Below are 54,899 nucleotides of genomic sequence, written 5' to 3'. Positions count from 1 at the left end.
GAACACAACAGATTTTAGAAAATAGGCTACAGCAACACAAGAACGCCATAGATTGCTCTCTAAAACATTATAAAACACCGGAAACGCTTGAGTCAGCTATTGCAGAACATGTTTATAATTTTCCTCATCACAGTATTTTATTTGATCAAACAAAAATAGTAGATACGTCTGTAGGACTTTTACAAAGCTTCAGGGAAATAATAGAAATAAAAAAGATAATATATGGGGCTATTAGTATCAATAGAGATGAAGGGGAATTTAGGATCAATTCAATTTATAATAGTTGAATTGAAAAGAAGGTAAGATTTTCAACCACCACTGATTTTAATAATAGTTCTGAAACGAAAGATGACCTTGCGAACAAAGGTCAGAATGGGTTAACTGCTGGGAAAAGTAAACGAACTGCAGCTACGCTTGCAAGCAAACGAATCCGTTCAATATATCATTCAAACATTGGGTTATGAACTTGTGAGATTTAATTAGGGGTTATGGGCCGGGGGTTAGCTGAACTTTATTATTTTGGTTTAAGTAAAAATATATTCTTCATTTTTTGATAGATTTCCATTTATATACTGTGAGGAGGCGTGTTTGAATCAATATAGGCATTCGATTTTGTTTATACGCCAGTGAATGGAAGTGTTTATTTAATATTTGGGTTTTGTTTCCTATTTATTTATATTTTTCTTTTGTGTGTTTCTTTATTTTCTCTTTATGTGTTTAGTATATTTTATTTTGATGTAAGTTAAGGTTTTTAAAAAGGGCATTTTTTGTTTAATTTTTTTTTTCCGTTGAGAAAGGCTCCCAGACGTGGGGCCGAAATATTCGGAGTATTTTTGTTCAATTAAGTGTTTATTTTATTGTATTCACTGCTTTCTAAAAATCAAAACCCGTTTTTCTTGCTTAATTTTTCGTAAATGGAAAAGCTGAGTGGTCTAAGAAATTATTTTTGACTCTTATTTGTGGTAGTTTTTGTCTATTGCATCTATTCTGTTAAAAAGCAATGTCGAAAAGCTCATTTTTGTAATTTATTTTCCAGAATGCAACCTATTTTCTAGTCCCTTTGAAGCTCCGGGCACCCCTCCAGTCCTCTTCTTTCTGGTTAAAAAGCTGCACAGCCTGATCTAACAACTCAAATTTGTTAACAAGAGAACAAAACGTCAAAAAGCTGTTAAGCATTCAAAAATCTAGAACTGTCAAACTCCGGGCCAAAGAAAACATAATTAATTAAGCAATTAAATCAACATCAAATTACAAGAGAGGGAAAGCCTGACAGAATTCTTTGCCAAAAAAAAACAGATTTTTTAAACAAAGTTAAAAGAATTATAAAGCTTTTCTTATTCATGGGTCTTTCTGAAGAAGGTACCTCAGTCAGAATATACCAAAGATTCCAAAGTATAATGATCCAGAAATAATACATTTGAGGGATGCTGAAAAAAATGAGGGGGGGAGGAATTCAAAAGTTTAAAAATAATAATATCCAAGGTCAAATAAGCAAATTATAGCTTTTTCCGAGAAGCAGTTCAACCCTTTAAAAAACAGCCTATTTTACCACCAAATAAAAAAAACTTCGTATATTCCCACGCTTTTCCCTTTAGTCCCCCTGGTTTGATGAACAACTCCTGGGGACTTGGAAATCAGCATGTTTGTACAACTGAAAAGTTTCACAAGGTTACATCAGTAGCTGCAACCTTGTAAAAAACGAACATTAAATACGGTTAGAATACTTGCGACAACGGCAATCACAACAAGTTAAAATTGAAATTGAACAGCAAAGAAATATCTGGCTGGAAGATAAGTGACATCAAGAATCAAAAGGAGTCAAAAACCAAAGTGGAGAACAAAGAAATGTGCGGTTACAAGACATACGAAAATGAGGAGCAGAAAGAATAAAAAATAAAAGTGAGGAAAAAAATATGCGGTTAAAATTAGTTGCAGATGATGATGATTTCCCGTTGAGCCAGTTAAAGCCAGAAAGATATAGTATTTATCAGCATACGCCTTATGATTAGTCGTCACTTCATGAAAACCAATGTCTAGGTTTATCCTCGTGGAATGTCCATGTTACATCAAGCACGTTAGATATTCTTCAGTTATTAGAAGATTTTTCTTCCCAGTTTGATTTTGTAGGGCTATGTGAAACTTTTTTGTGCGAAAACCAGTCTCTTTCGCTTTATGCATTTCCAGGGTACTTACTTGTACTTGCTGCGGGACCAGACGCGGACGCCTCGCCCGGCATCTAGAAGACTACGCATGATTGGCTCCCATTTGTCGCGATCTTGTGCCAGCTCTTCAGCAAACCGGAGCCAGCAGCTCTCCCACTTTCTGCCAAACTTTCGAAATCCACCAATGGGGTCAAGGTCGTTTTTGGCAGTTGTCCACCAGCTCTTAAATTGACCGCCAGGTCGCCAGCGCCAATCTGGCAATTGGACAGCTAGAAGCACTTGCTTTATGATGCGGTCATTGGGTCTTCTAAGGAAATGACCAAGCCAATGCAGTCTTCTCTGTTTGACAATCATGGCGGCGGGTTCGATGTCACAGCAGTGGTGGAGCACATCAATATTTGAGATTCTATCGGAGTATCAAATCCTCAGGATTTTTCGCAGACAGCAGTGATCAAAGACTTCCAAATCATGGAGATGAGGCGCCTTCAGTGGCCAAGTTTCGACTAAATAGAAGAGAACAGATCTAACAGCTGCTTTATAAACAGAAAGTTTTGTCTTTATGCTGATCTCCCGCCAGATCCACAGATGGCGGCGGATTGTGAGAAGATGGCTTGGGCTTTGTTGATTCTGTTCTGTATGTCAAGGTCACAGCCTCCCCGAGAGTCTATTATTGAGCCAAGATAGGTGAAGTTGTCGACTTTTTCCTATTCTTGTCCGTAAAGCACAAGCTGATAATCCGACTGCATGTTTAGGTCCATGACTTTAGTTTTGGCCGCGTTGATTTTCATACCCAGTAGTAGAAAGAAATGTGCTATTTCATTTAACATTGCTTGGGCATTTGCTGGATCAGCAGCAAGAGCGTCGATATCGTCCGCGTAGTCCAGGTCAGACACGTTAATGCCCAATCCCATAACAACACCATCAAAACTCGAGAGTGCACTCTCTAGAATCCAGTCTATACAGTAGTTAAACAAAACAGGGGACAATATGCACCCCTGTTTTGCACCACTTTCGACATTGAAGGGCTCAGCTTCATCGCCCAGCATTCTTACTGTCGATTTGCAATGCCTGTATTAGGCCTTCAACAGTTCTATGAATTCTACTGGCATACCATCTTCCAACATAATTCGCCAAAGGTTTTTGAGAGTTACAGAGTCGAAAGCAGCCACAAAATCAAGGAACATGTTAATTATGGGGAGTTTGTAGCGTTCGCACTGTTGGAGAATGAGGCGAAGAGTGAAGACCTGGTCATTTCCAGGGTACAACCTACATGTGAAGAATCGTGCGCTCTTGGTGAAGGATGGGATGTGGAGTGGTATAAAGGATTATCTTAGTATATGGAGAGAACGTACGGGGGAATTTTTTCAGTAGAAGTAGAATTTAATAATATAAATAATATAATTAGTATGGTGTATAAGCCGCCAAGCACTCCTTTGTGTGGGTTTACAGATGGATTTAATGAGCTCCTAGAAAAAGTTCCAAATGGTGTTAGTCATATAGTGATGGGTGATTTTAACTTTAACTTATTGGATCTTTCTACTCAAAATAGCGATTTCTTAGATTTTATGATATCAAATGATTTATATCCGCTTTTGAATATTCAAACTAGAATTACAAGTCAATGTGCAACGATTATCGACAATGTCTTTGTTCGTTCAGTTGATTTGAACCGAAGTTTTTCTGATGTTATTATGTTTCCTGGGTCTGATCATCTTCCACTGTCAGTCGCTATTAGTTGTGATGTAAAAGAATCCGGAAAAAGAAACTAAATATTCACCTGATGAAAAAAGGGAATCTCCAAAAGTTTTCAGAAGAAGTAAGTGCAATAGACTGGAGCCCAGTGTTCGAAGAGAAGGAATGCCCTACGAAAGCCCTGGATTGCCTTATGGAATTTATCACCCCTATCTATGACAGAGCATGCCCAGTAAAAGTTATTAAAGGGAAGAAGCTTGTCCCCCGTAAACCATAGATTACAGAGGAGATAATTGAGCAAAAAGAATTAAGAAATCGGCTCTATGAATCATATTTGGATTCCGAAAGCGATGAATCATTTATTTTATTTACAAAGCAAAGGAATCTGGTGAATAATTAGCTGGTAATAAGCTGGAGAAAAGTAAAGGAAATATGAAAGAGACATGGAATGTTTTGAATGAGAGTATGGGTTGAGACCACGGCAGATATTCATTTGGATGGTTGCAACCATGATGATACAACTGGGATTGTAAACAAGTTTGCAAATTTTTTCTCGAATATTGGTTCTGAAATGCAATCTAGTGTTATTGACAAATAAATGAAATGCAGTGCAATACTATAAGTGATGTCCGTGGTGAAACATTAAATATGGAATTCCAGCCGTGTACGTGTGAAGAAGTACAGAAAGCGGTGCAGTCACTAAAGTCTAATTCTGCTGGTGTTGATGGTTTGTCCCTGCGAGCTCTTAAAGTTATTTTAGGAAATATTCTTCCCTGTCTAGTGTTTATCATCAAGATTTCTCTAGAAAAGGGAAGTTTCCCGGAGAAGCTTAAGGTGGCGAAGGTTATTCCTCTACACAAAGGCGGTCGCAAAGCAGACATTAAAAACTGGAGACCCATATCAATTCGACCTATCTTTTCATAGACACTGGAATAAGTGGTGCATAAACGAATCTGTGATTTCCTTCAGATTAATAGTTTGTTGAGCCAGACACAGTTTGGGTTTCATAAGGGTCACTCCACGACGCACGGCTTGCAGCACCTGTTCAAGCTGTAAACTGTTCATTAGACTCAGGTGTCATACCTATGTCTATTTTCATTGACATCAGAAAAGCCTTTAACACGGTTGATTTCAAAGTGTTGCTTCACCGAATGAGAAGTCTTGGAATCAAAGGAACTTGTCTAAGATGGTGTGAGAGTTATCTTTATGGTAGGTCGTTCAAAGTTGTATTAAATGATGTAGTCCCTTCTTCTTTTCCTGCGAAGTGTAGTGTGCCACAGGGCTCTGTGGTGGGCCCCTTACTTTATCTAGTTTACGTGGATATGATGCGCTTTTATCTGCAAGATGTATATGTTACTTCCTTTGATGATGACACTGCACTAACAGTGTTTGCAAAACCAGTTGATGATTTAATAGAAAAAGCTAATAATGCCCTGAAAAGACTGGAGGTGTTTACGAGTTTAAGTTTGCTATGTGTTAATGTAAATAAGACGTTTTTACTGACGTTCTATAGAGTGGGTGAGTCTGTTGATGTAAGCGGTAAAGTCTTCAGTGATTCTAATGACGTGGAAACTTCACAGTCATACCATTTCAGCAAAAATTGCACGTAGAGTAGGAATATTTAGAAGAGTGAAGCATGTTCTGCCCCAGAGTACTCTTCGTACGATATATTATGCAGTCATTTACCCGTATATATCATATGGATGTGTCATGTGGAGCAGCAACTTTTAATTGAACTACAAGCGTGTGCAAGTGTTACAGAATAAAGGAGCGAAAATAATTGGGAAGAATATACAAAATGTGAACAACAGTGCATGTATTAAATCTCTAGGGCTGCTTAACGTTGGGTAGATAAGAGACTATCAAGCCGCGATATTTGTTTATAATTGTGTGAATAATCTAGTCCCGCCAATTTTTAAGGAGTTGTACCGTTCCAACAGTGATTTTCATGATTACGATATGAGAAGCTGTGATAATTTGGTTATGGAGCTTAAAAATAGTGTGAGGTGGTTTTACTTTAAAGTATCTTGGTACTTCTGTTTGGAATTCACTTTTTATGAGCGTTATGGTGGCTGAGTATCTTCCTCAATTTAAAAATAGATTAAATGAGTATTTTTGGGCGAATTATTTGTTTATTGTTTTCATTAGTTGTTTAAGTTTAAAAAAAACGTAAAGGGTGAGTGGAAAGGCTGGGAGAGTACTGGGTTGATGAGCTGGGGGAGAAGTGGGTGGAAAGGCTGGGGGAGTAGTGGGTGGATGGGCTGGGAGTTGTATTTGATGATAGTTATTGCTCTGGAAGTGTGTGAGTGATGGGGATTGGCTTTGGTGTTTTTTTTGTTTTTGTTTTTTTGAATTGATTTTGATAACAACAGATACATCAAAAGAATTGAATAAAATCGAATAAAATTGAAAAAGTGAATAAAATTGATTCAAAATAATTGAGCTGAAATAAAATCAAATAATCAACCAAGCGTAAAACTACCAAAAATCACCATCAATAATAAAAGAAACCAAAAACGAACTGAAATTGTAACATGACCGAGTCAAACTCAAAACAAGCAAAAATTAACATGAGTAGGGCTGACAACCCCCCTGCCTTCTCAAGACTAGAACATAATTTGCACTTTACTGATTTTTTTAAATTTGTACTTTGCTGATATTTAAACTTTTAATAATTTGTGATTTATTAAAGTTAAAAAAGTTAAAACATTTAAAAACCCTTTTTTTCAGTAAAGTGCAAATTATGTTCTGGTCTTGACAAGACATTGGGGCTGTCTCAAAATTTCACAATTTCGATCAGATGCGTTTGCAGAAAAGAGGGCGTCGGGAGCTAGTTGCCCTTCATCACTTTTGACTCTTAAAAGCGAACAAGAACTTTCCATTATAATTAATTCGACCTACTCTACAGTTTATACGACCAACCCTTCCATAAAAACCCTATATGCTTCTGGGGCATAACTCAAAACCCTCGCCCCCAAATTCTGAGGGGTTGGTTTCAACCCCTTCAAATTCCTTGGTGATTTTTAGATCATTTTGAACACAAATTGACACTCTCATAATTTCTGTAAGATGCATTTGAAGAAAATAGGGCGCGGGGAGGGAGGGGTGTAGTTTCAGTTCGATCCCTTTTTACTCTTAAAAAGGGACTAGAGCTTCTGATTTCCAAATCAATGAGCCCCCTCCAAAGTTTATACGACCACACCTTCCATAAAAACCTGGCTGCCCTCCAATTAATTCGACTATATTAAAAAAGGCACTGGAACTTTCAGTTTCCAACCGAATGAGCCTCGTTTGAAGTTTTTACGGACTTCTATACGAAGTGCCCAAGTCCGAAACCAAAAAAAAAATATATATATATATTTTGCTGACATTATTCTTTACTTAGACAGCGCTATTGCGCAGCCTAAGATTCCAAATATACAAAATTCATTAAGTTTAATGTTACCCATCAAAAGCTACGGGTCCGAGAAATTTTGCTTCATTTCCTAAAAACAGGGAAACACTCTGAAAACATCAAGCAATCTTAATGAAAATTACACCATCATATTCAGGATATCCGAGAACCCTACTATAGAGCTTTCAAGCAAAGTACAGGCTTCGAATTTGTATTTTTCGACAGAAGAAAGATCACGGCGAAAGATCACTCAAACGAACGAAAAGTAAAAGCTTTAGTTTCCTTTTGTGCAACAAGCTCCCCTTTTCCCCAAACACATCCAATCAAAAATTGTTTCAGAATAGTTAAAAGGTCCAGTAACTATGTCTTTGCTGACAGCATGACTCCCATAGGTCCAGGGAAAAGGGCTGTAAGTAACAAAATGTGCCCATTCTTCACATATAGGACTTGTTATTGGGATCTATAGGCATACGGATTCTTTTTTGGGGGGATTTCAGCAGGGAGGGGATTTAACAATAGGATAAGTACCTGGGGGAGTCTTCTACTTGAGTTTTAAGTGGGGGAGGGGGTTCCTGGTATGATTTGACGAATGATGAGAAACTAAATTTAAAAAAAAAACAAGTTTTTTTCAACTGTAAAGAAAGAAGTTTATTAAAATTTATAAAGAACAGAATTATTTCGTATATAAGGGAGACCCTTCCCCAACCTTCGCTCTTCACGCTATAGTCTGACTTTTTGCCACGCTTCTTTAGGAAAGACTGCTCAAACACAATCATTTGGAAATATCACTTGAGCAATTTGGCAACTTCGGAGGTTCCCCGTTTTACTTAACACTTTAATTGATAACCTTGTCGACACCGGGGACGTAAAATTTCATTACCTTCCCAACCAAATTTCATAGTGTGCGTAAAACTGAATCCACATTAAACTGAACCCCGTCCAACTCAACCCTTTTAACTGGGCCCTCGTTAAACCCAACCCCCGCTTAATTCCCCATTAAACTCAAACCTGTATAATTCCACCCCAATTGAGCTCCACACTCTTGAACTCAACCTCCGTGCAATTCAGCCATCATTTAATTCAATCTTAATTGACAAAACCTCCATGCAACTCAACCCCTGTTTAATTCAATCCGTTTAACTCAACACCCATTCAACTCCACCCCTCTGCAATTCAACTCTAATTTAACTCAACTGTTCTGAAACTCAACCCCCGTATAACCAAATCCTAAAAGACTCGACCCCTGTTCAGCCCTATTGCTGCAACCATAATATTCAAGTGTGATTGGGCCCTGGGCATGAAAATTTTTGCTAATTTCTAATATATAAAGCACCAGGACAAATTTTTAATTTATAGAGGGAGAGGAGGAATAGTTTTGCATTAAAACAGCCTAAAAAAAACACCTACATAAGAATCAACCAATGAATAAAGACCATTTCATTCGATTTAACTTTTATCATTTCCGACAAAACGGGCAGAATTACATTTTCTAGGCAGCCTATATGGTTGATTTAAGGAGGGTCTAGCTGAATGAGATTGATTTGAATGGGGGTTGAGTAAATCAGGGTTGGGTGAAACGGGAGTTGGGTTGCATAGGGGTTGAATCTAACGAAGGTTGTTCACATTTTGTATATTCTTCCCAATTATTTTCGCTCTGTAACACTTTATTCTGTATTTATTCTGTAACACTTGCACACGCTTGTAGTTCACATAAAAGTTGCTGCTCCACATGACACATCCATATGATATATACGGGTAAATGACTGCATAATATATCGTACGAAGAGTACTCTGGGGCAGAACATGCTTCACTGTTCTAAGTATTCCTACTCCACGTGCAATTTTTGCTGAAATGGTATGACTGTGAAGTTTCCACGTCATTAGAATCACTGAAGACTTTACCGCTTACATCAACAGACTCACCCACTCTATAGAACGTCAGTGACGTTATGTTTTGATACTGTGTTTCGTTTTCCAGGATAATGTTTGTGGTGCATGGTCGTACATTTGATTTGCGGTAGGTTTAAACCCTGTTTTTTTTTTAGGCACGTTTTACATATAAACTAATCCGATAAAAACAAATTTCCAATTTTGCTCCGGAATTTCATTTGCATATGACCCTTGCTGGGAACTGAATTGAAACAAGTCCAAATGCAATCCAGCAAATACGTCGGAGAGTCAGAGTTATCAGGAAATTTGCAATTTTTACATCAAAAAGAAGAGGTTGATAGACCTCAAAAAACAATAATGATACTAAAAAAATGCATACCCTACACCAGAGCTACTGAAAACATGGACCGCGACTTTTTGGGTAGAAGGAATTGCGAACACATTTTTGGTCATAAGCGTTTTTTTTTTAAACCAAAACAAATTTTTTTTCATAAAATCTTCAATGAAATTAAAGATTTGACAGAACTTAAAGAACTTTCAACAAGATCAGTTACATTTTGTTGAGAGAAGTGGATTCGAATTTTTTTCATCCGGGTTTCTAATAGGAGGGGCTATCAGCTGTGTCAACACAACATAATGGACCGTAAGAAATAGTTTGCTAATGCTAACGAGCGCCTTCTGGCTAATCTAGTCCAGAGGCGGTTTTAGAGAGGGTCACAGGGGGCACTTGCCCTGGGCGCAGAAATTTAGAGGCACATAATTTCAAATAAATAATCGAACGGTTATAATCATTTTGTACTTTTTGAAATTATATTTTTATTACAATAAAGTAGAGGACGCAGTTGGCAGTTGGTATAACCAAATTGAATCCAAAATTTTCATTTTTCCCATATCTTCATCACCATTCATTGAAATTAAAAGTAATTAGATCGAATTTGATTAATATTATAAGGATTTAAAAAAAGAAAATTTTGTTAATATATGAAAATTTTGCCCTGAAAATTTTTGGGAGACGAGAGGAGGGGGGGCGCTAATTAAGATTTTGCCTAGACAGTAAGAGAGGCCAGAAGTGCCACTGATCTGGTATGTTTTCACTTTATTCACCTAGACTCATTAGTCATGCTAATCCATAGTGATCTCATTAATAATATACTCATTGCATACTTCGTAGCAGAAGCTATTATTCATTTCTTACTTGTTAAAAAAACATAGTATACACATTTGCTTTTTGAGGAAACCAATTTTTACCCTGCATCTCAAAATATTGTACATTAAAAGAGATACCGTGTGCGAATCATTGTTTTCAAATTTGGTCTGTCCGTTTTTAAAAGAAAATTCAATAGATTCTTACATCACCTTTAAATAGTACCGAACGCCCACTTGTAAGTCAAATGAGCCTACAAAGTCAAGGCTGGCAAAATGGCTGACCCCCCTGCAATTCTGTCGATTTATCTAGTTTGACATGTAAATATTGCTTTCCATGAATTTGAAATTTTATGAAATTAAGTTGACTATCCTTTTGTGCAAGTTAAACCTATTTGCATCCGACTGAATATATTGGGAGAGAATACCCTTTCAGCAGTACCATTTGGGGCAGGGGTAGGGTCAAAAACTACTCTCCCCCATAGATTTTGAGACAACATCAAACTCGGTGATTCATGGCAATCAATTCTTAGAAGTTCTTTGTCCAAAGCTAACTTAGTGGCCTTTGTTTGTGAGTTTTGGTGCAATCTTGGAAGTAAAAGTAGGAACTTTGACATAATACTTGCTGGAGGTTTCTCTGATCGTCGACGTGTTGGGATATTGCCTAGAAAAGGATACCTGGAACCTTTAACTCATCTTAGTCGTGAGTTTGAAAGGACACATGAAGAAGCAGACATGCGTACAGCAGTCCATGTTGCTTCTAACTTGAGGAATGGAAGTTCTTCTGTCTTTTTCGGGCCAATGACACTGATATTCTGGTGATACTTTTGCAACACTCCTCTACGCTATTAGCTACGGAAGAGTACAACAAGAGGGAACTATTCCTCCAATTTCCTGACAGTGTTTTTTCTGTGCATGAGCTGGCTAGATCTCTTCAAAGGGACTTCGCTGACAGCATTGGACTTCTTGTCTGCCTTAGTGGCACTGAGACAACGAGATTTGCATATTCTGTGGGTAAGAGGACATTCGTGAAAGCAGCTCTGAAATAAGGTCTTATTAGTGAAATGGTGAAATCGACCAAAAAAGTCAAGATTGACCTCTTCAATATATCGAATTATGTAAAGGAAATGATGGAGGTGGCAAAAATAGCAGCCTATGGAAAGAATCCTACTGACTTTAACTCACTGAATGACTTACGTGTGCACTTATCCCATAGAAAAAAAATCTTGAAAAACCTTCCGCCCACTGAAAACAGCTTTAAATATCACATCCTTATGGCTGTATTAAAGTGGGGAATAATTTTACAGGCTAGAGAGTGTGTACCAATAGTTCTAGATCCCCTAAATTTCGGATGGGCATACAGTGACTCTTTTGGGGTTATTCTTCGGACATATTCAAAGTGACAGTGGCGGATTTCTTTAAGCCGTGTTGCAGTCCATTGCAAATGTAGAAATATGTATATTGGAAAGTACTCCTGTGCGGGAATCCGAAGGTGTGACTTGCTTTGTGCATGCGCTGGATCATATGATCTTTCTGGAAGTGACCACGAGTTTCGAAATAATAGCTTAGAAAATATTGCTAAACCTATTTCATTATTAGGATTGCCTTTTAGCTCATCAATGTTTCTTACTTGTTCCTCGATAGTAGCTCATTTATAAAAAATAATTGCAAGAAGTTTTGGAAGTATTATTTTTTTGGAACAGTTTGTTTGGAACAGTTTTTCAAAAATATGTTGCATAAGCCGCAGTAATTTTTGTTCGTTTTAATTTTCAACTTCGTTCTTTACTTGCATGGGAAAAACTTTTTTTTTATCAAAACATAGTTCATAAAAGTGAACCAGATCTAGTTTCGCTAAAAGACTCTCAGAAACATGCTAAAATTGATGTCAAAGCATTAATAATAACCGTAGTGTTTAAATTAAGCCTGTGTGACTTAATTAAGTTAAAATTAAGCTGTTAAATTTGAAATTAAGAGTTTAAATTAAGCTGTGTGAAATTATTTTTGAACCCATGAATAATAAGGGCTATATTTTGGGTTGTGAGCCTTTGATAATTAAGGTTATACAAACTTTTATAGAAAATTAGATTTTGAAAAAGAGAATTACACATATTTCCACAGATTTCAACATTGAAATAGCGTGTTTCGTATTGTTATTTGTTTCCTTTTTGTGTCTTATATTTCACCATATTTTTGTTTAATGGTGGGCTAAAATAAACTATCTATCCATCTAACTATTAATAGCCTTGCTAAAAAATTTCCTGACAGATAAAATTCCTTATATGGAAATTTCTAGAAATTTAATATAAATACCCTGCTATAAAAATTTCATAAGCAACCATCTAAGCATCCTCAATGTCATTGCAGACGATGCCTCGAACTTAGATATGAGATTAAACCCCATCCAAATTAATGAGAATGCCGATATATTTCCTTAAAATCACACCCCGTTTTGTCAACCCTATCCCCCGGAAATTTCTTTGTTATCCTTTAAATTACTTGGTGCAACAATTTCTTCTAATTTAAAGAGGGGTATCCATGTTCAAGATATAATCAGCGATTCAGAGTTGATTTTTCCGAGGAAGTGTATTTTTAGTGGAAGTGTCCTTTTCTTTAATCGTCCCAGACACAATTATATGCGTCGGGACCTATTTTGATATTAAGAGTTAACGTTCAGTTTTATAAGTATTATATGGATATTTCAATGTTTTTTTTATGACCCATTTGTTGATAAAAAAAAATCCATAGAGCTAATGCGTTTATTTTAGATCAATGGTCGTGCCCAGAGTTACAGACACTGACTGAAAACTCACTCATATCTTACAAATAGTAACAGAAGATGGGAATAAATGGACAAAAATTCAAAGAACCTTGATGAATTAACTTCTCAGCTTGGAACCCTTGAAATTAAATTTGTACAGCTTTAAACAAGCGTGAAGGAATCACAAACTGAAGTTAAAACTCTTAGCGTAAACCTAACTACATCAAAAACAAATATTAAAAATATAAAACAACGCGTCTCTCTCCTAAATGGTCCCGTAACCTAGTCTGACTCGTATATAATAAAAAGAGGATATGTATTTACTGACAAAAATATTATTTTGTGGAGCATAGCTTGTGAGGATGCAGAGTCAAGCGATTTTCTTGAGAAAATAATAAAAATAAGAAGTTTTTTGAAAATTTAACAGAGATTAAATTGGTGAAAAATGCCAAAAAACGGAAGTTAAAGGTGATTACCGAAGGAAAAAAATATTTTTAAACATATAATGCATTACACATTATTGGTGAAAACGCCAAGAACAGAGCTATGTTACCGCAAGATGAATTGAAAGATCTGTCCCCCCCCCCCCTTATGTATCTTCTGAAAAATTTTGAACGGCAAAGTTGAAAAAAGTGGTTGTTGTGTAATTTCAGTAAACATTAGAATATCACCAACGAAAATACAGAGAATGTGTTTGGTAACGTTACGAGTTTATGAAAACGGGGTCGTGACAGAGTAAGTGTCCGAAGCAAGAACTATGGTGAGACTAACAAATTTACGAATAATGAACCAGATTTGGTTTTGAATTTCGTTACATTTATGACTTTGAGCCTCTATCAATTTAGTAAAGTAGAGAATTTTAGAGGAATTTTGTTAACAAAAGTGATGCTAATATTATTCTAGTGACTATTTGTTATTGTTATAATGGATTTGGTACTGAGTTTTTCTTAGAATTGTGGCCATCTGGATCAAGATAAATAGTATTAACCTATGGATCATGACTATTTGGACATACCGGAGAATAACCTAGTAAGCTTTAATGAAGAGTAAAATGATTACCTGATCCATAGCTTTGATTGCAATTTAAGTAATAGTCTTTTCAGGACTGATAATATCAAATAATTGTTCACTTGGGATTTGAAGTACCCAAGTGTATCTAGTAATATAATGAATGTTACATTGAAAATGTCAGGGACAACTCATCTTTTAGTTATCTTGTTGAATTGATTCAGAGTTCCAACTTTCATGTTTTAGCTCTGACTACACATGGCTGAAATTTCACACGGCTTCGTTATTAAATCTTGACAAATTTGAATTGGTTCTGCAGCACAGAAAGATACGCCAACATGCAGTAATTGCGGCTTGAATTAGGAAGGGATTCCTTTTTAAGTAGGAACTGATAATCAGGGTAAATATTGAAATGATATTTGAGTCTTTGATTCCAGAAACGCAAGTGCATAGAGCACGTTTTATTATTTGTATTGTGTATAGACCCTCCTCTGATAGTTTTGAAACTTTTATGGGTTGCCTGGAAGAACAGTTAGAAAAATTACCAATGAATACGCATGCATGCAACGTCTTTAAATTAGATGGCTACATTTGCACAGGCAATGAATTTTAAAAATCGTTAATAATCAATAAATATTGGTAATAAATTGAACACTGTAAATCAGGTACATCAATTGGTTACTTTTTTGAAAATTTTGAAATATTAGCTGTTTTGCATTTTCATAAAAAAATACCTTTATTGGGATATTTTAATAGAAAAAAAAATTAAAAATTGCCTCTCCCTATATTTTTGTGAACTGGAGCCCCTGCCCTAATTATGTACAAATTTGTGTAAAAAAAAGTGCAGAATATTATAGAAGATATTGGCCAACAACTTTCAATATTTTGTAAGATTAAATATCAATCATATATTTATTTGATTATGAAAAATTCAGACATACCCATGGTTGTCACAGCTAATGTAATAAGGGGGCCTGCCAACTCCATAATAAAGAACAGAAGGAGAAATAAACAAATTTGAAGAGAGAATCATGAGTGTATCACCTTATTTAATTAACATTAAAGAAAAAATCTTGTGCTAGCTTCAGCCAACATTGGTGTCTTGATGAATATGATCAGAAAAACACTTCAAAATCCCAAATGAAGGATTTTCATAGGTATAAAAATAAATCCCAGGCTTTATTTTAGCTGGATATGTAGCAAAGCTAGCCACTGTATTTTTGTAAAAAAAAAAAATTGAATGTATTTTCTTAATTTCTGACTATAGAAAACAATTTGGCCTTCTGAAAATTTACAACAAAAAAATCAATTGGGATAGGATAGAACAATCAATTTGAGTAACATTTTGGACATGCTATTAAGAAAGCACATTTGATAATAAAAAAAGTTTCATATGCGTAGGGCTACTAGTCTATCGTTTTTATCAACAAGTCAAAAAGAAGTGGAAATTTCGCTTTGCTAAACAAACATCTTTTAAAGAATATCAATAAAAAAATGTCTCGTGTTTAATATAAGCATCTAATCTTGACTAATCTGACATTACATGAAACAATTCCCAGAGAATTCCTCTGGGAAATATTTAATAAACCCTCATCCTCACTTTAGAGTGCCCACATTTCAGAACCATACTTGACCACTGTCATTACGCAAGCATCTTCTTCTTCTATTTCACAGCAGGCGGGCTTTTCAGTTGATACTATTTAGCCCTTTTCCTTTTGCTTCACTCTGTGGGCTACAGAGCTACTGGCTTGGTTGTCTCTTATTTATTAGATATTCTCAGATACCTTTCAGTAAATCTTTCGACTCAAGAAGTTCTAATATAAGATGAGAGATATCAATTCTTGTGATCTATTGACAGGTATATCGGCTAGGCTCTCGGCTGATAGTGACATTTTGTGGAGTTTGAAGCACTGTAACAGTTTACAATGCAAAGTATGCAGTGCAGACGTCAGCATATTACATTCAAATAGGCAGTGGTCAAATGTTTAAATATTCATAACACCATACCTGCCAAGAGGGGACAGGGGAACTGAACCACTTTAATTAGGAAACTGATATGAGAATGCAAGAAAGTTTAGTCCATTTGTTCCAGAACGAATTCTATGATGAATTTTAGAAAAATACTTATTGGGAAATGGGGAAAGAGTAAGATTTTTCTTATTAAACCTAATATCTGATAGTCTCCATCAGTAAAAATCTCTAATGGGGATTGGTCTCCCACTTGGCTGGTCAAAATTTATAGCATTTTTTGATATTTCATCAACCTGATGATTACCACTTATACCAGAGTGGCTAGGAATATACTTAAGATAAGTTCTTATGCCACTTGAAGCAAGATTATCTATAATACTAAGACAATGATAAGGGTCGATATCCAGCTTATACTGAGGAGCTGAATACAGCAACTCAAGGGTTGATAAAGAGTCATAATAAATTATAATATTATTTGAATTAGCAATCAAGGGTTTATTTTCCATAAGGTTTTCTAATGCCATGATTATGGCATTTAACTCTGCAGACATTATAGATACATTATTATACAATCTCTCACCCATTGCAATTTTCAGGTGAAGAAGGAAGGCACCCCTTAATACCTTCTCATTCATTTGGGACTCATCAACAAAGATTTGGAAATGGTTTTTATAAGTAATTGTATTAAGTTCAGCAAGTTTTTTTCTGGACAAAACTGATAGGGGTTAAATCTTCAGTCCACTTTGAGAAATCAGTATTTATTATGGGGATTGACCAATTCTATGGCAAGGATTGGGGGAAAGTAGGTGCAATAGACCTTGCGGGTACAGGGAACTTCTTCTGAATATTGGCATACTCATCTGCAATGCCTCTATACATGGCGGGATTTCTTAACCAATTATGTAGGGTGTGTGAACTATTTCATTCAATTTTTGTAAGATGTTTTATCAAGAAAAAGCTACGTCTCTCCTTTATTGTTGTTAGTCAACCCTCCATAAGCAGAAACTTGGTGCTTGTGGGTTTCCTAAGACCAAATATGAGACGTATTATATCGTTTTGTATTGTTTCAATTTTTGCATCTGGGTCTTTGCACATGCACCATAGACGATGAGTCCATAGTCAATATGGAGTCTTATATATGATTTATAGAACTGGAGTAAGATTTTCTCCTTACATCCCCAGGGTGTGAAAAGAAGTCTTTTAAGTATAATTGTTTTTCTATAGCATTTTTTATTGTGTTTGAAATGTGGAGGTGGAAATTAAGTTTTTGGTCAAGCATGAGACCAAGGTAATTAATGATTATCTTCTGGAATAGTTGTTCCATTTATAGTTAATCTTACATTAACATGGTTTCGCTTTCGGCGAAATTGGACTATTTTTAACTTTGTAGGTGCAATGGGTAGATCTGAATGTTGAGAGAATTTTTCAAATTGGAAGAGTGACTTTTGCAGCTTTGACTGTGCAACCTCAAAGGTATTGCCGGATAACCATAGTACCAGATTATTAGCAGATTGTAGATTCGTGTGGGGGAGGTCTATGTCCCAGAGATATAAGGCAAAGAGGAGGCAGCTGAGGACTGCTCCCTGAGGAAGGCCTTTGGTTATTGTCTTTTGGGGTGAAGAGGCTGAACCTACACAAACAATGAAACTTCGCAATTCTATGAAAGATTTTATAAGATACTAGCTTGGGGGATAGTCCAAGGTTTGCAAGTTTAATTAAAAAGATTTGGTGGTTCACATTGTCATATGCCCCTTCAAAATCTAGGAAAGCTACAAATAGGACATTATTTTTTGAGAATGATTCATTTATTGCATTTGTTAACAATATGAAAGCATCTGTTGAGGAATGGTGTTTCCTGAAGCCAGTTTGAGTGTGAGGGACCATATTATTTTTTTCAACAAATCAGAGGAGTCGGTAATAGATCATTTTCTCCATTATTTTCCCCATCACAGGAGTAATCATTATGGGCCTATAAGACTCAGGGTTATTTTTGGGTTTATTTTTCTTTAGGATTGGTAGGAGGGATGAACATTTCCAGATATTGGGGACATAGATGAAGCCCAAGCATGATTATAACAATTTAGAAGTTCCTGTTTGTATGAAGGGGTGAGATTCTTTATCCATGTAGGCTGTATGTTGTCATAGCTGCCGCTAGTCTTGGTCCTAATATGATGTATTACATTATTCATTTCCTGGATTGAAAATGGGCTGGTTATATACTCGGATCCTGGGTGAGGTTGATACCTTGGGTTCATAGGAATTGGGGGCATTTTGCTACAACTATTTGATGTTAACTTATTAACAAAAAGAGTGGCAAATAGCTTAACTTTTTCATTATCATTGTCATAATGGGTATTATTATGTATAAGCTCATACAGGAGTGGGTTAGGGGAAGTGTTTCTCCCACAGATGAGGTTTATGACTTTATGTATAAATGGATAATGTATTTCTCTCGAGAGATTATTTGCAAAATTGTTCCAATAGTTATATTAAGTATTTATTATAATCATCTTTGGATACGCTTCTGGTTGTAATTTTTTTTAATTAACTTGTAGTTGATGGTTTTTTTAAGAATGCTCTCTTATCTGCCTTTTTTGTTCTCCATTCCTTTGGCACTCATTTGTCCACCATGCTTTGGGAATATGTTTAGGGAAGGTTTTCCTGAGTGTTGTCCTGGGGATAGCATGATTAGCTGTATTTATTAGTAAAGATGCCAAAACTTCAGCATGTGTATCAGCTGTTGCGTTTGAAATGCATGAATTTCGGCTGAAACTTGTAATTTCATCATTTAGCTTATTTTGGAACATAGGCCAATTGGCTTTAGTGTTGATATATTTGGAGGTATGTGATAGGGTTTCAGCAGGTTCGTTTAGGGAGCAAACTATGGCAAAATGGTCAGTACATAGACTATCAATTTTATTCATATAAATTTTATTCAAAATATTTAAAGACACAATTTGTAGGTCAATTGTAGAGAAACTGCCACTTTTGGGCTTGGAATATGTATTCAGGTTTGGAGGGGTAGCAACAGCTAATTCATTATTATTTGAAGTCATACGCTCAATGAACTTACCAGCTTGATTTGCTGGTTTATTCCCCCACAAAAGGCTCTGGGCATTAAAGTCTCCACAAATAATGATATTTTTCAACATTTTAGAATTATTTATATAGCTGAAGAAATCCATGGCATCTGTAGTTTGGCCATTAGAATTATAAAAGCTTAATATGTAAGTTTTTGTATTATTCAGCCTAACACTGATACCAATGATCAACATCATTTATAAAGTCTGGAAAGTTGATGCCACAGAATATTATATTATTATTGACTGTTAAAGCTACACCAACTCCTTTTCTCTCTTATGATCTATCATTTCTCAGGGTAGTGTAACCCAGAGACTTAATTTGTTGATTTTGGATTAAATGAGTTTTCTGGAGGCGCGAAATATTCATGGAATTATTATTTATAAAAGATATTAGTTCATTTAACTTATGTTCAGTGAATGATCTTACGTTCCACTGGAGTATTGATATGTGTTGTGTTGTTGATTTATTTTTCATATCACTGTGTATCAATGTTCAGCTTTTTTTGCTTTTTTTGCAGATGTTTTTTTGCTTGAATGAGTATATGATCAGGGATGTAGATTTTTGCCAATTCTGGAGTTATTTTTGTTTTCTGTAGTTGTTGTATATTCATTGCCTGAACTGCATTGCAGTTTAGAATGAATTATCATATATTTGGGGGTTTACATGTTTTGTTGTACATTCAGTTTGTTAGCTAAGGGACTAATTCCTGATAGTTTTTCTGGTTTGTTTCTTGTTGGGAGGGGGTGCCAGGCCGACCCCATCTCACTAGGCAAGGAGGCTTGTTGGCTTTGTGATTCTTTCTGATAGAGATGTGAGCTAGGGGGCTTAAATGATGGTGTTTTGTAAGGAGTACTTGATGCATAGGGAGTGTTTGACTTGGGAGTTTTATTTGGTTTCAATATAGGTTTTATTTGGTGTGATTGGGCAGCATTTACTTCCATAGCTGCAAAAGGGTATGGAATGGCCTTCTCTGTTGCTATTTGGAGTGTTAGTGCTCTTTTCTCAAATGCAGGGCATTGTGATTTATTGGTGGATTCATGTGGGCCTTTACAATTGATACATGTAGGTTGAGTGTTGTTGCAAGTTGTAAACTCTTTAGGATGGGAGCCTTTACAATTACTACAGGCTAGTAGAATTCCATTGCATTTATTTGTTGTGTGTCTCAGTTTCAGACACTTCTGACACTGGATAGGCTTTGGCTTGTTTTCCTTGTGCGGTTTGATTTGCCCATATAGGAATAACTTTTCTGGAATATTAATTTTTTCCTTCAGTGTAAATAAGAAAGATCTACTTGTTTTTAATCCATTAGAGTTGGGTTTACCCAGTTGAGTGACATCTTCTACAGGATTGTGTTGCCAGCCCTATCTGAGAGCCCTTCTTTTAACTCCTGAATGGGTATTTCTGGGGGAACATTATAAACTACTATTTTTGTTGGGGATTGTTTTGGGTTCCATTTAGATGAATTAATTGGGGTACTCAGAAGAGATTTTAGATTAAGTATTATATCTGCAGATTTCTGATCTTGGACAGCTATTAGCAAAGATCCATCATGGTGAATGTTAAGAGAAAACATTGATTTTAACATTTTGAAAATTGCAACCCTTATTGTAGTAATCTTCGTTATTTCAAAGGGGGTATTAGGAGTAATTTTGAGGCAAATGCCTAAGTTTTGGGAAGGAGAAACTTGGACAGGAGGAGGGGAAATACTTTTGATTGGGGACGTTTTTTTCTTTTTTTGGAGCTCCTAGAAAGGACCTCTTGAAATCCATTATCATCTATGGTGACATTAACTCCAACACTGATCATTGTCCTATTCTCAGAATTTGAGCTTTCATGTGAGCTTTGTGATTTAGAGCTTCACCAGCCAAGATGGGGCAAAAATGGATCAATTTCATTAGTATTTAGGGTGGGATCCGGAGGGACTTTTCTAGGGGGAGTTCTTTGCATTGCCTATTGGAATAAGCTTTAAGCTAAACAGGAAAGATAGTTATATGATACAAGACCGTCTGCACTCTACTTTGGGGAAAACTTCACCATCCACAAAAGAAAACACCTCAGTTTGGCCCTGAGGAGGATTTTGACCACGATTGGTTCGGTACAACTACTGATAAATCGAGACAATAATTCACAAGAGACTTATTTTTAAATTTCTTAAAATGTTGCTGTTGTGATTGAGGATCAACTTGGTGCGCAGACTTATCTTCCTGTTCTTCCAAACATTTTTCAACTGTGAAAAAACACCCTGAGCCTTGGCTATTCTACTATTAATATCTTCAGTGCATCTTAGTGCTTGCTCTTTTGTTAATTGGGATAGGATAGCCCAAAAAGAGCTGGTATGTTAAAATTTATAGATACAGTCAAACCAAAAAGAAGAATTATGTTCAAATAATGGAAACATTCTAAAAAGAACTTACAGGTGATCTAAATCCTCTTCCGCCACTCATATCATAATTTACTGTTTGGGGGACAAGACTAAAATCACTCCTTGTACCAGCTTGATTTGAATATACCATTTGATGCCCAGTAAGACCAGGTGGGTGCATTCCATGCCCTGAACCAGGTGGTGTCAGTGCACGAGCAGTTGGAACACTAATACGGCCTTTGAAGGGAGAAGCCTCAATTCTTGGCCTATAAATTAGGAATAAATTATAATCAAGAATCATTTAAATGGTTGTTTTGTCTTCAAGATTCTAAGATAACAAAAATGAAAGGGTCAATTCATAACACAAATATGGCAAATAAATCAAAGACTTTTCGGAATGGTTGAGTCATTAAGAGTTCAAATTGAACACACCCTTCAATGGGAATATATAAACATTACACAACTTCTAGGAAATCAATTTTCATCCAATAGCACAACACCCCAGACGTCAGGTCCAACAGACTATTTCCAATATTTAGCTCCATATGAAAATTGATTCTATTGGATGAAAATTGATCTTTCGGGTCCTACCGAGAACAAAGAAACAAAAGAAAAAAAACGTCTCTGTGCATGTCGTGGAAACACAGCTTGTCTTTAGAACAGGGCAAGTCGTTAAAATACTGGGACACACTTCATTTTTCTGTTGGAGGGGACTTCAAAATCGACTTGATATAAATTCAGCGTAGTCAAATTTCTACTACTTCTTGTAAGTTGATGATAGGCTATAAGTTGTATGAAGCTATTAAAATACCGACATGGATTACAAGCAATGTGGCAACTTTATTTGATAACTGCTTCACTATCCACAAGGTGAGAGACCCTAAAATGCTAGTAAATGAAGTTTCAGATAATTACTGAGTCATAGTGACCCTTGAATTAGCCGGAAACCTTCAATATGGGAAGCAAAAATCATGGAAAAAGAAAACTGTGGCATTGAATGACCTTACACTTAAAATTTTAAAATCTGTTGGAAGAAAAGAGGCTAAAAATAAATAATCAAGAGCCGTGACATTAATAAAGAGTTTGGGAAATGGTATTATTTTATTATAAATTATTTCAATACAGCATGTATTGAGGAGAAAAGAAAATACATTGACCCCGTCAAACCATGGATTAGTAGCTCACTCCTTAAATGTATCGAAATACATCACAAGCTTTATAAGAAGGCTCTAACGGGAACTTATATACATGAAAGGAGCTATTCTATGTATAATAATTTTTTAAATAAAATACTAAAAAGAGCAAAAAAATGTTATACAAAGAGAAATTTAAAAAGAGCTGAGGGAAGTCCTGCAAAAGCATGGAGGGTTGTTAAAGAGGAGATAAAAAAGAACAATGGGAGGTTCCCAAATTCAATTAGCCCAGCTAAGATATGTGGCCATTTTACCCATATTGCCGAAAAAGTGACTGAGAATAATTGTAGCGTTAGAATGGAAAATAAATTTGAGCGATGTCTACCTGCAGAGGCTGACGTCTCACTATACCTAGAACGAGTGACCCTGACGGAGTTAAAGGATGTGCTTGTATCGTTTTGCAATTCTGCAGCTGGAATTCACCTTGTTCCGTTAAAAGCTGTTAAGTTTGTTTTTAATTATATTCAGTTAGGTTCTATATTTTTGATTAATCAATGCTTTCAGAAAGGTGTGTGTTAAATATTCGTCCTAAACAAGGAGTTTAAAAAAGAAACTGGGCTTTATATATACAAATTTGTTAATAAATTAAACAATAGTTGAAAAATTGAGTAACAGTAAGTTAAGAAAAAAAGAAAACAAAAGAAAACATAATTAAATACAACAACAACAAAATCTCCCGGAAAATAAACTAAAACAGGACAGAAAGAAGAATACTCTAAGAAAATTATATAAAAATGGTGGGAGGTTAAGAAGCTTCTTCCAATACTTATAATAATAAGTAATATAAGTATAATAATAAGAGAGCTCTTTCATCCCCTTCTGATAAGATGGGTTATAAGGGTGATAATGACGGAATACGTGGATAATGAATACACTGTTGAGGTGTGCCCGTAAACATGGTTAAAAAACAAACTACTGTCAACAGAGTCCGTAGGTATGGTGGGCCTTTTCCATAAAATGCTGAACAAGAGCCAATTGAGCAAATTTAAGGATATTTGACTCAATCGGCAGGGCCAGATACACAATATTACTAGACACGATACAAGCTTGATTACAGAGCAGGACAGAAGCGAGAGATTTGTTAAGAACAGGGGATAAACACAGGCATTTCACTTTTACTCTAATTAAACGAAAAGCAGATCTTATGGTACGCATTTGCCGGTTGTGATGCCTTACTACTTTTAAACCGACCTATACGGACTGCTCCTTTCTTCTATTAATGGTTAAACGGTGCAAGAAGAAGGTTTAACGGCGCATCCCTGTTTCCGTCACCTGATGACGCAATTTTGTTTCAGTATTTCCATATGATTAATCTAACTTCTCGAGTATGGTCGGGATATTTAACAAGTTCTAATAATAAAGAAATTAACAAGGGGAATGGAGCTCCTAGTCCCACCTACCTATGCAATGCGGTCACCTGTTTCTATTGGTCGGTTGGCAAGGTACGTGGAATTCCAGTCATGGTGGTGTGAGTGTTTTGCAAAAACTTACTTGGCTTGCAAAAACTTGAATCAATGGATTGGATTATAACTTTTTAACAAGAAATGCCTGCAAAAATGTCTTGGGGTGATGGGGACAATGTCAGAGGGTTGCCATATGCCATCCATAGTTTGTCAGGGTGGCATGCATTGCCTTGGGCTAGCAAACTCTAGAGCTTAAAAATAAGGTGGAAGGTGTTAAAAGAATTTTTTCGGGAGAGAGGGACTGACATGTCATCTCAGTCAAAGAAACTATGCAGTTTCGTTAAAAGCTCCTAACATGACTTTAAATTAGCTCTGATATGAACTTTGCACTCTGGAAATGATTGCTGGGGAAGGGTGGGGTGTATTGTCATGATGGTGTGAAATATCCATTGTCTTGACTAAACAAAACCAAGCCATTTTCGTTAAAAAGTTCTTAATATGGCTCAAATTTAGCTCTAATATCAACCCTGTCCTCTGAAAATGATTGATTGGACCCCTGCCCTCCCAGACTTCTTTAATTTAGGTATGTTATTGTTTGTATTTTATCCCATGTCAGGTTTTTTCATGTTTTATCGTGTTTTGAACTGCTTTTTTCGTGATTTCATTATTCTATAGCGTTTTTATCAATTTTGTATGCCCAAAAGCAGGTGTCTTTTTAGCTTTATTGATCTAGGACAATTCTTCAATAGATATTAATTTACATGATGAAAAATCTAACAGCAAAACTACGTAACAACTGCTTGTCTAGATCACATAAGTGCCAAAAACTGTCAGGTGCACTGTCATTATGCAAGAACAAATAAGACTGGGGATGCTTGTGCTCTCATGTGGAAAGGGATTGGAAATCATTTAATCGATTCGAATATGGGGATTGTTATTGCATGGTAATGGCTATCAATGCAGAAACTATTTCTTCAAACGTAATATTGGAAAGGGTTTCATGGACGAGTCGATTAGGGCGCAGTTCTATTGGGTGGAAATTGGCCTTTCGAATCCTAATGATGAGAAAAATCATTAGAATATAGTGAACCTCTGAGAAAAAATGCAACGAAAGAAAAATTAAGTTTCAAAAAGTAATATATAACAACCTACATGTGTCCTTCTCAACTAACAGTGAGGGTCCCCTCGGGTTTTGAAGGGACGGTTCACGTTAGATTGCGTCATTTGAGCATTCCTCATTAAGTAAGAACTGAAGAAAAAAGCATCTTAAAAGTAAAAAAAATGCTTTGAACGTTTCAGGTGAAAAATTAAATGTTAAGAAAGGTATTATGCGACAGTGATGCACCCCGTCATTACATAAAAGTGTGTTCTCATATTAGGAAAAGTGTGCAAGGTCATTAAGTTAAAAGAAATAAAAAAACACTTTGAACGTTTCGGGTGAAAAACAAAATGCCAAAAAGTATTACGTGGCAGTGATGGTTCCGCAATTATTACGTGACATCACATAAGGTGTGTCCGTTCGATAAGTTACAAGCGGGGATTCCCCATGAGTTCCTACGCAAGGTTACATAAAATTGTGTCAAGCATATTAGACCTGACCATTTAAGAGAAGGTGTCATGACGTCATTGGAGTTCAGAGGGGTGTGTCGTGGGAATCTTGCAAATCCCACGTTAATTTCCTATAGATCTATGTAAAGGCGAGGGTGTGTCGTGACGTCAGAGGGCATGTCACGGGAATCCCATGTTAATTTCCTATGGATCTATTTAAAGGTGGAGGTGTGGCGTGACGTCAGAAGGCGTGTCACATGAATTCTACGTTTATTTCTTATAGATCTATTTAAAGGTGAAGGTGTGTCATGACGTCAGACGGCTGCCGTAGAAATCTTACCAGGGATAGCTTGACGTCAGAGGGCTACCTTAGAAATCTGGAGAGGGCCGTCGTAGAATTAATTGAGGGGATATTACTTATTCTAATTGTATGAAAATACATTCACGAAAAAAAATGAAATAAAACTTCTAGTAGGTCTGATTGTCTTATCCGCTTACGCAAATTGAAAGAAAATTAAATAGTGAGGTTTCTTAGCAAAGCAAGAACTTTTTGCAAAGTCGAACTTGAGCAGGAAACTAATGATGTCCTCAAAAATATCTAGACAAAAGAGTGAAATACATAAACATTCTCTCAATATCAATCCTGAAAACTTCATTAGTCGCGGTGGAAAATATCTAATTCTTAACCAGAAGTTTAAAACCTAACATTTGTGGCACAAGTGGGAAAGAGGATCATATACCCCCTCTCCTCTCCCTTCCTCTCTCTCTCTGAAAATTAGTCGATTTTATTACTTTCACCGTAATATTGTTTGATTATATAACGCAATTTATAGTGATCTTTTTTTTACGAAGGTCAAATTTAAGGTTACCTGCGCATTTTTTTTCAAGTAGAAGTAACGAGTGCTACAGAATATATTCTGTGTACAAGTTCCCAGCCCCTCGGTCTTTACGCTGTAGTTTTATTGAGCTATTGTAGTTTTATTGAGGAAGTATCAGTACAAGAACTATGCAATCGATTGCCTTTTAAAAGGTTTGAACTGAAATTTGTATTGCTACAAGCAAATGCACGTCGATAAGCTCTTCCATGCTTAAAACAATGCGGAAAATAAAATTCCGTTTCACTTACCCCTTTGCTTGGGCAGTCATTTTTAAAGCGTTGGGGATAAAATTCAAACTTCAGCATAAGGACTGGGGAGCTGAAGCTCTCCTAGTAACACTGTCTAAGCAGTCTTCTGAAGCAAAAATTATTGTAACCGACGAATAATACCATTCGATTCCTTAATCGACCATCGTTTTACTGCCTCTGAAAGAAGGATTGCTCACTAAAAACGTTTCGACAATTTTAAGTTCATTGACTATCTAGGAATTTTCAATGAATAGCTTTCTCTCCACCTTTGGGGCAAATTTTTTGTTGTTTGCCATAAAATACTACTTCGATGTCGCAAATTTTTTTTTGCTTATTTTGTTACAGAAGTTTTAATTCCTGTGCGAATGAATTTTCTCCCTGCTTTCTAGGACCATTAGTTCAGTGCGGTAACCGTTGAGAAAAAAAAAAAAAAAAAAAACAAACACATAAACATGAGTCTGTGATCATCCTTCCTGGAATTTAAATAAAAAAAAACACAAGTTTTTTTAACTGAAAGCAAGGAGCGACATTAAACTTAAAACGAACAAATTTATTCCGTATAAGAATGATTCCGCTGTCCCCTTCTCAACGCCTCGCTCTTTACGCTAAAGTTTGACTCTGTCACAACTCTGCTATTAAAACAATAAAACTTTTGGTCTAAATAGCGAAGCATTTAGGAGGGGACAGCCCCTTTCACATACGAAATAATTCTGTTCGTTTTAGGTTTTAATGTCGCTCCTTACTTTCAGTTATATATTTTTTTTTTATTTAAATTCTGAACCTTTCTCAACTAATTCAGGTTCAAATTTGACTCACCGTACATGAAAAATTAGAACAAAATATGTATACTAGTTTCGGCAGATTTATTCCGGATATGAAGGATTGCCCCCTCCTCATTTCCTTGTCTACATACATCCCGAAAAATGTTAAGCTTATTTAAGCTTTAAACTTAAAACACATAAAGAGATATTATATTTAGTGTTATAAAATATGGATAAATACAAAACAAATATACATTATACAAATTACAGAGAAGAATGCAGAATTAAAAAATAGTACTTATTAAAATATTTACTGTTGATGCCTCCCCCTCTCCCTACAGCCTCCAAGAGACGATAATACCATTTGTGCTTTTACTGAAGACTAAGTAGATTGATTAAAGGGAGAATTCTGCTCAGGCCATGAATTTTTCTTCATGTTTCAAAGAAAATAAGTTAAAAAGAGGAAAACATGGACAAAACACGCGCCTTGTTTCTTAGAAACCAAATTAGTACAATCTTTTTTTATTTTGTTGTGACTAAAGCAGAAATGACATTTTTGCCTCGAGGAATGTTTGAGGGGCGACAAGTTTTCTTTTATTTGCTGCACCTTCTGTCCGTTTCTAGTATGAATTTATTATAATTATTTTACTCCATAAACTGCTTTACATATTACCAACCCCTTTTTAAACAAGTTTTATCAATCTATCTAGATTACTATTTAGTCGGAAGGAATCGATTTAACATAAAGAAATCGCTGAAGAAAGTTAAGGCCACGTTAAAGTAGTAAACCTAAAGTGGCGGCTACTAGATTATTTGTTTTGAGCGAATTTGTTTTTCGTGAAATTTAACAAGTTTGAGATATGATTTTTATTATTATAAATGTACATGCCAAGATTATGTTCAGTTTTCAACAAAGCATACATCTCTTTGAATTAGAGGTTTTAAGTGGGACAATGCTACATTTTTGTATTTTTTTTAGTTTGACATCTTATATAAATTAACTTGCACTCTTTTACAACTGTGAATCTGCTCATAAGTTTAGTGGATCCAATTATATTTAAATTTCAGTTCTTTTCATTTATTGATGTAGCTTTTAAATATGTTAATAATAGTAATTTCGGCAGGTAAGCCATACTAATAATAAAAAAAAAAGTTAATCAATTGAAGACGCATGGTAGTAGTCAGTAGATATCTATGTTCCATTTTGCTTACGCCCCTAGGAACCACTCAAGCGTATCAAGTTGAACGAAATTTATCTAGATCATCCCCTAGGGCACTCAACGAACTTTATATAGGTCATCCCCTTGGGCACTCTTGAGGTTCAACGACCTTCATCTAGGTCATCCTCTATTATACTTTGGTTGTATAATAGCCGAGCCGAATTCGAGTCTATGCTGAAGAGACTGAAGAATTCCTGGTTGACTTCGGAGTAAAACAAGGGTGCGTCCTCTCTCCGACTCTGTTCAATTATTGCGTCGATTGGGTGCTTGAAAATGCACTGTCGTCCTATCCAGGAGTTCAGATCGGACAGAATCTTTCACTGACTGACCTCGATTATGCGGATGATGTTGGCCTCCTGTCAGACCCCGTAGAAGCTCAAAACATGCTTGACAACGTGGTGGCCTGGGCAGACCTGATCGGCTTGAAAGTCAGCACAGAGAAAACGAAATTCATGGCTATTAACCACGACACAGGACCATTCACACTAACTGTCAACTAAGTTCAGCTTGAAAAAGTCAACCGTTTTACATACTTAGGCTCCCAAATATGTATTGACGGATCTTCCGACGCTGATATCCAACAGAGAATACAGAAAGCGCAGAGAGTCTTTGCCTCCCTTCGGAAACCCTTATGGAATCGCCGCTAAGTCAGTGTCCGAACGAAAGTTCGAATCTACATGGCACTAGTCCGCACCGTTCTCCTTTACGGATGCGAAACATGGTCGGTAAAAATACAGCATGAGAATACACTGAAGGTGTTTGAGCATACCTGTCTGCGAAGAATTCTCAGAATGCAGCTGCGTGACCGTATCTCCAGCGCGGATCTACGTCGAATGTGCAATATTCAGAGAGATGTGGCGCTCACTATTAAAGAACGCCGTTTGAAATCATCAGGCAAAATCTTTTTTCAAAAATTCGGTTGCTATTGCACCGGACGTATGGTATCGCGGTATACCGGATGTATGCCGGACGTACGATTCCAATAGATAAATCAACAGAATCAGATTTTAATGCCGATTTCAAATATATTAGTTTCCTTAAGTTTAGTCTCACCCATCAAAAGTTAAGCACCTGAGAAAATTTGCTTGATTTTCAAAAAAAGAGGTCAGTACCCCTTAAATTAATAGAAAGCTAATGAAAATCACACCATCAGATTCATCCTATCAGAGAACTCAACTAAGCTCTACAAAAATGTGGACGTTTATATTTTTTGCCATAATGAAGATCAGGGAGTTATTTGCTTTTGTGTTTATTTGTTTTTGTTTTTTTCCCAGGGTTAATCGTATCGACCCAGGGATTGGAACGGAAATTAAAAGTTCTAGTGCCCTTTTTAAGTTACAAAAAAAATGGAAGGCAACTAGGCCCCTTCCCACGCTCATTTTTTTCTCAAAGTCACCCAATTAAAATTTTGAGATAGCCATTTTGTTCAGCATAATCGACAATCTTATAACTATGTTGTTTAGGATGACTTAATCCCCCATAGTTCCCAAGGGAAGGCCTGTAAGTTATGAACTGCCCATTGCTTACATATTGTATTGGTTATTGGGAAGTATATTACTCGGGAGAATCTTTCCGTGGAGGATGTTTCTTTGGGGTAAGGGACATTTCTATGAAGGGGGCACCGAATATCCAATCATTATTTACAATATGATCAGAAATTAAAAAAAAACAAAACAAGTTTTTTCAACTGAATGTAAGAAGCAACGTTAGAACTTAAAACGAACAAAAATTATTACGTATATGAGGGGGTTCTCCCCGGAGTCAATACCTCGCTCTTTACGCTACAGTTCTTTTTTAGTGCTTTCAAAAGAACTATCTATTCTATTTAAACGGCCTTTGTGATTCAGGGGTTTGTGAATTATTTTTTTTTTTAAATTTTAACGTAAAGAGCGTGGTATTGACTAAGGGGAGAACCCCCTCATATACGTAATAACATATAAGTAATTAAAAAAAACAAGAAAAAAACAAGCAATACGGCTTAATACTAATCGAAACTTTTAAAACCGGAATTTTTATGTCAATAAATGTATCAAAAGAATGGCCTTATAATGCTGATTCTAAATATAAAATTTTTATTAAGTTTAGTATTACTCATCAAAGGCTACGAGCCTGAGAAAATTTACCTGATTTTTCAGAGGGGGAAACAGTCCCTACAAGTGAAAAAAATTTAATGAAAATCACGCCGTCAGATTCAGCGTATCAAAAAACCTTATTACATAGGTTTCAAGCTCATATATGCAAAAATCTTCAACTTTGTATTTTTGCCAGAAGAAAAATATACGAATATAGACGTTTGTTACGTAAGTTAATTTGTAAATGACGTCAGAACCAAATTTAGAGACAACCATTTAGCAAAAGAAAAGTAAATTTTTATGAAAATTTTGTTCACTTATTCAATGACGTTGAGCCAAAATCAAAGATGCATTAACTAAAAAATGATCAGAAATTAAATAAAAAACAAGTTTTTTAAAATGAATGTAATGAGCGACAGTAAAAATTAAAACTAACAGACATAATTACGTATATTATAGGGCTTGTCCCAACCTCAACGCCTTGCTCTTTACGCTAAAGTGTTACTGTCTCACAACTTTGTTTTTTATAACGATAAAAAAATTTAGTGTTTATAATTTTTAATTTCGCTCCTTAATTTATTTTTAAAAAACTTTTTTTTATTTAATATAATAAAAAGAGTACATCTTTGTAAATAAAACGAAATTTTAATTTCTCTCTCTTTCGTTGCATTCCTGGCAATAGGGTCATGTGGGTAAATATAATAGTGATTTGTTTTTATTTTTATTGAAATTTTTTTGTAGGAACTCTCCTGTGAAATTAATAAAATAGCTTAGGATTTTCAAAATAATAGAAAAAAAGATTGTGTTTTCATTGTTTGTGCTTCTTTGAATTTAATATTTTAGGAGAAATTGTAATTAGAAATGAATCGTCGATTGAAAGATTACGCATATTAAAAAGTAAAATGGTCTATGCCGAATTGAAACTTCTGTTAACAAAGTAGCAGAGTCGCCAAAGTCACCAACGTAAAAAAAGAAAAACCATTGCCACTAAACTAAAGCATCTTTTAAATAAGTCTTCTGTACAAAAAATAACGCCAATGCACCACTATCGTCAAAAAAAAACTAGATTTGATGAGATTAAAGCTAAAATAGAACAAAGCTAAAACAATGGTATTTATAAGTTTTACTGAATGAACATACAACATCTTATACATGCCAGCTTATACAAAGCAGACAGAGGAAATAATCGATTCGTCTCAAAGTGAAAAGTACTAAATGGAATACAAAGTAATGAGTGAAAACCGACAACAAGTGAACTTATTCGTTTACAGATGGTATTAAGCGAACAACAGGATATAATGGCGTTTTTTTAGCCGTTATGTTTTATTTACAAAAAAATTCGAAAACGAATTTCCACAAAAAAAAACTTTCAAAAATTAATCAACCTTACTTGAGGATTATACTCTTATTAGTATTATTTAGTTCTGTGCGTCGTCTACGGCTATATATGGTTCCAGTGGGGAAGATGGGTCGCACCTGTTATTGTAGAAATCATTATATTTAGAAAGAATGTTGATTTGTAAATTAAATAGTACCATGCCATTGTTATTGTATTGCTTTCTTCAGAGAAACCCATTGAACAGAATGTTACCATTACTAGCTGAATTAAGCAAATCTGGTTCTAATTCAGTCACTTATTTATCCCTTTCAACTAATTTATTTTAATTTTTTCTTAGTAATTTGCTGGAAACGTTCTTGGTTATATTGATTATGCATTCTTTAGTCAGTAGTTATCAAGTTGGAAACTTTTAGCTTTTGTGTCCTCTGACAGATACTGTTATATTTTGTCAAGGGAAAAGGAAATTTTCTGTTCTGTTTTTAACATATATGAACAACAATTCATTACACTATAATTTAAAATTATTTTAACACTTTAACCAATACAATTAAAAAATATTACGATAATTTAACAGTTATCACTTGCAAGTATACCACAAAGTACTATTTACAAAGTACTCACTCATTACAATATAACTTAGGATAATCGATTACTATACTGTTTCTTTAGTCAGCTGTAAGTAAGTTGTAGCTTTTAGCTACAGTGTCTTCTGACAGAGGCAGTTATATTTTGTCAAGGGAATCAATCAATCAATCAATCAATCAATTTATTAATACTAAAAAAAACAATACAATTACAAACTTAAAGATTTAAACACGCCCAAGAAGCTAAGCTTGTACAGGGCCAACAAAACAAATAAGACACTATTATAAAACACAAACAACAACAGAAAAAAAAAAAACCAAAAAAAATATAAAAAAAGATAAGAGACATTTATGAAAACAGGAGAAATAATAGGAGAAAATAGGAGAATTATTTGAAATATATTGAATGAAAAAAAAGACAAATGTGGATAGAAAACAAAAACTTAAGAAAAAAGGGGGAAACGACTGTACTGGAAATACCCATCGAGAAAGTGCCTTTGCAGAAAGAGATAGAGGGACATCAGAAGGGATGGAGTTCCATAGTAAAATAGATTGATAAACAGGAGACCTCTGACCTGCTGTCGATGAACGCTTAGGTAAAATGAACCTGCGATAAGAGCTACGTAAAAAAGAAGAGTACCTACCTGAGCCTGACAGAAAGAAAAACTGCTGCAGAGATGGTGGGAGTCTACCTAGAAAAGCAGAATGTGCTAAATAAAGGTATCTTTTACCCACAATACGATCCAGCGGAGCTATTCCAGTATCATTATAAAGATCAGAGGAAGGGTAAAAACGAGGAAGAAGAAAAGTAGCTTTCACTGCCCTATTTTGGGCTCTTTGAAGTGAGCAGAGAAGAGATTTATTAGTACTACCCCAGACAGAACATCAATAAGAAAGGTAAGGAAAAATAAAAGCATAATAAAGAGAAAGCATAACATCAGGGGGAAGAAATGAGTTAACCCTGTATAACATTGAAGATTGGCGGAGGACAAGGGAACGGGTATGAGTTATATGGGGTTTAAAAGAAAGAAAACAGTCAAGATACACACCCAGAAATTTCACTATCGGAGCGTGCGGTATAATATCATTCCCATAAGTCAGGATGGTTGGTTCCCCTGCGTCTCTCATACGATAAGGGGTTCTAAAGTGTACAATGGCACTTTTTTGGCTGTTGAGAGTCATACCATTTGACCAGCACCAATCTTTTACTTTATCAAGAAGACCTTGAGCTAGGAAAATGGCAGATGGCAGGTCCACTGCAGCAATGAAGAAGTTACTGTCATCAGCAAAAAGTATAGGGTGCACAAGGGGATGAAGACCATCAACAAGATCATTAATATAAATTAAAAACAAAAGTGGTCCAAGCACAGAGCCCTGTGGGACACCTTTCACAATAGGCAAGGAAGAGGAAGAAGTACCATTAACTAAAACATACTGAGATCTCCCTGAGAGGTAAGACCTAAACCATTCAAGAGGGGCTCCATGCGCTCCAAATGAAGATAATTAAGACAAAAGAACAGAGTGAACGACCATATCAAATGCCTTTGAAAAGTCAAGAAATAGACCCAAAACACACAAGCCCTTGTCAAGATTAACACGCATAAACTCTGTTGCATCTGAAAGTGCATGCAAGGTAGAGAAACTGGGACGAAAGCCATACTGATGGTTAGTTATGAGAGAATTACCTGCAGTCGTATTAGTACTAAATACAAATGAAGAGAGTCTACAAAACACTACTTTTTCAACAACCTTAGAAATTACAGGAAGGAGAGAAATAGGTCTATAGTTTGAAATTAGAGATGAATCACCTTTTTTAAACAAAGGTACAACATTAGCAACCTTAAATAAATGAGGAAAAACACCAGAAGAAAGAGAGAGGTTAGTTATGTGTGAGATGGGGTTAGAAACAAACTGACCAATTTTTTTAAGAACATTACATGAGACTATTCTATTTTTAATGAGACTATTCTATTTTTAAAAATAGAATAGGCTCTTCTATTTTATTCTATTCTATTCTTCTTTTTTTCTTCTATTTTATTCTAATAGACTATTCTATTTTTAAAAATTTGAACAATAATTTACTGCACTATCATTTACATCTATTGAAACTTCTATTTTTTATGCTTAATCAAAGTATTTGAATATACTGTATTAATGCTACTATTATTATTTTATTACTATACCATACAAGGATAAAACCTTTACTAAAGCTCTTCTATCAACAGAATCGAACACTTCCTTATAATTTATAAAACTGAGGACCAAAGTTGTTTGACAACTCAGGCTATTCTCAAATATTAGCCTAAGAGTGAAAATTAGGTCGACTAGTATGACTGTAATATTCACATATTTCCTTTTGGTCAGTAGAACATCCTTCTCATTAAATCCCGGCAATTTTAACTCCATACAATTAGCCATTGGTTTTACATTGCATGTAGGAAAAAGGCTGCCCCCTCCTCAATCCCTCACTCTTTACGCTAAAATTTTTTATTGTTTTAAAAAACAAAGTTGCGAGACACAGTCAAACTTTAGCGTAAAGAGCGAAGGTTTGAGGAGGGGGAAGACCCTTTCCTACATGGTATAATTTCTGTTCGTTTTAAGTTTTAACGTCATTATTTGCTTTCAGTTAAAAAAAAAAAAAAATTAATTTAATTTCTGAACCTTTTTTAGTTAATACTGTTTTTATTTTGGCTCACCGTACGTGAATAATAAAAAGAAATTTTTTACATTAGTTTTAATATTTTTCGCTAAATGGCTTTCTCGAAATTTTGTTCATACGTAACTTACGACTTAACTTACTTAACGAAGTTCTCTATTCATAGATTTTTATTACGTATATTGGGGGGTTAACACACTGGTCAATACTTCACTCTTTACGCTAAGTTCAAATTTTTTTTTCAATTCTATAAGTATGACCCCTTAATCACAAAAGGCCGTTAATTAGAATAAATAGCTCTGATGAAAGTACAAATAAACTTTAGCGTATAGAGCGAGGTAATAAGTAGAGGGCGAACCCAATCATATACGTCTCAATTTCTGTTCGTTTTAAATTTTGATGTTACTCCTTACTCTCAGTTGAAAAAATAGTTTTTTTATTATTTAATTTCTGATGTTTTTTTTTAATACTGCTGGGAAATCCAGCGTCCCCTTCATAGCAGTTTCCCTTCCCCATGAAGATTTCCTCCATGGAAAGATCCTCCCATGTAACAACCGACCCATCCCCACCCCTTAACTACAAAAAAATCCCCCCTTAAAACTTCTCTATACTTCCCAATAACCATTACTATATGTAAATATTGGGCAAAGTCCATAACTTGCAGTCCTCCTTCGGGGACTGTGGGGGATTAAGTTATCCTCAAAGAGATAGTTATTTAATTTTTCGACCATGTTGAAAAAAATGGCTATCTCAAAATTTTGTACTTACTCAAGGGCTGAACAGTTTCATGATTTTGGTTTCAAGCCTCAATCTGAGGTCCATGGTATAGAATTGCTTTAATCTTCTGAACTGCAATCTAAAAAAGAACACAAAAAATTCATTCAGAGGGCATTAAAACGTAACATCTTTTATTCTTTGAGGCTTTTGTTAGGGCACAAATGGGCTTACCCAGAATACTTCCTTATATATATATATATATATATATATATATATATATATATATATATATATATATATATATATATATATATATATATATATATATATATGTATATATATATATATATATATATATATATATATATATATATATATATATATATATATATATATATATATATATATATATATATATATATATATATATATATATAAATATCAGTAATCAATATATAATATTAAAATTGTTAATATAAATTAATTTAAAATAGCATTATACTTTTTTACATTATATATTGATAATATATAACTAAGAACCTGATAAGAAAAAAGAGTCGAAAAGATACAAATTTACCTTAAGGTTGTGGGGGACTATAGAAAAAAGTAAAATTTCAGCAAATGACAAATCAACAGCGTTCAAAAAATTATCGATGCCAATTTTTATTTAAATTTTTTTGGTTAATAAGTTTCATGGGAGGGGGGGGCTAAGTACTAACCAATCACTTGACTTTGAAATAGATAAAACTAAATTTATAGTTAATAGCGACTGCTATATGTAAGTGTAGCGGAAAACTCATACAATAAAAGGAGATGTCACCAGGGCATAACTTAAAACACTATAACTGAGGAAGTTAGAGGTGTACTCTAATCTAAGGCATATTATCTGTCTGAAAATCTACTATTCTGAACAAAATAGCTATCTAAAAATTTTGATCGGTAGGGTTGGGGAGTCGAAGGAGCGGGGTGGGGGAGCTTGTGGTTATCTAACCACTTTCGAAAATAAAAAGGGCTCGATACAATTAAATTTACAATCTAATGAGAATGGTTTGATTTTTATTAGACCGTGCATACTCTAAACATTCTCTGCTCAGAGAGCATAACTTACAACCCTTGCCATGAGGGCTGTACATATCACAGAAAAATTAGGCTAATTGTAGTTGCAGCAATAGATGCAATCAAGGTCCAAGGCAACCTACAATAACTGCAACAAAAATTATCACATATTTTAGGGGTATTGCCCCCGCCTCATTACCTTGCAACTCCACTCATATACAGAATTATGTTGCCCGGCTCCCCCTCTCTCTCTGTCCCTTGTCCAATGGAAAAGTTTTTATCAGGTACAAGTATAGAGGCCCATGACAATGGAAGGCCTTTCCGGAAAGAAGTTTTCCACTTGACTCTTGTTTAGCACAATCTTCTTGTATGAGGTAGTTGCAAGAAAACCACAAAAAAAAAAAAAATTATTGCATTTCTTTGCATTTATTGCAAAGAAATATACAGTTAAGGTCCAAAGCGCAGTTCTTGGGTATTGTGCAGCAATCTTGAATTTGATAAACAAATGCATTATTGTTGCATACCCAAGACGCTTTCCAATAAATACCCAAAGCCATTTCTTAAATTTGAAAGGGCATCAGACACAAATTTTACTGTGCCCCTTGTTTCACTATTCATATTTCTCCAAATTCAATCCACATCCCAGCCAATAGATAAAACTTTATTCTTCCCTTTTTTTTATTCCTCCATATATTTGTATCTTAAGATGACTGTTTTGTCTGGTGGTTTTCTTGTTCACTCATTTTTATACTGAATATTGCACACTAGCAGACCCAGGGGAACCCTCCTCTGCCTTTTTAATGTTTTTCACTATGTTTAAAAATAAATTTGTCCATTTGGTCAGTTATTAGCGCCCTTGTCACATTGTCCTAGCATGGAGTTATTTAATTTCATTTTGAAGGACTTTTTGCCCAAGGTTTTTTTTATAAAAAAAAAGGAAAAAAGGACTGGCATTAAAGTTTTCTTTGCTGGTTTTGCCTGCTAGATACCTTACTTTGGCTAGAATGTTACAGCTTCCTGCACCTCATTTTTTTATATTTTGTAGAGTATACTCTACTACTCTACTACATTTACATGTGACAATTATTACAAAATTTTAAAAATATATTTTATTAAAAACTTGGGCAAAGAAAGAATCTGGACATTTCCCAACAATCCTCAGATCATTTGTAAATTTATTTTCTTTTTTCAGTAAATTTTCCCTCTTATTTTCGTCATGAATTTTTCCATTTTCCTATCAGGACAGTTTGGATTTATTTTACACAAATAGATTTACAATTTACATCAACTTGAAAAATACCAGGATTAGTTGTTATTCAATCCCTTTTCTTGTAGCAGCAACTGCAACATGTATGTGTATTTGGATTACATTTAATTTTTTTACTATAAATGGTTTATTTTTATATGTGATCCCAAGATTTAAGTTCACAAATTACTCACAGACAATTCAATCACTGCTGGAAATCTCCCAGGAAATGTTTTTGTAGACAATTCCGTCTGATGCATTATCTTTTTATATTATATTTTTGTTAAATTTAATTATTTTTATTTGAAAAAAAAAACTAATTTTGGATTGCTTTTAAAATCTTTTCTTGCAGCAATGACTAAAACATGTATGTGTATTTTGATTACCTATAAATTTGATTTATCAAAAATGGTTTATTTTTATATGTGATTAATTTCATTGCTTGACTATGCTTTTGTATTGTATTTAAAAATATATATACTAAATCTTTTATGATTGAAAAGTATTCTCCAAGAGCTTTGCTGTGTATAGTGGATTGCCTAGTGCCCTAGATTATGGGCTTAGACTAAGCTCAGTCCCTCATATAGGCTAGATGTTTTATCTTGGGTGAAGAAATTGAGCCTCTAACCAAAAATATGTTTAGTATTTACACAGCATACAATAAAATACTGTCTATACATAAAGCAAAGCCATTATTTTGACCAATTGTAAACCTGGCTTGGAATAAATATTGAGAAGCGGCGTTGCCAACAATTTGAAATAAATATTCCAAAGTTGTTTTTTTTTTTCACGCCAACCACAGGATAACAAAAACAGAACCAGATGGACAAGTGCGCAGGCTCGTAAGCACTGTTGGCGGGACGACTGCGCGAAAAAGGATGCCTCCTAAACAGGATAACAAACAGAAGCTAGTTAGCCCAAAAAATCCCTAGATTTCTGTTCTGGATGTAAATGTGGTCTCAAATCGGATTCAAGGCCGTTTTATGTGGTGGGTGTGAAAAATGGCTATGTATTGAGTGCCTAAACATGCCCACCATAGAGTACAAACTTTTTACAAAGATGTCAACCATTTGAGACATGCAGTGGTACTGCCCGATCTGTAAGCACTCTGGTACATCAGGAGACCCCCCTCATTAGCTGAAATTTCGAAATTAATATAATCTAAGGTTCCTAGTGCTTCAGCTATTGCGGAAATAGTTAAAGGAGCAGTAGAAGAGCTTAAGTGAGACATTACCGCAAGGATAGATGAAGTCAAAGATTGTGTTAACAATCTTGAGAAAAATGTGGCCAAAAATGCACCATCTCAGAAGTTAAAGAACACGTTGGAGCTGCAATGCTGGAGGAAGCATCTAAACTGAAACAAGCCATCAATTCTCACCTCAAAGACGAAACCCAGAGGTTGTTCAGGCAGGAGAAAGATAGAGAGCAGTGAAAACTCAATTTGGTTGCATATGGCATATCACTGCAGCCAAGAGTAAATAATGACAAGACATTCATCAAAAGTCACCTTGCAGAGCAGTATGGGATTACGGGTGCAAACATAAGCAGCGTCAGACGCTTATTAGGACAACCATTGCCAACCAAAAGATCCGGAACCAGCAGCCAAAAACCAACCCACTACCGACACCCTCCAATTCTCTTCTCTGTCCCAAACCTAAACTTGAAAAGACGCATTCTACAAAAATCTTACAAGCTTTACCAGGAAATCCAGTTCAGGGCAGATGCATCCCGGGAAGATCGGGAGAAAAGGAAAGCCTTATTTGCTGAACTCAGACATCAGATTAAGTTAGGCGAGCCAAATTTGGCTATCTGCCATGGAAAAATTGTTCCAAAAAACTTGATTGGTCCAGGTGGGAGCCACCCTCACCAGCCCATGAACTATTGGATACCCCAGCTACCAGCCCTGTACATAGTGTAAATAATGACCCAGAAGTATTTGTGTCACCAGTTAGTGCCTATGAGCTTTCCAACTCATTATCCTACAAGTCCTTTGCAAATGCAAGTCTCAACCAATCAGATGATAGTAGATCCTCCAGCTCTTCCATATCCATCCTGGACAAGCCAGTCCTCAACGTGAATCACTCCCATAAGCATGTACTCAACCAAAAAAAGCAGCAAGTAAGTCAAGATTTCTCCACTCTAATAACAAACATTGACCAACTTCCAAACAAAATCAATGAGCTGAAATCTTTGATTTATGCAAATGATTATGATATTTTACTCCTTACTGAGGTGTGTCCCAAGAATTGAACAAACCAGCTCCTAAATTCACATGTTCTTCTGCAAGGCTACCATACTATATCAAACTTGTCATCTAATTATTGCCGCCTTGGAACACTTGCACTGGTTAAATCCTCTTACACCGTCACCCCAATTGACTACTTCACCAGATGCCTCTATGCTGAAACCATTTTCTTTGATATTTCAGTTCCACGGAATAAAGACGACCACTCTGTCAGAGTCGGCTGTGTATATGAAAGTCCATCAGCATTGTCACCAGAGGAAACAGATGGGAAATTAGCAGAGCTCATTTGCAAGATTGCAGACACCCACCAAGCCGATCTTCTAATTGTAGGTGACTTCAACCTGCCTAACATCACCTGGAAAGACCAGTTTCCCTACATACCATCTGGTCCTACAAGCCCTATCATTGACATTATTCATGATACCCTTCTCCACCAAATTGTTGACCAGCCAACGGGTTCTAGGGAGGGACAGCAACCAAACCTTCTTGACCTGGTATTTCTCAGGAGACCAGAAACTCTCCTCTCTACCTCTTACATGACCCCAATTGGAAAGAGTGATCATGTCACCATAGACATTAGAACAACATTCCTCAATGTAACAAATTGCTACATCAAGAAGACCTTTATTAACTATGAGAAGCTTAGAATGGATCTCAACAACATTAGATGGGATGACATCTTATCTGGTTCTCTAGAACAGTAATGGCAGTGCTTCAAAGAATAACTGATAAGCAAAGCAAATCAGTACACCTTGAGCAAGCTTGTCCCCAAACCAAGAACACTTCCGATAATGACAAAAGAGATTAAGAGGGAAATCAACTGTAAAAGCAGACAATGGAAGATATATAAAAAAACACCACTCCCCTGAAAATAGACAGAAATATTCCAAAAGCCAGAACAAACTTAAAAACTTGACGCGGGCCTTGTACAAGAGCTTTGAATCCAAACTTGGTGATGAAGCCAAGACAAACCCAAAGAAGTTTTGGCAGTATGTCTCTAGACAGGACCACAATAGACAGTGTATCAAAAAACTGATAACAGAGCAAGGTGAAGAAACTGCAGACACTAACAAGCTTGCTGACTTACTGAACCTGCAATTTGTCTCAGTTTTCACCACTGAACCAGATGGCCCTTTACCTTCCCCAACCAAATACGATGTAAAAGCCCCAATGGAAAGCACCACAGTATTGTCTACAGATGTCCTTAAACATCTACTGAAACTAGATGCGAAAGTCGCCAAGGCCCAATAATATACATCCCAGACTATTAGAAGAAACCACAGAAGTGATAGCAGAGCCCCTCACAAGAATCTTCCAGACATCACTTATCTCTAGAGAGCTACCAGCTGACTGGAAAGTAGCCAACATAACGCCGGTATTCAAAAAGGTGATCACACCAAATCTGAAAATTATTGACCTATTAGCCAAACTTCAGCTGTTATTAAGATACTTGAACGTATAGTATGCATTTGTTTGCTGATGATGCCAAACTGTTTGGCATTGCAAATCCACAGACCATCCAACATGACATAGACAGGCTACAGGATTGGACTCAAGACTGGCTCCTTCAATTCAATACAATCAAATGCTGTATTTTGCACCTTGGACCTAACAACCCAATGGCTACCTACTCACTTTACAATCCCATCACAAAAACAAGGGATCATCTAGAGAATAGAGAAGAAGAAAAAGACATTGGTGTCATCATTGACAACAAGTTGAAGTTCCACAGCCACATCCAGCATGTTGTTTCCCGTGCAAATTCCAGCCTTGGCCTATTAAAACAGACCATCAGTAGCTGAGAGGCAACAATATTCATAAAATTATATTAAGCTCTCATCAGACCCCATCTTGATTTTGGCATGTGCCTTGCAGGTCCTTCTTATTGGCAAGATGTATGGCTCATCAAAAATGTTCAGAGGCAAGCAACAAAATGCATGAATAGCCTAAAATCAGCTTCATATGAGGACCACCTCAAGCAACTTAAGCTATCTACCCTCATCTAGAGACGCATGCGTAGTGATATGATGCTGACTTACAAACTTTGAGAAGAAAACTCTACCATCTTTAGCAGCAGTCATAGCACAAGCCATCATTACACAAGAGGACACTCCAAGAAGCTGCCAAAGTTAAGCTCCAAATCAAGAACCCGTCAAATGTACTTCTCAAGAAGTCATAAACCACTGGAATCAATTGAAGGACAACTGTCAGCACTCCCTCAATCCAGTCATTCAAATGCCACCTTGACAAGGAGTGGGAGAAGAGGCAGTGGAGGTTCAATTGTGAGTTGTCAACTCAAGAGCACTACGGGTCCGGAGGACCTTAAAGCTCTCAAATGGATTAAGGTGATTAAGGTAAGGTGATTATTAAGCCAATGCTAAGTTATTATTAAACTCACATATCACAGAAAAATTCGGCTAATCATGGTTGCAGCAATCAAGGTCCAAGGCAACCTTCAATAACTGCAACATAAATTATTACATATTTTAGGGGGGTTTCCCCCCTCCTTATTACCTTGCTCCTGATGCTAACATACTTCAGAACTTACAAAATATACTTATTCTAATTAAATTATTTTGGAGTTTCAGGAGCTGTTCTTGAGGAATTGAGACAAAAAGCTTAACTTTAGCATAAAGAACTAAGTATGGAGAAGGAATCAACCCTAATAATATACAGAATAATTTCTGTTTGTTTTAAGTTATTATTTTGCACATTACTTTCAGCCAAAAAGAAAACTTGTTTTTTTCTACTAATTTAATATCATTTTTATCCAGAGAAAAATTGCCCCCCCCCCAAGGAAAAACCTCAAGACAATTCTAACCCTGTTGAAGACTTTCCATGGAACAATTGCACAAATTAAATTTAGTTGATGAAGTTAGCACTTGTCAGATATATAATATACACTTGAGAATTTTGACTGCAGATGACACAAACAAGAGACAAGAAACTTGTCAAGCAACTTCTTTATACCAGACAATTAGTTTTGGCAGGAAAAGAAATTGTGGCTATATTTTATTTAAGTATTTATTTGGTAACTTGCGTAGGTATTGAACATATTCTATGCACCCCCCCCCCCCTAATGTGCAAATATATAGCCTAAATCTGTTTCTAAACTATCATATTTTCATCATATTTTTTTATTTCCTTAGTATTCACCAAATTTCACTTCTCAATTGTGTATTATATAACCAAAGAGTACAGCAAAGACAAATAAAAAGAATTTTGGCAAATTGCCCCAGCCTAAAATTTCCTGTAGAAAACATGGGCTTAAGTTGCTATGGGGCAGGGCAGGAGGTGACTTTTACTAGTGTTTGGCAATATTAGATATTGATATATTGGACAAAATATCCAAATTAAAACTTAAATATCAAACAGTTTGTTGTGACAAATTGTAAGTAACAAGTGACCTGGATCAACAGTAACCATAACTCAGTGATCTAAATGAAAATCACACACTCAGATTCAGCATATCAGAGAACCCTACTATATAGGTTTCAAGCTCCTATTTGAAAAAATGTGTAACTTTGTATTTTTTGCCAGAAGAAAGATCACAGATGCATGTTTATTTGTTGTTTTTTTTTTTTACTTTCCAGGGGTGATTGTATTGACCTAGAATATTGCAAGAGGTCTTATTGAATGAAAATTAAAACTTCTAGTGCCCTTTTAAAGTGATCAAACAAATTGGATGGCAACTACCAGGCCCCCTCCCCCAACCCTCTTCTCTGCTTTCTCTTTTCTGTCTCAATTTTACATGTAGAGTGGTTAAGAAAAATTGTCCAAGGTAAATTTTCACTTGGATTGAATTGTATAGAGGATATTTCTGGGAGGGGGGGGGCGGTTCTCTGTGGATGTAGGACCAGATTTCCTGGAATTATTTAAAAAGTGAATTAAAATTAAAATCAAAGCAAAGAAGTTTTTTCAACTGAAAGTAAGGAGCAACATTAAAACTTATAAACATAAATTATTATGTGTATAAAGAGGGTTGTCCCCTCCTCAGCACATTGCTATTTATGCTAAAGTTTAAATTTTGTCCCAATTATATAAAAACGACTCCTGAAACAAAAGGGCTGTTTAATTAGTACAGTCAGATGCTTTTTTAAAAGTACTAAAAAACTCCCACACTTCTTTTTCCCAAACTCATCTGATCAAAAATTTGAGATAAGCCTAGCCATTTTGATAAGCCTAGTTGAAAAATTTGCCCCACCCCTATACATACCAATTTATAGGGTATATATTTGAACATTAGGGGGGGGGGGGGGAATTTATTTCTGATATAAATAGGATTTAAGTTTAAACTTTACCCCAACCCTCCTAATGTGCAAATATATTCCTTGGATTGGTATATAGGGGTGGGGGTGAATTTCATTTTCAACAAAAATGATTATTATATTTGGAAAGAGCATAAGAAAAGGCGGTAAAATTCTGCTCCAGCTACTTTTGACTATCTCAGAAAGGAGTTGGGTTAGGAAAATAAAACTTTCAGGGATGGGTCTATATTCTAAAGTATGTCCTGGGAAGGTATTTTGAAGTACCTACCTCCACTCCTTCTACCTCTAGAGGGCCCTGACCTTTAAAAATCTGTGAGTTATAGAAGTGAAACCTTGCAAAATAGATCTTCTGCTTAAATGAAGTACAAAAAAATTATTTTCAGCTTCACAACTTTGCTCAATCCCAATTTATAAGGTTTCAAAGATATGCAAATACATTTCCTAAATTCTGGAAATAAAACATTGATATGGCTTAAAATTCTGCTCATATAACTGAAATTGCATTTTCAGAGCAAAGGCCAGAGAAAAAGAAACTGATAACTGAAAATTAAAATGTTGTTTTGTCAAAATTTCAATGGGTATAGACCTGTCATGTAGGCAAATTTCAGGACCCTCTAGAGGGAGAAGGAGTGGAGGTAGGTACTCCAAAATACCTTCCCAGGACATTCTTTGGCCTGTAGACCCATACCTGAAAGTTTCATTTTCCTAACCTAAACTTATTCCAAGATAGCCAAAAGTAGCTTAAGTAGAATTTTACCAAAAAGGCACCAAGTGGTTCATTCACATTTTTCATAAGTCAATAATATGATTTGGTAAATAGGGTAAAAAACCAGTATCCAATTGAGCAAAATTATGTAAAACTAAAACCCTCACATCTTGTTACCAAAGAGGAATTGAGAGGGATTGGGTATATTAATGAATAGCAAAAAGTCTAAGCTATGCATCAATATGGTTATTATTCAGATTATTTAAGATCAGAGACATGAAATTCTTAGTTTACTGACTTACCTGCAGGGACCTCTTTTTGGAAATACCAATTATCCTATTTTGATGTATATATCCTTTATTCATATATAACAGAAGTTTTATTCATATATTAACAGAAAGCTGATTTTCTTCTGATTCTAGAAATGTAACTTTTATTGCTTGATATTTATTCTATAAATCACAAATATTTAAATATAGTCTTTCTTTTCAGTTGCTTTTCAAAACAGAGACCATATTTTTAATTTAAGCTGAAAAATCATTGGTGAAAATTTGACTAAGAAAGCTGAGTTCTTGTTACTGCCCTCACATTGCTTCATGTTGTAGTAAAAAGGGGTGGTCCAAAAACCCATTGCTATTTTTCTGAAATGCCAAAGAAAAGTGGTCTTTCCCAAAAAGAGGTCTTTTACCCTATTTGCCTTGAGGTGTAGGCTATGTTTACTTTATTTGCAAGTCAATAATTTGAATAAAAAAAAAATTACTGGTACTTCAAAATACCTTCCTGGGGCATACTTTAACCAGTAGACCTATCCCTGAAAGTTTCATTTTCTTAACCTAACCCCTTTTCAAGATAGCCAAAAGTAGCTAAAGTAGAATTTTACCCTTTTTTTAACCAATTTATAATTAACCATTGAAAATTTTTTAAAATTATATATTGGATATTAGGCTATGCATTTTTAAATTAATAAACACTAAAATTGAAAAGATGTTAAAAATCTCTTGTAGAAAACAAAATTTCCATTACTCAAAAACTAGGCTACATGTGGAAGGATCAACTAAATATGTAGGCTATACCCTAACCTATATAATGGCTGGATTATGAATACAACCATGTGCAAAGAACAATAGCTACCAAATGGTATACCCTGTTTCAAAATATACTCATCAAGTAAATACACAGGGACAGGGCAACCATTAATCCTACTACAAGCAGAGAAATAATTAAATAAACCAATTAAAATGAAAAACCCTTAGGCTAATTATATTACTTTCCAGAACCATATAAGAAAAGTAACCAAAAATGAACCCCCACATATAACAAAAAACTTACTATTTTGTAATAGTACAGTTCATTCTGAAAATGGCGGATGTTAAATAAAGGAAATGGCATTTCCGGGTTGTAAGCCAATCAAAAACGAAGGAAATCTATTTTTTTAATATATCCTAACTGCAATTTTAAATGAGACTAAATAAATAAAAACTTAGTTTAAAGCACAAAAAACCTTAATAGTCTAAAAACAAAAAAAAATATCAATCTTATTTCAATGAAATGAAGAGAATTAAATATGAACCCACTTTTAGAAATGGCGAATTTTTCAAAACTTTGCTGCATTACTTTAAATCAGCCGTGGTTATTCACCAAAAAGACAAAAAGCCCTCCTTTAGCGCGTAGAACGCTTTCTATTCTGAAACGCTTCGCCATTAGGAATTTATTTCTGCATGGCTGAGATGGTTCTGCGTTAGGAGTCTTACAAGTTACAAGGAATTTTATTGCTGCTCAGATTAAGGCAAGACTTGAATTTTATGCAGACCTAGGCCTATCCTTTTTTATATATTTGACAGATTTGGCCCAATCTTGTTGTGGCCTAGGCTTAGTCTAGAATTGGGGCTGTTGCAAAAAAATCATGTTAAGAAAACAATTTATACTTTTTATTATGCATATTTCCCTAATTGTAGGGCCTAATGGTATTTACCTAAAGAAGGAAACATGTTAAGAAAAAAATTCATACCTGATAATTAATATACAGAAATAATTGTTGCTGATATCTTGCTTGTAGCCCTGCTATACATTACCCCAAGGCCATCCCCCTTAATTTGCAAATACACGGCTGAAATTCATCCATTGTACCAGTAAGTTTAATTAACTGTGACAAACAAAAACAGAAAAACAAGTTACTGATGGGAGGCAGAATGCATTGGAAATATCTAATTTGGGTTAGGCTATATATTTGCACATTTGGGGAAGGAGTTAGGGATTAAGTAGGCTATAGCTGAGATACATGCAATATGTGTTATCTACAATTATTCTGCATGTTATGAATTGTTTTCTTAACATGTTTCCTTTTGTACATGTCCTTCTCTAGACTTGTAATTAACACTTTTTAACTGCTAGTATATTATACTTTATCTCTCCCCCCCCCCCTAATGCGTAAATGTACATGGGTGCCCATAGGCTAAATTGTAGGAATAATTAAAATCTCAAGACAAAATATCATAGGCAGCACAATAGTGCTGCCTAAGTAAAGAGCACTGTGGGCACAGTATATTGTTTTTTTAGACCAGGGTACTTCTTATAGAAAAAAATGTCATAGGAACTTCAAAAAGAGCTCATGGAGGGCAACCAGCTCCCCCTCCCCCACGTCAATCACTTCCCCAAACACATCCAATCAAAATTTCGAGATAGCCATTTTGTTCAGCATAGTTTAAAGGTCCAGAAAGTATGACTTTCAGAATGGTATCCCCCCCCCCACAACCCTCAGAGCAATAGTCCAAAGAGAATATAACAACATCCTCAGTAATCAAATGCAAGAAATATTCAGGCAGAAATTGAACTAAGTCAAAACAAACTATGAGCATGTGGACTTTCAAAATGGTGATAAAGCAATATCTCAAGAACAACTTATATTAATAAGTTAGATCCTTAAGAGTGCTTTGTGGGGGATTTTGAACTAGCCAGAAGGCGCTATGAGTATACTTTTAGCACTACAACTATACTTACTGTAACTAATGATGCTAAGAGTACTAAGGTGAAGGTGCCCCCCCCCCCCTTGTTCCCCGTTATGGGTGCCCATGCAAATATATAGCCTAGTCTGAATTATACATGGTGAAATTCTAGACAAGCTATTTGTTGTTATCTTGGGAAGAGGTTAGGTTACAAAACTGAAGCTTCCTAGGATGGCTTTACAGACTAAAGTATGTCCTTGAAAGATATTTTGAAGTAGCCAACCTATCTCTACGCCTTTCCCCAATATAGGGCACTGACCTTTCATGACCTTTAAAAACATTTGTTTTATAAAAGTGAAACCATGCAGAATAGATCTTCTGCTTTAAAAAAAAGTACAAAAAAAGTGTTTTTAGCTTTACAACTTTGCTCAGTCCAAATTTGGAAAGTTTCAAAGATCTGGAAATACATTTCTTAAATTTAGAAAAAAACCTTTGATATGGCTTAATATTCTACTCTAATAACAGTAATTGCATTTTCAAACTAAAACCAGAGAAAATAAACTCAAAATTAAGATATAATGTTGTTTTGTCAAAAATCCAAGACTTAGAAATAAGAAGAGGGTTAACGTAGTAGAATGGCAATACCTTCCCAGAGCATGTTTCTAGACCTGGATTCATCACTGAAAGTTTTGCTTTCCTAACCTAACTCTTCAAAGATATCAAAAAGTAGCTGGTCTAAAATTTTACCTTACATATTTCCTGATCATTTTTACACTCACTCTTGTCTTAACAATCTGCTCAAAAAGTGGATCAATAATGACAAAATCTAAAAACAGAAGATATATTGGAAATATAGAATTGCGGCAACGCTAGCCTATATTTTGAAAAAGGGGGGGTGGGGAGAGGAAGTAAAATTGAATTACAATCAAAATGTGCTATCTCTACTTATTTAAGTTGCAAGGTTTCACAAGGATTATTTTAGGTCATCAAATGTCGTTGCCTTCTAAAGGGAGTAGGAGGTGGAGGTAAGTATTTCAAAATATTTTCCTAAGAGATTATTAATTATTATCTTGATGCATTCTTGAAAGATTCATTCACCTGACTCAAATATTTTCCAAGACAGCAAAAAGCCACTAAACTAGAAATTTACCAGAACAGAAATCAAGGTCTATTAGTCTTAAATCAGAGCTACTAAATAAGAAACATATAAAGAAAAAAACCTTCGACTACCACTGTTATACTGTATGACAAACTAAAAGAGTTCCTTGATATCTGCAAAGTACCTATGATTAACCTTATTGGTATTGGCACAGACGGTGCTAGTAACATGTGCGGAGTAAACCATTCCTTTTTTACCCTACTACGAGACAATGGCTTACCCTATCTTCAGCTTTTTAAGTGTGTTTGCCACTCACTCCATCTGTGTGCTTTAGAGGCGGTTTGTGAACTCCCTTCGAAACTTGAGTTTATGATGTCCGAAACATATAAATGGTTTAATGTAAGCCCCCTTAGAAGGGAGACATATCAACATGTATTTAAGTTGATAAACGATGGAAATTCACCCTTACGTATTATTTCTCCCTCAAATACTCGTTGGCTCTCTTGATACAATGCCTTGGTTTGCGTTCATGAGCAGTACTTGGAGCTCACCACACACTTCAGTCTAGCCAAAGAGAAAGAACATTGCTATACTGCCAGAGTGCTGCACGCTATGTATCAAGATGAGCACAACAGAATTTTCATTGTGTTCTTGAAGCCATTGCTGTCCAAATTTCAAAGGGTCAACTTGCTGTTTCAGCACACACACGCTGACCAATTTTGTCTTTTTGAAGAGCTCCATTGTTTGATACTAAGTCTCCTGCGTAGGATACTCTGCTCATCTGCAGTGTCTTTGATGGTTAATATGGACTTCGAAATTAATCATTTGCCACCAGATCAAGTTGATTACGGACACGAGTTCCTCATTGAACTGGGCAAATCTAAACTTTCAGATACACAGAAGAGCGAAATCAAAATATTGTGTTTTGCGTTTCTGAAAGCTGTGGCTAAAGTGGTACTTAAACGAATGCCTCCTGCTCTGGATTCGCTCCTACAGCTAAAATTTTTATCCCCTGTTATTTGCTTGTCTCAATTTCTACCCCAATTTGGAGACTTGCCATTGAGAATTGTTCCTATCACTGATCTCAGTACTTTGGAGAGTCACTGGAGAAAACTGTTGGACATTAATTGGTGATTTGTTTGTGGAGTATAAATCCCCAAAGACTCCTCTGAGTTCTGGATAGCTGTCCTACATTATCTTGATGCTGTTGGGGCATTTCCTTTTTCGTGAGTTAGCCAAGTGGGCATTGACCCTGCTGAGTTTCCCAATTAGTAATCCGATAGTGGAACGGTCCTTTTCTATGATGAATGTCATTAACTGCAAGCTCCGAAACCGTATGCTCTTGCCCATGTTGAACTCAATACTTTTGTTCAGGCTGTGGTTGTCGGCATGCGGCTCTAGTTGCTCGACGTTTGAGCCTACAAAGCGTATGCTGCTTTTCAATAATGACATTTATAAGGCTTGTGAAGTCAAAGAAACTGACCAAACAATTGATCTAGTCGATCTTCCCTTGAGTCTTAAATCTCTTAGTGCCTTGTGGATCTAAGTGCCTTTCTTTCTTTTTTTTTATCCGTCTGTATTATTTCATCTTGGGATTACGAAGGCTTTTGTATTAACCCAGTTTTCACGCTTCTTTTTGAGGCCTTACTTTCATCATAAAGTTATCTTTAAATATTGTATTGCAAATGCTTTTCAATAGTGATATTTATAGGGCTTGTAGAGTCGAAGCAACTAACCAAACAACCGATCTAGTCGATCTAGATAATATCCTAGCCTCCTTTGAGTCTTAAATCTCTTAGTGCCTTATGGAACTAAGTGCCTTTCTTCTTTTTTTTTATCTGTCCATATTATTTCATCTTGGGATTACAAAGGCTTTTGTATTAACCCCGTTCTCAAGTTTTTTTTTCAGGCCTTACTTTAATCATAAAGTTATCATAAAATATTGTGTTGTGACTGCTTTTCTATAGTGATATTTGAAGTCGAAGAAACTGACCAAACAACCTATCTAGTCGATCTAGATAATATCCTAGCCTCCTTTGAGTCTTAAATCTCTTAGTGCCTTATGGATCTAAGTGCCTTTCTTTTTTTTTTTTTTTTTATATCTGTACGTATTATTTCATTTTGGGATTACGAAGGCTTTTGTATTAACCCCGGTCTCACGTTTTCTTAGGCCTTACTTTAATCATAAAGTTATCTTTAAGTATTGAATTGCAACTTTTTTTCAATAGTGATATTCATAAGGCCTGTGATGTCGAGTTGCTCGACGTTTGAGCCTACAAAGCGTATGTAGCTTTTCAATAGTGATATTTATAAGGCATGTGGAGTCGAAGAAACTGATCTAGTCGATCTAGATAATATCCTAGCCTCCTTTAAGTCTTAATTCTCATAGTGCCTTATGGATTTAAGTGCCTTTCTTTTTTTTTTAGTTGTCTGTATTATTTAATCTTGGGATTACGGAGGCTTTTGTATTAACCCAGTTCTCACGTTTCTTTTTGAGGCCATACTATAATCATAAAGTTTTTGTTTTTATCTGTACATATTATTTCATCTTGGGATTACTAAGGATTTTGAATTGACCCCGTTCTCAAGATTATTTTTTGAGGCCTTACTTTAATCATAAAGTTATTTTTAAATATTGTGTTGCAACTGTACCAAATAACGTGTACCAATTTTTTTTATGCGATAATAAACCAAAGTTATTGTATGTCTTCGGCTTGTGGTTGTTACTAGCGTATTCATTGGAATAAGTCATATTAAATACTAAAAGTTAATAAAAAGAGTTCACAGCTGTTTAACCATTATGACGCATAAAACTGCAGCTAAAAACAAAAGTGCCTTTCTTTTTTTTTTTTTTTTTTAGTTGTCTGCATTATTTAATCTTGGGATTACGGAGGCTTTTGTATTAACCCAGTTCTCACGTTTCTTTTTGAGGCCATACTATAATCATAAAGTTTTTGTTTTTATCTGTACGTATTATTTCATCTTGGGATTAGTAAGGATTTTGAATTGACCCCGTTCTCACGATTTTTTTTTGAGGCCTTACTTTAATCATAAGGTTATCTTTAAATATTGTGTTGCAACTGTACCAAATAAAGTGTTTCAAAATTTTTTATGCGATAATAAACCAAAGTTATTGTATGTCTTCGGCTTGTGGTTGTTACTAGCGTATTCATTGGAATAAGTCATATTAAATTCTAAAAGTTAATAAAAGGAGTTCACAGCTGTTTAACCATTATGACGCATTCTCTTCTAATTCACAGCAGGCGGGCTATTCAGTTGGTACTATTTAGCCCTCTTCTTTTTGCTTCACTCTGTGGGCTACAGAGCTACTGTCTTGGTTGTCTCTTATTTATTAGATATTCTCAGATATCTTTCAGTAGATCTTTTGACTCAAGGAGTTCAAATATAAGATGATAGATATTGATTTCTGTGCTCTGTTTGCAGGTATTGTTGGCTAGGCTCTTGGCTGATAGTGAGATTTTGTGGTGTTTGAAGCATTTTAACAGTTTACAAAGCAAGGTGTGTTGTGCAGACGTCAGCATATTACATTCAAACAGGCAATGGTCAATTGTTTCATTATTCATGTTACAATGCCTGCAAAGAGGGGACAGGGGAATTGAACCACTTGAATTAGAAAATTTATACGAGAACGCAAGGAAATTTAGTCCATTTGTTCCAGAAAGAATTCTACGATAAAATTTAGAAAGATACTTATTAGGAAAGATGGAAAGGATAGGATTAATCTTATTAAAATTAATATCTGATAGCCTCAATCGGTAAATATCTCTAATTGGGATTGGTCTCCCACTTGGCTGGTCAATATTTATATCATTTTTTGCTATTTCATCAACCTGATGATTACCACTTATGCCAGAGTGGCTAGGAATGTACTGAAAGTAAGTTTTTATGCCACTTGAAGCAAGATTATCAATAATACTGAGACAATGATAAGTGTCAATGTCCAACTTATATTGAGGAGCTGAGGCCAGCAACTCAAGGCTTGATAGAGAGTCGGAATATATGATAATATTATTTGAATTTGCAATCAAAGGTTGGTTTTCTTTAAGGTGTTCTAATGCCATGATTATAGCATTTAACTCAGCATACATTATAGATAAATTATTATATAATCTCTCGCCCATTGCAATTTTCAGGTGAGGAAGGAAAACACCACTTGCAACCTTCATAGTCGAAGAAACTGACCAAACAACCTATCTAGTCGATCTAGATAATATCCTAGCCTCCTTTGAGTCTTAAATCTCTTAGTGCCTTATGAATATAAGTGCCTTTCTTTTTAGTTTTTGTTTTTTATCTGTACTTATTATTTCATTTTGGGATTACGAAGGCTTTTGTATTAACCGTGTCTTACGTTTTCTTAGGCCTTACTTTAATCATAAAGTTATCTTTAAGTATTGAATTGCAACTTTTTTTCAATAGTGATATTCATAAGGCCTGTGATGTCGAGTTGCTCGACGTTTGAGCCTACAAAGCGTATGTAGCTTTTCAATAGTGATATTTATAAGGCATGTGGAGTCGAAGAAACTGATCTAGTCGATCTAGATAATATCCTAGCCTCCTTTAAGTCTTAATTCTCATAGTGCCTTATGGATTTAAGTGCCTTTCTTTTTTTTTAGTTGTCTGCATTATTTAATCTTGGGATTACGGAGGCTTTTGTATTAACCCAGTTCTCACGTTTCTTTTTGAGGCCATACTATAATCATAAAGTTTTTGTTTTTGTTTTTATCTGTACGTATTATTTCATCTTGGGATTAGTAAGGATTTTGAATTGACCCCGTTCTCAAGATTATTTTTTGAGGCCTTACTTTAATCATAAGGTTATCTTTAAATATTGTGTTGCAACTGTACCAAATAACGTGTACCAATTTTTTTTATGCGATAATAAACCAAAGTTATTGTATGTCTTCGGCTTGTGGTTGTTACTAGCGTATTCATTGGAATAAGTCATATTAAATACTAAAAGTTAATAAAAAGAGTTCACAGCTGTTTAACCATTATGACGCATAAAACTGCAGCTAAAAACAAAAGTGCCTTTCTTTTTTTTTTTTTTTTAGTTGTCTGCATTATTTAATCTTGGGATTACGGAGGCTTTTGTATTAACCCAGTTCTCACGTTTCTTTTTGAGGCCATACTATAATCATAAAGTTTTTGTTTTTGTTTTTATCTGTACGTATTATTTCATCTTGGGATTAGTAAGGATTTTGAATTGACCCCGTTCTCACGATTTTTTTTTGAG

General features: G+C 35.3%; 1 protein-coding gene and 1 pseudogene across 1 annotated transcript; one reads left to right on the top strand and one right to left on the bottom strand.

The window, feature by feature from the left end:
* Positions 1-11,159: 11,159 nt before the first annotated feature.
* On the bottom strand, positions 11,160-36,222 carry LOC148946432 (uncharacterized). The gene is made up of 5 exons (XM_089097698.1): positions 36,135-36,222; positions 33,355-33,402; positions 26,735-26,911; positions 21,517-21,730; positions 11,160-11,321 (listed from the first exon to the last, which is right to left on the bottom strand). The coding sequence occupies exons 3-5, from the start codon at positions 26,752-26,754 to the stop codon at positions 11,160-11,162; spliced, it is 396 nt and encodes a 131-aa protein (XP_088953824.1). The 5' UTR covers positions 26,755-26,911; positions 33,355-33,402; positions 36,135-36,222.
* Positions 36,223-50,161: 13,939 nt separating this feature from the next.
* LOC148946431 (uncharacterized) lies at positions 50,162-51,248 on the top strand (annotated as a pseudogene).
* The last annotated feature ends 3,651 nt before the right edge of the window (positions 51,249-54,899 follow it).

This window comes from Artemia sp. Qi Xiang Cuo, chromosome 12 (assembly GCF_049724085.1).
Source record: "Artemia sp. Qi Xiang Cuo chromosome 12, ASM4972408v1, whole genome shotgun sequence".
NCBI lineage: Eukaryota > Metazoa > Arthropoda > Branchiopoda > Anostraca > Artemiidae > Artemia > Artemia sp. Qi Xiang Cuo.
The sequence above is the reverse complement of the archived record's forward strand: the minus strand, read 5'-3'. Positions and strand labels throughout refer to the sequence as shown.

Excerpts from the sequence above, each read along its gene's own strand:
- LOC148946432 (XM_089097698.1), bottom strand. The coding sequence starts at position 26,754 with ATGACTGCCCAAGCAAAGGG. Across the intron at positions 21,731-26,734 it reads ATGACTGCCCAAGCAAAGGG|GCCAAGAATTGAGGCTTCTC; the intron begins GTAAGTGAAACG and ends CCTAATTTATAG. Across the intron at positions 11,322-21,516 it reads GAAGAGGATTTAGATCACCT|AGCTGCTTTCACGAATGTCC; the intron begins GTAAGTTCTTTT and ends ACCTTATTTCAG.